This window comes from Oryza brachyantha, chromosome 4 (genome assembly GCF_000231095.2).
Source record: "Oryza brachyantha chromosome 4, ObraRS2, whole genome shotgun sequence".
Classification (NCBI taxonomy): Eukaryota; Viridiplantae; Streptophyta; class Magnoliopsida; order Poales; family Poaceae; genus Oryza; species Oryza brachyantha.
This window is the reverse complement of record NC_023166.2, coordinates 1,750,467-1,822,555: the sequence shown is the minus strand read 5'-3', so window position 1 is coordinate 1,822,555 and position 72,089 is coordinate 1,750,467. Positions and strand designations below refer to the sequence as shown.

The following is a 72,089-nucleotide window of genomic DNA, read 5'->3' as shown; positions in this document are numbered from 1 at the left end:
CACGTGAGTAGTGTAAATAAAAAAAGAAAAAAAATAAACACGCAAAATGACAACAATGCCCATCTCCACTCTCAAACACTATCTGCACTTTCCTCACCCCACCCCAGTTGGAACCGAGCTGAAGGGCGGCCGCCGTCCGGTGGGTTGATGAGCGGCGGCGCTGCGGCGAGCGGGCCAGGCGTCCGCGGCATGGCCAGGCGCACGGCGGCCGGGTGGTGAGCAGGCGTGGGGCGTCGGCCAACGTGTGTGGCGTGCGGCAGGCTGGCGCAGGCGACGGGGAGACGCGTGGCCGGGCGCATGGCGGGTAGGCGCGCGGCGTCGGCCAGCGAATGCGGCCTCACGGAGGGTGCAACCGCCTAGCTGCTCGTCGTTCCCGTACGGGCCGTACCACTACTAGAACATTCTTGTGTATATTTTCTTCCATGTTTGCAATTTAGGATTTTTAAGGCAATATGCCACCAAAAAATTGTAAAATATAAATATGCTGTCAAAATTTTGTAAAAAAAAAGAAATTTTAATAGAATGTATTTAAATGTTAGTCAAATTTATCAAACTTTAGTCAAAATCAAATAACAATCAAAACCGACTCAAACTTGTTAAATACAAGTTAAATATTATAAATATTTCTTAAAGTACACACGTGTAAAAACAGTACCAAATATACAAATAGTACTAACAAAGCAGGGTCAAATGTGCAAGAGTAAAGACGTCAACTTTTTTCTCACTTAACACCGTTAACATGACTTAACAGACTAAGGCTAAAAGTGAGCTTCAATTTTGAAAAGCAGGACTAAATCTGCAAATTGAAAAAAACATGGTTAAATACGTAATTGCACTCCAAAGTAAGACCAATTATGCAATTGTCCCAATTATAAAATGGCTGACAGTGAATGATATAACATATTCATAATTGATTTGCATTACTGAATATCGCCGTAGCATTAGCACGTGCATATAACTAGTGGGAATAAGTTCTGGACCATTTGATTCTCCATGCATGACATATATTAACCATCCCTATCCTCAAATAGATAAATTCATGGTGGCAAATCAGTAATCAGGTCCCATCGCTATCTCTAAATGTGGGTGTGGTCCACCGCCCACACCTCCCACGAACTCCATCGCCCTAAACCTCCACTCCAACTCTTCCGCCACTGTCATCGCCCTCTGCTGCTCCAACTAGGAATGGCAATGGGGCCCCGTTACCCGTCTCCCCACGGGGAATACTCCTATTAGGGGACAGGGATGGTATAAATTTTGTCTCCATGGAGGATTAAATGGAGGCAAAAGAGTCCCCGTCGGGTCTGACGGGTTCGGGTATGGTTAACCATCCCCCGAACCCGCTACCCGTGGAGACCTGGAAATATGTATGCGCACATGGCCTGGCCCATATGGCCCATAAAATTCAGGCTAAGTATATAAGAAAAAATAAAACCCTAGCTCATCCAGTCTCTGACTCTCCCTCTCTCCAGTTCCACTCAGTAGTTGCCGCCGCCCCTTGGAGGCCTGGACACCGACGCCGCCGGCCCCAACATGCCGAGTCGCCGACGCCACCGGCCACGAGGGGCTCCTCCTCCCTGATGACGACGACCTCTTCACCGCTGCTTTTCTGGAAGAAGGGGAGCAGGAGAGCAAGGTATACCTAGGTTTTGGCGGCAGGAAGAAGGGCGAGGTCGTCGCGTGGGGCATCAACAAGTGGAGGCGCACGCAGTACGCCAAGAAGGCACCCAGGATGGTCAGCGCCGGCGGCGCTAGGGTCAGCCCCTGCCCTATCCAGGAGCCGTGCTGAGCGACCGCCGCGCGCATCAAAACCATCCATCCACCCCATCTTGACACACAAGCTGAAAAAAATTAGGCAAAAAAAGGTTTTTCTCTCTCTTTGATCATGTCTGATTGTGTTGCTGTCTTTTTGATGAGTTAATGAGTGATCATGCAAACTGGGAATTGCGTTCATGTATAATTAATTCTTTTGTTGCTGTCTTGTTGATGGGGTGAACTTCTATAGTTGGAATTGCTATCCTGTTGATGGGTTGCTGTCTTGTTCACGGGGATAGAGGCTCCACGGGGAAAAATTCCCCACACGGGTATGGTGATGAGGAAAGATGTTGCCCTGTTGCATTTCACAGGGACAGGGACGGGGAAAATTCTCCTTCGCGGGGACGGGTCTGGTTGTGTAACCCCCGATGGGAAATTCCCCGTTGCCATCCCTAGCTCCAACGCGTCAACGTCGCCGCAGCCGTCGTGAACCTTCGATCCAAGTTGCCGCCGCGGCCATTGACGCCCGCTGCTCCAAGCCGGCAACCTCTACTCCAATCCACCGGCAAGGTTGTCGTCCTCCGCTGCTCCAACGCGCCGCAGCCGCTGCTCCACCGGCAACCTCTTAATCAAGTAGTTGATGTCGCTCGTGTTCACTGTCCTCCATAGCTTTGTGACTCTAGGTCTATAACACCAACATTACTCTGCTGTTGACCTACAGTTCTTGAGCCCTGCCATTGCTGATACTGAGATTGGGATCTATCTCTTTGTAGATACGTTTTATTCAGGTTTTTCGTTTAATTTGTTTGGATTGAAACCAACGAATCGGCTGACTGGGAATTTTAACGAACACAACTCACACGACACTGTAGCAAATCTGAAAATGGAAAAACTCAAGCGAACACAAGGTTTGGGTTTCGTAATAACCTGCAGCGTTTTCTAGTTCTCTTGCTATTTATGAAACTAACATGCAAAATATGAAACTAACTAAACTTAGACACTTGGGACTTTATTCTAACATAATTTTTTCAGCTCTTCCAGGATGGATGTGTGAGTGGAAACATGGGCGGAGCCGGAGCACGAATGAAATATAAATAAACGGGTACCACTCAATTGTTTTTAGTGTTCTGAACTGAGTTTGAAATGCTACGGTGTTTGAGCTTGGATTGAGAGGGCTATATATATGATGAAAAATACATGAACTTTAATTAAAAAATTTTCTAGACCGTGTTACTAGGATTCATCAGTTAGCTCTGCCCCCGAGCAGAAATGATTATGAACTCAGGATGGTAGTTGGCACATATGCCTTACCTGATCTCATGCAGGTATGAAGCCATTACATTTGATCATCTCTTTCTCCATCACTGCAGACATTTTTATTAAGAGCATTTTTTTCATCTGTGAGAAGATACTATGAGGTACCATTGTTGTACCAAATTTTACCTAGAAAACAGTGATATCTTCTGGTAACTTGTCAAGTATGTTAAAATTGCTCTTGTATTTATTAACGGTCTGCTTTATGATCTTGCAGTTCATCAATCTGGTTCGGGCAGCCCTAGCTCTTCGTAATCACCGATGTGCTCATAGGTATGGGAAAATACTATTATATTTCTTGGACTTTCATCTAGGAAAAAATATTTAGCTCTTGCATATGAAGTATATCACGAATTCACGATTAGGCTGTCGATAGTGCTTCAAATTACACATACTGCTTTGGATTTTGGCACCTACAGTTCTTTTGCTTCCTAACCCTGGTTATGCTCATATTCACAAATTTAGGAAATCAATGGGTTGCATTTGAAGGGTTTTCTATACATAAATCTTGGTATTCGCTCTATACCCCTATTGCCGGTTTTAGAGGTTTGTGGGATAATGTTTTAGAACCAATGTTTTTCATTGCGATTGTGCCAAACTGCTCCCAATTATTATGTCTTGAGAAAAAAAATTCTCTCTATCAAGTTATAATTGTAGTTCTGAACAAAAAACAAAACATCTTAATTCTGAAATTTCATTGAAACAACCAAAAATTAAAATTTGCAAGAGGACGATGATCAATCCCTGGTTTTGATGTCGGGGATAAATATTTTATCCTTTTTAACTACTGCTATAACACCAGGTATCTAAAGCTTCTTTTCAGTGTCTAAAATCTCTCTTTTACTTATAACACCAGGTATCTAAAGCTTTTATAATTTTATCGTAGAAGGGTCAACCATATTCCATTTTATGTGCCACATAATATTTTATCATTTTTAACCCTCAAGTTAACTTGTGTCTTTTTTTTTATCCGGTGCACGAATTAGATAAAAAGAAAAGACAACAATAAGATCGCTATAAAAGAGTTTTTAGCTTGCCATGGAGCAATACCCCCTGCCAATCCATTTCATATATAGTTTAATTTCATATTAATGAATGTTAACTGACCCTGTTAATCCATCTCACAGCCCACACGGGTGGAATGGGACACCTCTGGCTATATAATTATGATGTCTGGTACTTTGGTTCCTTAAGTATGGAAGGTATGATGTCTGGTACTTTGGTCAGAGACCAGATAGTGGACGACTAATTATTCCGGGGAAATTTTGAAATGGCCTTGGTGTGAACCTCCTCGTCTAGCTAGTGAGGGAGTAAGCTTGTGTCGTATGCGTAAAACGTGTGCCCTTTGCTATGGTTAAGAACTGTTTGAATAACTCTGCCTGCGGTCATATGCATTGGGAAATGATTCCTCTAGCACAACTTTGATTTAAAAGTCGTTTTTAGAAAAACACTTGAGTGGAATAGATTGTTTTATTAAATATTTTTATGAACCGAGTGGTCTAAGTGAGTCGGTATGACTCGGGTGCCATAGGACACTAGTTTTCTCAATGGTACTCTCCCTAGAAGGTGAAGTCAAGCCGTTTCTCACGACTTGTGAGAAAGGAATGAGACCTAGGTCTCTTTTCGACGTGGGTGGTTTTGTCAAAAAGAATTTACCAATTGGATTGAGACATCCGTCTCTTTCTAATGATAGTAGTTGCCACTTGGACTTTTATAATTGTATTCGTAAGCACTCCTTAACAAAAGAAACTTGAAACCTTCCTTCAACTCCTTGTACCTCATTTAATTTCCTCGTGACTTGCTGAGTATGCCTCGTACTCACCCTTACTGCTATAAATCATTAAGCCATTACTTTTATGCTACCTTATTACTTTTATGCTACCTCTAGGAGTGAGAAGATTTTGAAGGCTCGAAGGCTTTTGGTCTAGACTCAAGCCATTGCTTGTGGGGTTAAATCTGGCTTGTCATTTTGCTATTGCCTTTTGTTTGTAAGCCTGTTGCAAGCCCTGGTTTGTCCAAAGTTGAAACCTATGTAAGCTGCCTTAAATAATTTGAGTTAGTAATTTGTGATCCATTCCTGGGACTGATACATGCATATAGATAAAATGCATTTCACTCCCGATGACTGCTATAAAAGGTTAACGGGAAGAGGGGCATTACAATCTTATTACCTTCTCCATTCTTCCCCAGGCCGAAGCCCACCAACTTTCCATCCATCCAGAAGTCTACTTTAAATTCCTCCCATATTTTTTCCCAATCAATAATAAACATTTTGCCCTTTTTTTGGAAATTCTATTAATCTTCTAGAATTCATATCATTCTAAACATGAGGTCTATCCGTTGGCACTATGGGTCTATGTTTGACCATTTGTCTTATTGTAATTTCTTATATTTACATAAAATTTATGAATAAGATGAATGGTCAAACTAGACCCAAAAGTCAACGGCTCAAATAAGAAAATCCGATGGAAGTGCTATAGTATTTTGTTTTAGGCATTGCTGTGTTGTTTCTCATTTACGATTAATTAGTTGACAACAACGAGATTTATTTTGGACTATATATGTTGTGACCATTGATTTCCAAAAGGTTTGGCGTCAACCAAAGACATGGAGTTTAGCAATATTTCTCGTCATTAAAGGGCCAATGCAAGACATCATTTGATCATGTATTGTAAATGCTTTTATTACAAAATTGCATATTTAGCGTACACATTAACTTGATCGGCTATCAATTTACAAGCACATGTTTCATAGACCTACCTATTAGACATGTCATTTCCTATAGGACCCAACTCAACCTATTCACTCCACCATAGCGGTACCATGACACTTTGCGCTCGGTGGGCGCAAGTGTCTATCGGCACCACATATATATGTATTTACATTTATACATCAGTGAAAGACTATTATATCGAAAAGCATGGGTCGTGAAAGGTTTAGTAAACCCAACTAGTAAACCCAACTCAAGGATTCAGTGACTTTGAAAAGAGAAAAATGGTTTCACGGGAAAACCGGCGGTACGACTGCTCTACTGTGTGGTTCGGTAGAAAAAAATAAAGTTTTCGTGGGACAGAAGGGTACCTAGTTCCCGGCTTCTTGTGTCCTCCTCTATCCACAGTCAGGTATCGTGCGAAATGTTTACTCGTTCCACTTTAACTGCAGTAGCAGATAGATATCCTCTGTGTTCTGGAAACAAATGATAACATTTTTATTCATTCTGGCAAGGAGTAGCAGTAGATGACATGCATGTTGGTTCATTTGGTCTATTTCAATGTTTGGTAGATTTCAAGCATTAAAATCGAAAATATCCCGAACCAAACCGTTTTCTACATTTGATCTGATCGTATTCGTATTTTCGGACAAATTCAGAATATCAAAATTCGAAAACAAAACACAAAATTTGGAATACGAAAACGGTTTTACGCTTGTTCGACCGATTTCTATATTTTATTCGGAACATTCCATATTTCTAAATTTGGTTAAAACCGAATTTAGCCCGCTATCCATTCACAGTAAAAAAGCTCAAACCCATTTTAGAAGAAATCATATCAGGAGGAGAGGAGTCACGAGAGAGAGCCGTCCCCTCATCCTGTCATCCATCCATCCACCGTCCATGCCGACAGAAACGAGAGAGCAACAAGGGGGCAGGTGTGCGGCTGACGGGACATGGTTCCTCTGACTTAAGTCAGAGGGACGTGTGTCGCTGACATGTGGGCCCCACTGCCCACGGGCACACATGTCAGCCCCTCTGACCTAAGTCAGAGGAACCCTTTCCTGGCCAACGGTTGTTCCATCCGCCGGATCTGCGGCCCCATCTCCCCAGCGCCGCCGCCGCTTCATCTCCTCCCGACGTCACTGCCTCATCTCCCCCCGCCGCCGCCACCGCATCTCCCTGCCGACGCCGCCGCCCCCTCATCTTCCCACCGGCAGACCGCAGAAGGCCCTTGCCGGCGGACCGCACAAGCTCCTCGCGGTGGCGACTCCTCTCTCCAGTAGATGCTCTGGCTTCGGTGACAGATCCTCCTGATGGCCCTCCTCGGCGACCGCGAGCGGCGAGCTGGCGAGCCTGCTTCGGCTCCGGTGGCTGCTCCGGCTCAAGTGGCTCGTCCTCTTGCTGACTCGTCCTCCTGCTCCTCCTCCTCCCGCGAGTGGTGAGTCCTCTCCAGTTTTCCTTTACCGGACATATGGATTGTTTATTATTAATTTTGTGTAGCAATTGGGTTGTTTATTTGTTATTAATTATGTGCAGCAATTGGTTCATATTATTATTTATTATTTATTATGTGCAGCAGTTGGTTCATAGCTTGATTAGCACTTGTGCTTTAATTTTACTCCGTTAAGCCAATTCACCATTGGGTTGTTTATTTTGAATATTTGATTCAACAAGTTGATATTCCTGTTTTCGTATACCGACTGTGTTCAACAAAATTCTGTTCAAATTGATCCGTTTCCGATATTTTAGATATTCCGTAAGTTCGTGTTCGACTTTACCGATTTCGTTTTCGTATTCAAATGTAGAAGTAGAAAACGGTTAAGATGTTTTCCAACCGTTTTCGACCGCTTTCGCCCATAGCTGGCATTGGGGTTGGGGGGGGGTCGAAAGAGAATGCTATGGGGAATGCAACTGAAGGCCCATCGAATCTGATGGGCCCAACTTAAGACCCATGAAATATCGTGGGCTCATTCAGAGTGCAATTTAGGCCCATTATAATCTCATAACCTAATGTTTCTGACAGACCGACACTGTAACAACTTGACTTAACACTGCTTATTTCTGCTGCTGCTGAGCTTTATCTTCATTGATCACAAGATGTGCAGTTTAAGCCTAACATGATGATGGCTAAATTCACCAAGCTTAAACCAAGAAATAAAAACTACAAATCAATCACATAAATGTGAAGTTATACAGTAGGACGTACGAAACATGTACCTAGGTGAAGTTATGTATCACAAATATTTTGACAACAAAAGTATAAGTCCTTAGTATAGCCACATTTATACATGATCTCTGCTGCAACAGGTGACTTTGCGCTCGACTGGTTTATACGCACGAAATTTAAAGGTACTCATCTTTTTAACTAGAAAAAAATAAACCTATCGACACATAATTAATTAAACCGACTGTTGTATAATTTGTTACTGCAAAACAATCCAAGTTCCTAGAGAGAGAAGAATGTGAAGTTGTGCAGTAGGACATATGAAATATGCACGTAGGTGAAGTTATGTTCCCCAACTCTATTGTTTATCACAAATATTTTGACAACAAAAGTATATGGGGGTGATTCCAAACAACATATTTGCAAATAAAAAATAATATACGAGTAAAACTTTTATATACATGTTTTTAACGATATAGAAGAAAGACCAAAAAATAAACTACAATAAATTTAAGTTAAGTATTTAAATTTTGGCTTATATGTACAAACAGAAGTAAAAATATGATGTTGTAAGCCCTTAGCACAGTCGCATTTATATGCGATCCTCCGCAGCAGAAGACTATGCATGCATGACTAGTTATACACACGCAATTTAAAGCTACTCATTTTTAAGTAGAAATAAATGTATCGACGCATAATTAATTAAACTGACTATTGTATCCTCTGTTACTGTAAAACAATCTGAGTTCCTAGAGAGAGAGGAATGTGAATGTTCACAAGAAAGAGCCACGACAAAGCAGAGAGAGAGAGAGAGAGAGAGAGAGAGAGAGAGAGAAGTCCGAGATCCAACAGGTGAAGCCATCACCACCACTGCACTCTCCACTGAGCTTTCATCAGCTAGCTAAGCCACTGGATCATACTTGGCTGCCATGGCACGGCACTAGGAGGCTGGCCCTTCCAAATAAAAACCCCATGCACCCTGTGAAAAAAAGATTGTGAGATGTGCATGCATGCCTTCTTAATTGTCATCAGCTAATGGATGATAGCCTTTTGTCAATTTGTTGTGGTGCCACTTGCAATCAACAAGAGGTTCCAAGTAAGTAATATGGACATAATCAACGATAGGAACAACAAAAGGGAATGATATGTGGCTAGAAACAGGCTATGCTTACACCCGTAGTTCCTTAGGGCCCGTTTGGTAGAGCTCTGAACTCCAGATAGTAGCTCTAAACTCTAACTCCAGTGAGAGCTGCTTCTGTGGGAGCTGGAGAACAGATCAAAACTGTTTGGCTAGCTTGGTCTGCTCCAGAACTCCTAAAAGAAAGGATACGGAGTATATTAACAATAATACCCTCGTGGATCCTATGGAGTCATGATTAAGCCATAATTTTAATTATGTTTCTTTTCGTATTATTAAATACCGATTATTTTTTTAATTTGAACAACATAACTATATGGTTACAAAATCCTATATGACAGTTAACATATAATATAAATGCTTAGTAATAATATATAGTCCTACATGAGTGGCAAATTCAAGTAATTATAATAATATAACAAAGGGTAATGTGTCTTTTGGTTTGGAGTAGAGCTGTGGAGCAGCACAAACCCAGCTCTACCCCTGTAGTTCATATTTTAGGAGCAGCTCCGCTCTAAAAAAAAATAAAATCTGTACCGTTTGGCACAACTCTGGCTCTAGGTAGAAGTTAGGAGCTAGAGCCGTGCCAAACAGGCCCTTAATTACTTCCTTTACACATGGTCATTTTGGTCTCACTTGTTATGGATTTTGCATAAACCTAGTTTAGCAAGCAGTATGTATTTCTTAGATATGTTGCATTGTTGGGCCATACAAATACTTGCCGAACATTTAGTTGCTACACTACAAAATTAAATATCCTCTTGCTATTAAAATTCTATGTGAATTATAGTTCCATAAATACTGGTCAATGTATAGCTAGCCCCATCCACAATCATCTGTGCGAGATAGCCATGGCCCTATTTTGAGATTAAAAACAACAATTTTTAATGCAATTCCTACATAGAAACAGCGCTTTTAATGCCTTTGCCACAAGTACTTTTGAATGATTGAAGAAGGTAGAACAATCATTTGCTCTGCTTCTGCAATCACACCGTAGGAGGCACATTTTTTTTCCTTTTTGGTGGCAAGCATATATAAACCTTACAAACACACAGTAACAAATATATGTAAGTCAACCTTGTTAAACTGAGACAATCCGAATTTTATCTGATCAGATAAAAGACTGAAAGAAGAATAAAAATAGCAGATCCTCCTATCACCATATTGTTAAAGTACAAAGAGTATGGTGCACATGCTTTAGTTCTCACTAATTTAATGCCTCAAGGGAGTCAAGGTTGATCACATAGTACCAATATAGCTTTTAAGTCTAACCATATATACTAACCTTTTGGTATAACAAAAAAAGCATTCATAAAATATTATTTAATGACACACATCCCACAGCACATTCATGTACTAGTACTGTATAGCCCTTTTTTCCAATCTCTCAGCTCTCACAAAACCAATCCCTGTTATTGGGAGGAGCTGGTGTAACAGTGAGTGTACATAGCATTTTGATTACTGTGGCATATGGTCTGTTGGAATGCTTGGAGAGGGAGGGGGCAGTTAGTTGTGGGCCCCACATGGCAGCAGTAGGTTCCAACGACCTCTAACTACTGGAGAGTGTGGCTGCAGCTGCTTTAATGCCACTGGAAGTGAAGTCCACTTTGCTGAGAGTGTGAAGCACTCCACTCCACTACTACTGCTACTACTTCTGCTCTTCAGCTGCTCTCACTCACTCACTCACTGCCTCTCTCTCTCTCTCTCACCTTCCTCCCTCCCCTTTCTTAGTTAGTTGGTGACACTCTGCTAATCAACTTGAGCTAACAGCACCCACCAATGTTAGTACAACACACACACAATACACACATGTATTGACTTTCTTTCTCATCTTCTCCTGCAACCCCCATCAGCTGAAGATAAGTGTGTGCTGTGTTGATTTGTAAATTAATTAATTCAGATGAAAGGTCCAGTTCTATTTCGTCAGAAGATAAGTACATATCTTACTGAAAGTTGCACGGAACTCTTAGGTCATGCTGTGCAAGAAAGCAACAAGAATTGCTTTTTTGCATGTACAAAAATAAACTGGATGGTTGAGGGATAAGATCAAATTGAGGAGGGTATATATGAATAATACTGACACAAAAGCTAGCTTGTCAAGAAAAAATATGCTAAAAAAACTGATCTCATGTATATGTATGGCCTAATTAAGCTAGCTCAAATAATGCGAGATATATGAGGCGTATTTTATCTTTGTTTTCTAATAGGGACATTAATTCTAAACCAAAGCAATTTATTATTTATAATTTCCTGGTTGTTGGCAAGCTAGAGGTAATGGAAGACTAGTCCTAATTAAATAATTAATTAATGAAGTGTTGCTCAACTGTATTGAGAGAGTATAATGCCACTAGAGTTGGTGATCTAGCTCTAGCATGTGTATGCTTCTGAGATTAGGGCCAGTTGATGAAATATACATGTACATTCATATAGAAAAATTAATCTTGCATGTGCCATGCTCTGATCTCAAACACCTGACATTTACTCCACAGAGATGCACTTGCATAGTGACAGATCGATCAGTCTTTAGTTAATTTCAGCCTTAATTAGTCCTCGATCTCCAGGTTAAAGTACATATGTAACACCCCGGCCACTTCGATGCATCTTCTGTTTATTTGGGAGATTTCATTGTGATTTTTCAGATAAGTGTGCTAGCTAGCTTGGGATATGCATGTATCTCTCTTGGAGATAATAATCAGAACGTGCAATGTTGAAAGTAGTGGGTAACCAATCAATTAATCATCTATGTATATCTCTTAAAGTATAGTCATTCTAGAGTTGAACATCGGAATAACAAATTGTTAAGATGACCTTGTTTTCCCTATAAGGCACATTACACGTTAGAGAAATGATATACTCTCTCCATTCCGTAATATAAGACGTTTTATCTATGTTAACTTATATTTATTTATTAATCAATTTATATTATTTATATATATGTCTAGTTATATGCATCCATATAATCTAGGTGATGCTAGAAAATCTTGTAGTATTATTGATCAACTTATATTGTTTATATATATATATATATATATATATATATATATATATATATAGCTTCATTGGCATGCATCCATATGAATTTATTAGCCAATGCTAGAAAACACAGGTAGTATTGTTTATTGGCAACAGTTGTTATATATATAATTAAGCAGCAATGACAAAAGGGAAAACAAAAGAAAAAATATAGATCCTATATTAACTAACACACTTAATTTACGGTGATCTATATTTAGAGAAGAGCAGTAAACTGTATATACTCTTGAAATGTAAAAAAAAATGTATGTTTAGAATAATAGAGTGTACTGCCGTTTAATTCTAGCAACCAGTGGAGATTGTCAAAAGATTTTTCTTTTTTGCAAAAAGAGGACAATTAATGATCATTTGTTAGCCATGAAATCCATGAGTCTAGCATTGAACTATCACGTGGAGATCTGCTGTTGACGAAAAGGAAGGCCTACTTGAAACTTTGAAGATCGATCTCACGACGCAAAGTGCCTGTACATGTTCACATGTTCAATATTGATATTTCAATGCAATTGAAGCATGGCACAGCATAATATGGTAGCATCATATCATCTAGCATGCTCGATGCTGTGGTACGTGTGGTTGGGAAGGCGGAGGTGATGTAGACAAAACCCATTATTAGTTCCTCTTGAAAGACCATTTCTACCATGCATGTCATTGATCAAACAAAGCAGTTGCACTAAACCATTTTCGTCTATATATTTTCGGCTACACTTCCTCTCATTCCGAGGGCTAGCCAATTCCACGCAATTCTTATGGTGAATCATTCGACCAACATATAAAGAATCCAACCTTTTAAAAGTTTTATGAACTCGATCAATCACGGGTATTTCATATTCATAATGGACGTTACAATTTTAAACTTATTGATTCTACGTTTGGCCATTGAGATAAGTGGTCAGTTACGAATTGCCATCGACGAAGATAGGGCGTTATACGAAATAACATAGTACAAGTCCCTTTCTTTCTTTGTGACGTCGCTATTAATCTTCTTCTATGCAAAAAGTCCATTTTACCCCATAATAAATGAAGAACTCTCTAGATTGGTATTAAGTATATAAGGGCATCCAAGATGGACTTTTTTGCATGGAGCTAATGTAAGTGCATTTAACAAAAGGATTGATGGCAATGGCACAAAAGAAAAAAAATGCTTATGGGTTAGCATTCCATACAACTCATGTTCATGAATGACAAAACTTATAATTTCTCCTTCAATCAAGTATTATTCATCAGATATGTAATACCACTACTACAACTGAAGTGCCAAAAATCCTAAAAATAAGCATGTGTGTGTGTGTGTGTGGGGGGGGGGGGGGGGGGGGGGGAGGGAGTGGAGGAGCAACACAATGCATCACATTGGTAGCAAGCAGGTGGTTGGAGCTGGGGGCCTCTCACTGATCATCACTCTTTCTTTTGTTTCAGGCAGGAGCAGAGGCAAAGCTGTGCCAGTTAGTTACCATGTTGCCTCGTTGTCCAACCCCGGGTGGGCCCCACCGCACGAGCTCACCCCGGATTCTCTGCACCGCCACCACATCCCTCCTAACCACACTCCTAATCACCCCAACTAATCACCCTTCCAATCCCAAACCATTCATTAGCTGTCCCTCTTTCCCTTCCTCTTACACGTTTCCACTGAAAAATAATACCACTCTGGCATGCCTCTATCACGTTTCAGAAATAATATGCTTCATCGCATACAGAATTGTCACAAAAAATTACGAAAAAGATCGGCAAAATAATGCACGGTATACTTGGCACAAGTCGCGATGTTTTGAAGAAAGTAAGTAGGTACAATGAGGAAAAATACGATTGTTCGATAGCACTTGTCGTTAGTAACATGTGAAATTATGGAATGTACATAGACGAATTTCACCAATTTAACGCGACACGAGTTAGTGCGAGGGAGAGGGTGTGAGTTTATAGTGCACTACAGGTTGGGTTACTGTAGAAGATCCTAGAGGATGATCACCCAATGTGGCATTGAAGAGTTGGGTTAGGCATGTTCAGCTTGCAAAGCAATTAACCAAACCAAACCCAAGCTAACCCTCAAAAAAAGAGTATTAATTAGTATATGACAACAATGTAGAGAGAGTAAGAGAGGGACACTGAAAGAGATCACATAATAGCACACACCTAAAGAGAGATAGAGAGATCACTCCCTTTACGTGAGCACAATGCCTCCTTTTCCAGCTCTTTCCCTCCCTTGCTTGCTTGCCACTTTACACTCGTTTGCACTCATCATCAGCTCAGCTCACTGCTAATCACTCATGATCACTCAAATCCTAATTTGATAAAATTATGTGCAAACAATCCAAATTATAATCAAATGAAGTGTAGTATTGTCTGTACTAAAGAGGATTAATTAATAGGGGGGAAAAACAGAACAGAATTGGAACACTCCAGCTGGTCAATGAGCTGTGAAAGAATGAATCAATGGGATTAATCACACAAAGGTCAAACTCCAAACAACTGTAGCAGTAGTTCACATCACCCTTTCCAAATTCCCAATCTTTTGAACAAATTTTAAATGTAATAGAATGGAAAAAAGAAGATAAAAGAAAAGGAAAAATATTTAGATCACAATAGAGAGAGAGAGAGAGAGAGTATGTATGTGTGTAAGCAATGAGAGACAGAGAATTATATCTAATTGAATTGAATTTGTGTTTAATTACTCTTTGTCCTTGTGTTGCTAGTAATGGCAGCCCACCAACGCCGCCGGCACGACGGCGAAGGCGAACCCCGCCGCCGCCGGCGAGGTCGCGGACGTCGCCTCGGCCGTTGCCGCGTCGTCGCATGGCGCCGGCATGTTGAGATCCAGCTCGAGGAGGCTCTTCTCCTTCTGCCTCGGCGCGTCCCTGCCGTCGAGCACGGACGCCGACGCGGGCGACGCCGACGCTGGTACGAGCGGGCGGTGCCGCCGCATGTGACCGCCGAGCGCCTGGCCGGAGGCGAACTCGGCGCCGCATATGGAGCACTCGTGCACCCGCGGCTGCTTCGAGATGGTGGCAATGGCGGCGGCGTTGGTGCCGTCGAGCACCTCTTGCTTCGGGATCACCGGGATCGCGAGCACTGTTGGATCGGTGGCGATCGGTCTCGAGGTTTGTCGTAGCGGCGATGGCTTCGGTGGCTTCTCCTCGGCGGCGGATGCCTCCGCGACGGGTGGCTTAATCTTGTCGTCGGCCGACGGCTCCGTCGCCGGCGGCGCGATCAGGCGAGGCTTCTTGTGGCTGGTGCGGTGGCCGCCGAGCGCCTGAAACGACGGGAAGCACTTACTGCACGTCTTGCACTCGTACACGAACTCCCCAGCGCCGGCGCCGTCCGCCGGTCGCCGGCTCCGGAACTTGGCCTCCTTCGCCGCCGCGACCGCCTCCACCGCCTCCTCCACCTCATCCCGCGCGCGCTCGCCGTGCCCGCCGCTGGCGAGCAGCATGAGACAGAACGCCATGTCCTCCTCCTCCTCGGTCACACACCCGGACACGGCCTCGTCACCCCGGGTGTTCGACGGCGGCGACGTCGTCGACGACCCCTCCGCCGCCACAGCCGCGCCACCCGACAACGACAGCGACGACTCCATCGACTCCTCCGCCGTCGCCGCCGCAGACGACTTGATCATCGTGGCCGCCCGCTGCCGCTTGCTCCGCTTCCCCTTGACAACGGCGGCGGCGAGCGCGGCCTCCTCCTGGACGCCCATGCCGCCTTCCTCCTCCTCCTCCAAGAAGGCGGCAGAGGCGAAGACGACGGCGACGGCGGCGGCGGTGGCGGAGAAGATGAGAAGAGAATAGGAGGTGGAGTGTGCAAGAGTGGCAAGGAAGGTTGGTGATGCTATGGCTAGAGAGGAGGAGAAGAAGGGAGGTGGTGGTGGTGGTAGCTTGGGGAGAGGGAATGGAATGGAATGGGATGGTCACTTGGTGAGGTGAGGTTGATGATGATGCAAAGGAAGGAAGAATGGAAGGGAAGAAATGGAATAAAAAAGTGGATGTCAACAAGGAGGGAGGGCAGCACCCACAAGGAGGTTGAAATACACCCATATATATGTATTTATATATATTTATATTTGTAATGTATGTATATGTGGCTGGCAATATATATGCTAGTAGACCATCATAGATCATGGATGGGTTGGAGCATGTATTGTTGTTTTTTTCCGCAATATTGGTTTTATAACGTCAAAAAATTGTAAAAATTTAACGGAAGAATATATTGAAATGCTAGCAAATAAAATAAGAACGGAGGTAACTTCGATGGTATTAAAGTGAATTGGGATTTTTCAGTACTATACCTAAACTAAAATTGGGATCTTTCAGTTACATAAAAAAAACATTTTTTCTCTTTTTCGCCAGATTAAAACTCTTTTCTTTTTGAAGTGGAATTTTGTGGGGGTCAAAATTGAGCAAATTAAAGCAAAATCCTGTGTGTCCATCCTTTGGGTTCTTCAGTGGACGTGGATGAATTTTATTTTAAAAGTAGGCGTATATATGTTCGCATTTGGGTACGGTAGCGTTTACGGTTAGATGTATATACGCACGTATTGTAGGTGACGGTAACGTATGTGTTTGTTAAGTATTGACCGGTTGACCCAGTTTTGCAGTACGCATCAATGATCAAAGTGGCTTTTCTTTTTGTCAATAAGGTGTGTATATCTACTTGCCCTCAATCATGTGTATGTGTCGATGTGGGCTAACGTATTAGAAAAGCTACACATATTTGTTGCTACAAATAGTGTTAGGTCACTCATGGTAAGTACTCTATTACACATAGTACATACAGATAATCAGAATTAGGAGGTTTCAATAAAAGGTCTTCTTCGAAATACAAGAATTTATGGTATTTAGTTTAGTTCCTTCAGAATCCTTCGGAATTTCCTCTAATCCAAAGAAGACATACACCAGTATATTCTACTGCTACATTCATTCCAAACTATAAGTATTTTTAGTTTCTTTAGTATAGGCTAAGGATATATTAAAAGACTATCTTTAAGTCACTTCGGTGGTTAAGTTTTGAATTTTGAATCGATTGGATTCCCTTTCTAAGCATAAGATTTTCTGAATTATTGAAATAATTAGAATCATAATAGTCAATGCAAAAATATTTATATTATAATATAAAATTTAAATTCTAAAAATACTTAAATTTTGGAGCAGAGAAAGTATGTCCCAAAAAGAAATTACTGGAGATGGATCTGGAGAAAATAGGGGGATTTAACTATTTGCCACTCTTATGAGTGGACTTAACTTTTTGTCACTTCCATGTGTCTATGACACGTGGGTCTGGACCCACATATCATAGACTCATGGGATTAATTACACTCGTAAGAGTGGCAAATGGTTAATTTTCCCAGAAAATACTCATAGTCCATGCACAAATTTTTTTTAGGTAGGGAGTAAGTTACCTTGTAAATTGCTTGTTCAGAAGTTTCTCAATCAAAACTGCCATGCAGTACAAAATTGGCACCACATCAAGAGGATGTGTGTAGCCATTGGCTGCCGCCGCGCCACCATTGACAACATCTCCAGCATTGTGCCACCCAATGTTCAATGGTTTTTTGTGCTCCTCTTCTCCTTGTAATGTGGAGATTTCAGGTGTCATGCTCAGCCAACAGCTCAAGGCCAATGGTGTCACTAACAGATGAAAATTACAATGACACAGCTATTCTCTTGGACATTCATGTATGCTGCCATCCGGTCCTTTTCCATCTTAATAATTTCATCACTATACTAACTAGGAAATTTTGTATTACAAGTGAGGAAATTAACAGTGTACAAGACAAAGACTACCTGGTTTCGTCCTTTATACTCCGTCTGATCTTAAATAAACTTAGAAGAATTGGGCAATTTTTATTAAGAGGTGATTTAAATAAATTTATCACTCTTAATTTATACAACAATGGAAATAATATGAAATGTTTATTTGTGAGTATAGTACCATATACTCTTGCCCTTATTTTTTCGCTTTTATTAATTTATAGTTATAAACCAAAATTTAAATTTTCAACCTTAGATTTGGAGTTAATTTTGAAGCTTTTTTATTACAATTTATTTTTACCCTTTGCTTTTAGATCGCTAAGAAAAAAAATTTATTCACAAATTATTTTTCATTTATAAATATGCTATTTGGCATTTTTTCACTAATAAGCCAAAAGATGACCTCTCCCTCCTCCGTCATTGGATACTTGTCGGTGAATACTATTCATCTGGAAACTTTGACTGCTCACCTTTGTTGAGCACTTGAGCTTGTCATGTTTTTAAGAAAATGTAAATACTTAAAAGTTTGACATATAACATGTATCGGTGTGTATGTATGCTTTGTTGAAGAATATATATATATATATATATATATATATATATATATATATATATATATATATATATATATATATATATATATATATATATATATATATATATATATAGGATGTGTGAAGTGGTTGAGGCCTTCGTTTCATCATTGAACAACTACCGCGAAATTAATTAGCTTGTCAACACACTGTTTGTCTAGCTCGAAAATTAGCATATCAAAACATTGGTTTAGCATAAATGATTAGGAGAGAATAGGTGGAAAGTCATGTTTGGGACTTGAAGTGAAAATGAAGTGATTTAAGCTCAAAATAAAAAGAGTCATCTTTCATATAAAAAAGACTCTTATCTTTCTTTGCCTTTTCTTCCAACTCCATTGTTTTAATTTTCCCAACCAAGTACTAAAACACATGGAATTATTTCTCCTTTACTTGTTTTTCACACTAATTCATCATTGCTTCACTTTATGTTTTTTGTTCCATTTTTCAATGTCACACAACATTTATAATCAAATTCCATATGAAGTTACTTAGCCTTTAATTCCTATATATGAGTAAACAATAAGAAATTCAGCTGAAATAGCCACCTTTCCACATATATTACATATTATCTAGCAATCCTAACTCCTTTATTATTATTTTACATTTTTTTCCAAACCATTCATACATCTAGGTATCATTTGGAATTTAACATAATTTGAGTGTCATATGGTGCATCTACTATAGGTCAAGTCATCATCAAGTGTTAAGTATAACTGCCTCCTCTTCACCCATCATCCATGCATGACTCTTCCACAATCCCATATGGTCCCTTTTGATTTAGAGGCCTAGAATCATTCAATTCTCACTCCACACACTGAACATGATAATGATAAAGGAGTGATGATGTCATCTGATACCTTTGTAAAACCGTTAATTAGCAGCTAAACTAATTGTGCAGGTCAGAGGTTGGGATGGATGGATGGATGGCTTGCTTGCGCCCCACTTCTATTAAAAACAGCAGGCAGGCAGCTGCTACGGCTGCTGTTGCCTTTCCTGTAAGTTGCAGCTATACTTTATAGTGTGTGTGGTGTTTGTGTGTTGGTGTGTACTAGTAGCCTAGTAGTGGAGATGGTGTAAGTGTAAGCAACTGCCTCACTCTCTCCCCTAATCTCTCTCTAACCTCTCTCTTTAAGTGTCCTGAAATGGAATTAATTTGGGCATAACAATCTCATTTATAATCACTTGGCATCCTACAAATGCATCCTTGAGAAGATCAGGGATTCTCATCAATAAGAATTAATGAAACTGTCTTTTTTTTTCTTGGTAGAGTGATAGCATGTAGTACTAGCAGCTAGCTAGTATTGCAAGACATGGCACCCACCTCTTTCATGACATGCTCAAGTGGCAGCTGTTTACATTTTACTATTTTTCTGCCCAAACAAATAGAAAATGGAAGAATCATATGGATACAAGTCTTGTATGTATCCAATCCATTCAAGTGGAGGCTGCTTCTACGGAACTCCATTGGCCAATGGACAGTATCTACTCTGCATCCCAAGTTAATTGTTTTTTGATTTCTCGTAATCTCTACTTCTGAACCTAAGCAATTGTTCTTAATTTCTTGCTTGATTTGCATTCCAAAATCTGTCATCTTGGACCGTTTTACAGTCCAAGATTTAGGTAACTGCATTGCCCATTCATAGCAAAGCACACACTAGGTCTTGCTGAATTGTATTAACCATTTTAATTAATCTGTTATAGTTTAAGTTAACAGAAGCTTGTGTCTACATTAGGATACCTTCTGGAGTTTTTTTTTTCACAAGACAGTGTTAGCAGGTTGCCAGGCTGCAGCTGAGTTGGGGTTAAGTGCTCTGATGAGCTAACTGATGACCAATTCTTGCATTACGTATAACCAGCTTCTCTATGTGCTTGACAATGACTTCTCTCTTTTGAGAGAGAAATGACGCCTATCTTTTGCAAACTAAGAAAGAGCATTCTATCAATGTCAAATGGACAATGTGGCCCTGTTTGGTATGGAAGAATTCCATGTACTTTCGAAAGGACCGTACTACTCATCGCATGACAGCCATTTTCTATTTCACCCGTTCTAAAATATAAATATTTCTAGGACTTCAATTTTGTTCGGCATTATAAACATTATAGGGCACTGATTTCAATTCATGAAATCTGTACATTTTTAGCCAATCAGGTGCTAGGACGTAGGAAGGGAAATATAAACAATTAAAAAAATCAAAATTTGACCATTGATGTGACAGAAATGTAACATTTTCCATCAACTTTAATATGTATTAAATAATATAGAGATGTTTTTATTTTGTAATGGAGGGAGTACATTCCAACAAAACCTTGTTAGTACCTATCTGCAAGAATTCTTTTTTACAGTAAAAAAACACTATGCAATGTAGAGGCTTTGTTAAATTCCATTATCAAAAAGAAAATAATAAACCACTATACAAGGGCACTTTTTTTTTCTAGAAACATGGCACATCAGTTACCACCCATTGACTTACAGTACATAGTATGGGAGATAATGCAGAAGAGATTAAACAATTAGACCGACATGAAGAACTTCTCTTGAAACAGATCAAGGGAACAAGTAGATAGATGGTGAAGTTAAGTCACTTGGGGTGTTTGACTTGGGCAATGTGCTGTGCATTACCACTAGTTAATTGTGATTGGCATATGTTTGCGTCCCAACCAACCCCACCACCATGTTCATCTCTATGATTGGAAGCTTTGGATTAAATCCTAGTTGACCTAATCAACCATAACTAATGGGATCAACAACTAAGAGTCTTAAGAACGTGTCGCAGAGACATTGGGTTGCCATGAACATTGCCCAATTTCACATGTGGAGTATATGGATTGCATTCATTTGTTTTCTCAGACAACATCTTACAGCGTGGATAATTAGAGATATTTACCTTGCTTTAAAAACGAATCATAATAACACAGACTATGGAAAACTTAGTTATACCGGAATCCTATATTCTTTACTGAAGTTCAAGTAGCTAGAATTACACGGTGATCACCTAGAAACAATGCAACTTTTCTGCAACCAAATGCTCCCTAAAAGAAAAGCAGTCGCCAAACACTGACCATGCAACAAATTATTCATACAATTTCATAAATCAAACAGCAAGTTTAACGGGGAACAATACAAAATGGTCTGGGCTGAACCACCAATCCATGTAAAGTCACGTTATCCAGGTTTTTCCTGGAACTGAGTGTCATCCAGAACAAGGTAGTTTGTTTAATATTAGGCCTGGCAGCCTGGACCTGGCCCTTCAGTTTCATTCAATGAATAGAATTGAGAATTCTCCTAATAAAAACAACAAAAACCTCAGCATATGTTACTAACTTTGCATCGTTCAGGCTATAAAGCCTGTCTTTTCTAAGAAACTTTGAAATGATCAGAAATCAACACCATGGTACACAAGTTGGCCAATATTTCCTATTGTCAGTGTTTCTTGGGATCCGAGCTTTCATTTTTGATGGCATCAAGAATTTTGTTGCAGGTGTCCATTGCACGGGCATCTAGTAGACTGTGATTCCAGAGTTTGATCATAAAAAGGCGCCATCCCCTGTTCATACAGAGGGGAAATTGCAAATCAAATAAATAGCTAAACAAGAATGGCCCAAAGGTATGTGTGCACATGAAACTACTGCCTGTTGCAGACAACACTAAACATGTTTCAAATAAATAAGAGGTATGACAAATCTAAGATTTAAGATGACTTACCATAGTAAAGCAGAGTTTTGTACAAGTTCTTCTCCATGATGTCGGGAGAATGCCTCACAAGCCCAAGGTACGTGACTATCAGCTAGTATGCTGCAGCCATATTTTTCAGTTAGAGAACCAAAACAAATAAAACCAGTGTTTATAACAAGCAAATATCTAGTACTCGTCATTGACTTTTCGATTTATGTTTCACCCTTCATTTTGCATACTTAAAATTTCTTTAGTAATAAATCAAATCATAACAAAACCATCAATAATTATATTTTTTTAATAAAAAAGGGTTAAACGTAGATCTAAAAGTCAACGGCGTCAATTAAAAGAAAAAGCGGAGGGAGTAGCATTTTCTAATATACCCTTTAGGACAAAGAATGCATAATCCAGCTTGTAATTTTTATAAAAAATTCTGATGTTACTACTTGACTACAGTTAATGCAGTAAAACAAGAAATGAACCCAAATAACAAAAAAATCAAGTGTTACACAGGACAGCTAATGAAAAGAACTGTGAAAAAAAATCTGCCAAGAATGGAATGCTCAATAATTTTGTGACCCTACTAATAGTTGTTTAATAGCACAACAGATGGCTGAAACACGAAGTTTATTGAAGAACAAACTATTATAGTTGATTCACTAAGCTGCAAGTTGAAGAACAAACCAAAAATAGTGAATACCAGGTCATAACACCTGCCTATAGTGATAGAGCCAATTAAACTTTGGGAATATGACAGACCTTTGTTTCCGAACAAATGAATTCCACATGTGCATAATGCGCTTCTCATCTTTTGTAACATCAACAAAATCATCAAGCATCTGCATTTACTTGGCAACGTTAAAACAACAATACAAGAGATTGATTTGAGGTCATGTGAATGTAGCTCCCTGTCTTGATCAATGTTTCTTCATGGACCGTCAAAAAGATTATCAAATAGCCACATCTTACCCTTCTATCTTCCAAGTCAGCAATATCATCATCTACTTCATCTTCACTATCATTATCTGAGAGAACTTCTTCGAATGTCATTGGCTACGAGAACATGTAAAAACAATGATTAGCTTGATTTTAAATACATGCATAAACAATAAGAAATATGCAAGTAATAATAAAGAAACACTCAACATCAGGATATGGGTAAAATACATTCTTAGTGCTTTAAACTTATTTACTGGCCTCATCCTAGTCCCTAAAATTTGAAATTACAGATTGTGGCCCCTATTCTTGCTAAATGAACCATAACAAGTCCAAAAGAGCCTGGGACCCCACTATGAGCCAAGTCAATATGGCATGCCAACTTGGCAACACAGGAGCCACTGTGAATTGCACAGCGAATATGCACAAAACTGGTTTGTGGTGGTCAGTTTGGTGTAGAGGGGATGAGTTACCTCTTAATTTGTGCATATTCACTTTGAACATGCAACTCAAGTCTGACATGACATTTGGCACCGCCAAGTTGAACACAGCTCCTAGAGGGGGGTCTTGGACCAGTGATTGTACATTCAGTGACAAAAGGGGTTCTAATTTATATTTTCAAAATTTTAATGACCCAGTATGAGATGATAAAATAAGTTTAAGAACCACTAGTGTATTTTACTCTTATGATAACATAAGAAAGTGAAGCATAAGTAGAACATTGGAATTACACAATAATAAGCATTTGAATGAAAAATTAGCGAGACATCATGAATGAATTGTATCTAAGTTGAAGTTCATAACAAATAACCAAGCTAGAAGTAACAAAACAGTAGAACAGAAGCTGGAAAGGGTCAAAAAAAAAAAGAAAACATAAAAAAGAGCCCAACGTAAAAGCTAGTTCTGATTATTCATTTTTTTCTTTTGTTAATGTTTGTTCGCTCCGCATTTCTAGACAAAACCATGGATAGTCAATTATGTTGCTGAAGATGAACAAGATCACCCAGCACTTATGTGATAATCCAGCTACAAGGCTATCACTTCCATGCAGTAGAAAAATTATATGTTATTATTCTAGTTAGGTACCCCTATGCCCCTACTATTCTCAAAAAGATGTTTTAGAACGTGTGCAGTGAACTTTAAAATCCTCAGCCATGGTTATATGCAAAAGAATATTAGGATTTCTCATGTGAAAATGATTTATCATGAAAATACTTTCATGTAATTATTTTTAAGGAAAACCTCCAATTTGCAACCTTAAACCTTGCAAAAGTTTGAAAAGTCAATCATCAACTGCAAATACTTTCATGTCGCATTCTTTGTTTTTCATCTGTGTAGAATTACTTTTACAGGTCATCATACATCACTTAAATGATCTAGTACAGAGCGGAACACATAGTAAAGCTCTGCCAGAGATTGACCATGACACATAATCTTCTACTATAAATTGGGAATGAAATAATGAAGACAGCAGTTAGTCTAGTATTTGTTCAGATAAAATATACAACTGAAACAGATGCTAGAAGTAAAACAAAGTACAGAAGCAAGTTTTAGAAAACTACAGACAAAGCACCAGTTCAGAAAACATTGCAAGTAAATATGCATGCCTGGAGCATCAAAAACAACTAATAAAATTTGAAGCCAATTTTTACTGCAAATAGAAATAAAGATGAGAATATATGTTTGTCGATCACCTGTGCCTTATGAGAATGGATGAACTGGCGTTTTTGCAGAAGTAGACGACTGCCCGATAGTATAAATGCAATGAAGAAAAAGTTGAATTAAAAACCCATATAAGAGGTGTCTATACAGAAAGAAATAACGAGCAAAACGATATCATGATGATAAACATAGAGGACTACTTTCTGGGATCAGCCCGATTTGCTGATAGTTTCCTTGATTTCCCAAATGCCAGAAATTCTGATGGTGTATGATTGCTACCATGTAATTTCTTAGAATTATCGATCGAAGCATTTTCTACAAATAACCAAGAAAACATTAGGAAGAAAATACCTGAATTCTGGTGACATCATGAATACATGAAACAGACTTCCAGGAGAATTCAGAACATGCCAAATTAATGGAAAAGAGAAATCCAGGATATTTATTTCATTGCATTATAGTGGAATGATAATCTCAAATCTACAAAAAGAATAGGTTACCTGTAGGTGTTGGGGTTATATTTCAGTTCTCAGCCAAAGCTACACAAAGATAGTGGTGGTTTGGGTTGGTTTGTGGCCTAAATTAGCCTTACCAATATTTGGTAACTTCCAAGTGTTTAGTGTACTTTTGAATTCAAGCCAAAATTTGGTAAGCCTAGAAATTATAGGCCATTTCAATCCAAACACTACTTTACCTTAACAAAATTTGACGTTGACAAAAAGTGGTAAGGTCACTTTTGGCTCCGAAGCAAACCAGCCCTAAGTGTTGAAATTTTACTGCTTCCACCATCCAGTTAATCAAGTGTTCAAGGCTTTTCATGCACAATGTATTACTCTCCAACAAAGAACCAAACGAAGTGGGATGGCATAGAATAATCTAGTGTAACAAGCTACCATAGAATAAAGAAACAACTATCCAAGAGTAGACATGTAACAGATTACATTACAATTAATATAGAAAAGAATATTACAGTAAATACCAATATGTTTCTATTAGCATCTAGTTTATTTTGCATGCTATGAAACAATAAGACAAGAGATATACCCTTTTCCTCTTGGACATCCTCCTCAGACTCCACCTGCATATCGTCAAGTGATCCTGATTCTGTAATATGTGGATGTGCATGTGCAACCTGAAGTGTTTCTGTTCTTTTGCTCTTCTTAAACCTTGATCTGATAGAACATAGTTAGAAAACTGAACAAAGGCTTTAGCATTGTTCCAAACTATGGACAAAGAACATACCGGTAGTAAAAGATCTGATGGCTATTATCAACTTCTCCTGACACAAACTGGAAATTATGGTGATAGTCAGTTTCTCTAGATACTAGCAATCTAACATCATGCCCACGCATTGTAATGAATCCCAATTAATATGCTTTAAGTCTACAATAGAAATTTAAAACAATAATTTCCTTCAAACCAAAAACAAATCTACATATATGAGACCAATCAAGTATCAACAACCTCAAGTGCAAAATATAATATTGTTTATAGTTTTTAGAAAATCCTACAAACAAGACACACATGGCCTACAAATTTATAGTCACAAAAGATTTAGAGTGGGTTGGGCGTAGAACACACCATCACACCCCAACTGTCTTTCAAGGAGTATAAAAAGGATGTTTCACTTAAAGCAAAACTTAATAGAAATGGAGTTTTAACTGTTTAAGCGAAGAATGTAAAATTTATTCTAGCTTGTATGGGATGGATCCCACAACCCTGGTAGAAGTACATCCAACCTAGGTTAATTAGGTACAGCGTACATCCTTTATCACTAATTTACCTCTGTTCTCTTGTTATCTTTCTTCAGCCGAACATTAACAGCCTGGTAGTCTTCAGATATCTGTCTTGGCAAGAGAAACAAAGTAGTTATCTTACTATTGAGTATTAAGAATATTGTGCAATTCACACTTCAGAAATTTACTCACCCAGAATTCAAAGTGGAACAGATCATGTGATGAGATCATGTGACATTCCAGGCCCTAATGTCGCCAAAATCATAATATTAGACATAACCCATTTTTCTTGAATATGCAAGAGAATTGCGTATCATTGCAGTAAGAATAACTCAAATATTTACAACACATCAACACACCAAAGCACCACGAACAAACATGAAATTTAACACAACTTCTAACAGGAAAGTAAGAATCACATAAATCTCATCAATATATGAAAATATGGAGCAAAATATATAGCATAAATCTCATCAATATCAATGATACAGTATGAAATGAAGAATGGATAGCTTTCATGAAAAAGTAGCAGATGATGGAACCTTTGGGGCCAGCCATTAGCAGAAACCAGTAACAAGAGCAAGCACAACACAAAGAAACACTAATTCAGAATTTTACCTTGAAGTTCCCACACCGTACAAGGCAAAATGGGCAAGAAAAATCTTCCGTTACTGGCAAGAAGGAATTAAAGAAACATTTAGAAAAAAGAAATAACCCCTAGGGACAAAAAATAAAAACTAACACAAAAATATTGACTAAAGGTGTCAGTAAATGATGCAAAACTAAAGTACAACAATAGAGTAACAGATAATTGCAAAGCATGTCTTGATCTTCGATTTTGGCCAGAAACAGCAATTACTCATTTTTTTCCTTTTCCTTATTTTCTTTGGGGGGCGGGGGGGGGGGGGGGGGGGGGGGGGGGGGGGCGGGTGAGGAAGGGGTGGAGGGTGGAAATAACCTTCGCTCCTTTGTGTGTTCTTGTAGTTAAAGAGCACATTGCCAACTCTTAGCCTGCACGAAAAGAACTTCGCAAGTGAAACTTTTTACATCAGAATTGAAATATATTAGATAAAGAAGAGACTAAAGCATGGTGATATAACTACACATGATGTTTAATATCACCCAGGAAGACTAGGCATCAGGCAACGTGGACTTCAGCCTGCCTGACCCTACGAGGCTATATTGGAGCCCAATCTGAACAATAAAACCTAGTCCTATGTATAAAAAAGTACTCCCTCTGGTTCCATAGTTCTTGACATTTTGGACAAAGTCAAACTATTAAAAATTTGACTATCAATAACTTTTAAAATATTTAGTTTGAAGACAATAGAACATCACATATAGATTAGTCTTAGAAAGTAGTTTTATAAAATTAAATATTTACTTATTTTTTTTGTATATATTATAACAGAAAATTAGAGTCAAAGATATGTTTTGGAAACCGTGCCATTGCCCAAAATGGCAAGAACAGAGGGAATATGGATTTTAAATTCATAATGGAGGTGGGATACTTGTTACCTTACGATACTTAGTAATAAGGATTGTGGGACATCACTATATGAGAAGGAATTATATGGAGATTTGAGTATGTCTTTTGCACCAGCCTCTGCTGCAGAAACTTTTACTTCCAACTGATATGGACCCTATCATAACAAAGATCAATAATTTCAATAATTCTACAGCAAGTAATTTGCAGTTTTCAGCGAACTAAAGTATTCAAGTACACTACAAACAATTGGAACCAATGATTACTTTAAACATAGAGAAATAAGCAAACTCACATGTTCATAAACAATATTTATCACATAAATTTGGAAATTGGAAGCTATAATTAGATTAAACAAAGAAATAAGAAGTTACCATAGCATCAGCCTTGCGAGAACAAAATGACAAGCAACTGTCATGCTCAAGAAATTTTGGCTGCAAATGTGTTACCAAAAGATAAAAGTAGTGTCAATATAGTTTCCATGAAAAACAAAGAGGACAGCAGAATACAGGGGGCATAGGAAGGAAAACACAGACAATTTGCATGAGGTTCCAGGAAACTTTTCTAACTGCAGGTTCCAACCTGCGCTATATTTTTTTATTAATCATCATAAATAATGATAACTTAGTGCAATACAAACTTAATTAGGCAATTTTTCACTTGTACTTTTGAATCAGGAGATGTCGACTTAAACAAGGACTTATGACTACTACAAGGTAAATGTTCCGCTTCTGTGAGAATCCAGAATTTAAAATAAACAGTATATGTTGATTGGCACCACCAATTAAAATATGAACTGTAAATTAGCATCAAATTCTGAAGCACAGATAGTTCTCGCACAAAATATCAAAGTAGAAGTGATAAATATTGTCAAAGATTGAAAGTAAAGGTAGCAATTTGCATATATGAGTTGCATGTCCTGAATCATTAAAACTCAAGTCAAGAAGTACAGATGCAAGCAGGTTATATGGCATTTTTCCCCTAAAACAAGTTTATTGTGCCACCATAGCCAGTGGCTAACTAGCTATCTATCCTACGATTGTTAAATTAGATGGATAACTGGCATGCTCAGAAGAAGATAATGAAATGACAGAATAAGCCATACATGTTTTAAGGACATTGAAGCTTACCTCTAAGTAGCCTGGGTTCATACATATACTGAGGGGTGACTCCACTATATGTCCCAAAATTAAATCCGCACAAGTCTCCAAAGATGAATTAAGTAAAGTGATCGGAATTTTACCCCAGAAACATTTTCCTGCAAACTCTGAAAATGAATGGAAACAACAGTTAGCCCATCCATTAAGGCAACAAACCCAATTATTCAGGAGATACAAAATCGTATTTATGCTTAATGAGAAAACCCTCTACATAAGGAACTATGAATTTGTACTACTCATGAAGATGGCCTATTATGTGGATCTCTTTGTAGAGATTAAGCACACAATGTTTGATGGTCTTTTATTCACTTGATCATGTTGATAAACAGTAAATACAGGCAAAAATAACCAGTCTTGTTTAGCTAAAATGGCACGTCATTTCTTAAATAGTTCATAGTTGTCCATAAAATATAGGGGGTTTTGGCTATGCACCATTCTAGGTTTACTCAACTTGAAAGCTACCGCCTCCGTCCCAAATATAAGGGATTTTGGCTATGCACTTACAAAGCTGCGTAAAACTATAATAGTGCCTTTGTTCCCCACGAGTCAACATTAAAGAGAAGAGTTGGAATGCTGGTAACAACCATATACAGTATACCACCTGGAGCTAGGGATTAAAACTTTAACAGTCAGTTGTTTGCTGGTTCATGCTGAATCTATATTCAATGCACATACATAAGAGGACTTTGGTGTTCTATATAAAATGGAAAAAGGTTGATTTGTATCTTGGTTACAGAGGAGAGCAGAGGACTTTGCGTCCATTACTTAAGAATTGGTTCTTGGTGTGATGTGTGATTACATCACCCACAACATAAGGAAGCTATACATCGGTAGACTATACCAATTATTCAGTCCCAATCACAGACTTACTTTGGAGAGATGAAAGGTCCACATGGTTATCGGAGCTGCTATTTTCAACAAGATTTTTTCCAACTCGCCCTTTATTTTTTTTGGTACCGCGACTTACAAGGATAAAAGTAAGACCATAAGCTTCAGTGGCAATTAAAGTCTCCAGGTCGGGAATAACAAACGTGGCTTCAGCATGGTCATTATTCCCAGAGTCATTAAAGTTAGTAATCAAACAGGCCTGACTGAACCGATATATTGGAGAATGCTGCAATATCAAGCCAAAGGTGAGAACAGAGCTAGATAGAATAATTCACATTTCATGAACTAAAGGAACAACACTTACTCCTTCTACAGAAACATTTGAAGTAGGTCTAGCAAACAGAACATACAGTGGAAAGATATTCTGTGCTTGCAATTCCTTATTGTTACACCCAGGGAGTGATATAGTTATCTGTATCCTACATTCAAGGACGCACATGCAGATCAGTGCTTGCAACAAATAGTTTCAAAAATCAATCATGCTTTATCAAAAAGTAATATTACTCTCGAAAAATATAATTTGGGCCAGGTTTATGTTATAAGAAAACTATATTCAGGAACAAATTCAACGCCAATAACCGCCCACACTTGAAAGGCCAGAGTAAGTTTTGATCCAGCAAATGTTCAAAGAATGGAAACTGGAAATATATAATTTTCCACTTATAAAAATAAACGGGATGTAATTTCTCCCCTAACAGAAGAATAACATTTTAGACTTTTCAAGTCAACAAGACATCTTTGACTATAATACTTTCATATAATCCAAAGATAGTTACAAAAAAGTCATTTTATGAAAGCTTTTGTTGTAATAAACCTGGTTATGTCATATTATATATATATATATATATATATATATATATATATACATACATACATATATATATATACATACATATATATACATACATATATATATGTATATATATATATATATGTCTGTGTGTGTGTGTGTGCCCAAAAACTATATTTTAAACAATAACTATGGTGAAAGTTAACTCATGTTAACTGAAACTTTTTTTGTGACAAGAGCAGGAACAGAAACAAATATGTGTATATTATTCATTAAAACCAGGAAATCTGCTATCATAATTTAGAAACTTGAAAACAAAATATGCACTTCCAAATTTAAGATTTAACTAGTCAAGTACACAATTTAAAATAAGATTGTGTCTTGTAGGTGCTTTGAAAAGAACAAAGGAATATAATTTCCAGATGTTTCTTATTTAAATCGTGTTGAAATCATACTCAAGTGTCCGCACTGTCAGCAGAAGGAACTGCTTTGAGTGAATCAGAACAATCTCTTCTGTTTTTTTTGAGTTGCGATATATTTAATCCAAACAATTCTGCCTGTCTTTCAGCAACTGAAACTTCTGGACAAGAGCCAAAGTTGTGCCACACATTATATATGCCACTATCAGCTATGCTGCCCACTTCCCAGCCAATACTTGGACCTCTTCGGAACAATTGAAAAGCAAAGGAACAGGAACAATGAAACAGGAATTGGGGAGGCACGTCAAGTTGAGTCCTAAGGATTTCCAGAACATATGAAAGCTATGTGGATGCTTCCAAGAAGCAGGTACGTTAATTTAGACAGTGAGTTGCATTATGAAAACTTCCAACATGCTGGTGCTCATGTTTGAATTCTTGTGAAATTCTTACAGGGTGAACTTATTAAGAATATTATTGGATTCCATGATTTCACCCGTTTCTTCCATAAGGTCAGATGGAAAAATTTTCTATAGGATTCATACCCTACAAACTTCTTCCAGAAATCCTTTTGAGCAATCTAAAAATCCAAGCTATCCAACAAAGTGTATACATACTACAGAGAAAAAACTGTAGGAATATCAATCAATTATCAAGATGTTTAGCTGAATATGAAAGCTGCATGCATAGGGTCGAAGTAGTACAATCCTAAACCACTCAAGGATTGTACCTCTTTTTTTGTTTTGCACGTATCTTGTAAAGAAGGCATCTTTGAAGATAAGGAGGCTGCAAAATAAGACATGCTGAGCACATTTATCTAAACCATAACAACAGACAAGGTTTTCATGATGAAATTTACATTTTTAATAGCTCGGTGTCGAATAATATTGTACAGTTCAATTGGCTTGCAGTATAAAGCTAAAGTTTCTTCAGGGTTAAGTTGTTCATCTGAAGAAAAATGATCTACAAACTGCTGATAGCACATCTGGTCTGATGACCTTTGACAATTGAATTCACATCCAATGTTCCTGCACATAAATACACTTGTGAATAAAAAAATAGAATGGATTTAACATTAAAGAAGAAACCTATCCAGCATATAGAAATGACTACCATCTATAAATAAACAGAACTGTATACAAAGGACATGACTGAATTGAAGATACAAGCCAAGGTATCACATGGTTTTTTGTTGCCAATCATCAACCATAAAAGTTATTCAACCCTTTGCTAATTAAGAAGACTACGTTGGAGAGATAAACAAGATAAGTACACTCCTATCTGTCCATTCCACACTAAAAAAATCCCTTGCTGGATAATACCGCCAATCTTAAACATCATGTTCCACTAAATCAACTAGAAACCAAATATCTCACTCATGTATCACTGGCCTTAGCAATCTGTCAGTGATTCAGGCCCTAGATGTTAGATTCTTCTCAGCATTCATAAAAAATGACTATGTATGTTCCATTATTTTCCATCATTCTTTGAGCCTCTTAATCTAAAATCAACTGATTACTTACTTTAAAATTCCAATCTCTCTTCCCCCCCCCCCCCCCCCCCCCCCAAACTTCAACTAGCTTATAATTGATGTTTTGATGCCCACTCGAAAGTTCCAATCTGAAGATTATAAATCAATGGAACTTAAATAGTTCAAAGTTCATTATCTCAATTTAATTAAAAGGGGCTCTTTACTTTCTAAACCTTACATCAGTGATGATAAGGACTGACCATGGACAGGTGCAATAAGATTTTTTTTCCTTTTGCTGGGGAAATACATAAGAAGTTCAACAGACAAAGGGTGTGAATAATGTGTGATGAATGCTAACCCATCCACTGCTAGCATTAAATTCTAATAAACCTCTCTGCTTTGCATCAGAAAGGTTTCAAACTCGTGTTCATTCCTCAATTAGTACAGGTATTATAGAGGGGGAGTGAGGGGTGTGGATGGTTGATAATGGGGCGTGCAGGGCACCATGGCACAGTTTTGTGTTCCTATCCAATTATCCAAGCATACTGCAAAATCTGCTCCTTCGCTTATATTTCGCAAAGAAGAATCATGAGGATGGTAAAAGAAGATATAAATAGCATGAAAAGAAATAGCAATTAACATAGTGGGCATTTGCGTACTCTGAATCATGGTCAGTCAAAGGTAGGCCAGGCATCCCTGTTGATGAAAAGCTCAGTTCACTGGAACCCACCAAAATCAGCTCATAGAAGCACAGACGAGTATCCGTGCAAGGAACCCTACGCACAGATTGGATCAGTAAAATAATAAAAAAAACTTGTAATTAATGGATTGGATCCTAGAAGTAAATCTGACGGTCCCATCATAGGAGAAAATTAGGGCAAAGTAGAACCAATCAAAGCTAGAGCTTACCAAGGAAAGTAGTCAGATCTCCAGTAGCGGGCCGAGAGGAGTTTTTTCTCTTGATAAGATCTGGTAGAAGAATCGTGGTAGCAAGGTGGTTGTGAACCATATGAGGCGATTTGGCGATTGATTTGCTTGACTTCTTTTCTGCGCTCAGTCAGGATGAAATGGAATGCGCAAACGTGACCAGGAGCACAAGGGAATGAGGAAGGGGATCTGGGCGGATGCAGATCCAGCAGGGCAGAATGTATTTCTTAACTACCCAATTCATTAATATTAATAATGGAAATAAAGGATGTAGTTCTGCTCAATTTGGTGTACTGCCAGGTGTCGTGATAGCTGGCATGTGTGTGCGCGCATGCGTGCGTGGGGAGGGTGGGGTAATGACCGGAAAGATTGGTTTTATAAATGGATAACTTCCGATCAAAATAAAGTGCGGCTTTGTCTAACTATTAGCAGATTAGTAATTTGGATTATTAGTAACATCGTCAAATTTTAAATTGTCAGCAAACTTTTTTGAGCAACAAAGTAATAGTTTCTTATGTTAAGACCAAGCACCATCAGCAAGCTTCAACAGTAATCTAGAAACCCTACATTCCCATTAAAATAAATGGAAAATCATAAATAAAAATCACATAGGGGGTGTTTGGTTGCCTGTATGCAGGTTGGCTCGCATGAGTGGACGCAACTAGTTGTTGTTTGGTAGCCTGCATGCTTTATTGAGCCAGGCTGAACTGGTGCAAAAGTAGCCACCACAGCCCGGCTGCGAGAAACGCAGCGAGGGAGCGTCACTCTCGGGCCAGGTTCGGCGCGTGCAGGCGCGGAAGCAAGCGTGTGCGCGCGGATGCAAGCGCGGGCTCAAGCCCCTGCATTCTTCTTCCTCTCCACCGTCTGCCACCCCTGCGCGACGTTGTTCGCCAACCTCGTCTGCCCGCGCAACGCCATCCGCTGCCGCCCCAGTCCGCTCGTGCAACGCCATCCGCCACAGCCCCTGTCCGCCTGCTCGACCGAACTGCTGCGGCCCCGTCGCCCCAGATCTGCAGCGCAAAGCATCACAGGGGCTGCTGCGGCCCCGTCCACCGCTCGACGCCGTCAGCCGCCGCGCCTGCACCGCTCCCCATCGCCGCCCCAGATCTGCAGCGGACGGCATCGCGTGGGCTGCTGTGTCGCGGGGACGGATTGATTCGGCAGCGAGCAGAGAGAAGCAGCAGGCGAGGAAACTGACACCATTTTATTTGTTTTATCCTTTCCCTAACCGGTTGCTCTGGAGAGATAAATGAACACCATCACCACGTAATTGTTAATTTTTTTGTAAAGACGATGTGATCTATTGTGCCTCTGATATTTGTTTTCAGTTTTCCTTTAAAATGGATGAATTTACTAGAATGTTATTATCTCAATGATGCTTTATAAATAGGTTAATTTAGTGTGTGAAAATTTTTAATTTATCTATATTACTAATATTAATTCATAAATTGATCATCTCAACCAAAAAGATGTAGGTACCCATACACACTATACATACAATCAACCAAACAAAATCTCTTCTCAACCCTATTTCTCATACAAGCAACCAAACACAATCTCATACTAGCCAGTCTAAACTGAAACAAGCAACCAAACAGCTGTACGTGTATCCTTGTAGCCAGGCCAAGTTTGGCCTGAATGAGAGAGATGGGCCAGGGTAAGGTGGTGCGAGCAACCAAACACACCCATAGATATTTGCAGCATGCATGGGGCCCACACGATGCCTGGGCCCCGACCAACACAATATGACAATAGCAGTAGTGATGATTATCGTCGGTGCCCCTCCCTGCTGGACGAATTACAAAGTCCCATTGGTAACTCTATTTTGAAAATTCCCTCAGTGGATCAATGTGCCTATGCCTACAGGCTATCTCATATATTGATATTACCAATATATTAATAAGCTGTAGGTCTGGGCATGTAACGCATGTTGTGTAGTGTTCACCAATTCATGTATAATGTTCTACACTTGTATGGCTAAACTTGGATGCCAGAGGCAGGACCAAAGGCTATAATTGGCCCAAAAACTGATTGCAAATCTTTTCTTTGATATGAATTGTTATAAATGGTCAAGTAGCAAGCATCCGGAAATTCCCCCTTTTGTAAGTAAAATACTGGATGTACTTAAAACTCTTCTTACAGAGAACCAGTATTATATCTCAAGAACAACCAGATATGGAAGGTAGCGATGAAAAGACTCTCTTACAGAGACCTACTATTATATCTCAAGAACAACCAGATAGAGCCACAAGAAGGTAGCAAAGAGAAAGATGAGGAAACAACCCTACATGTATGGTGATAAGTGGGCACAGATATATGAGAGGAGGGTATATTTGGGACGAGGAGTGGCGACCAAGGGGCGAGCTGAAATAAATGCAGAATAGTTATTTTAGTGGCAGCTTGAAATGGTCATATTATTAGGGTTGGAGCTAACTATCTAGCTAAGCACCTTCCTAAATCAGTAAATCAACCCCAAGTACAATATGAAGCAGTCTCAACCTTGAACTTGAAGTTGGAGCCCTACCAAACAGGGCTTATGAATTTACATAATTAGACCGCCAGAAATCACTGCGAGTGACAAAGAGGGGTAAATTGCATGGTAAGTAGAAGAACTTGCATAGTTGAAAGGTGGATGCTAATTCAAGTTGTTTTGCAAATTCCTTGCTAATCATTTTTTGTTCTGTTATTCATCACCAAGTCACCAAAAAAAAACAAAGTATTATTTATGACAGCTAGCCAACTCACTCACAGGATAGGTATGGCACGCTACTCGGCTACTGTACAACTATGATCGTAGATAAAAACAAAACAAGAAAACGGCAAATTTCCTACTGATTTATTAGCCTCCTTGTAACGACTGTGCTATGCAGTGGGGAACAAAAACAAAACAAGAAAATTACTACTATCTGGCCCGATTGAGTGACAACAACCATCCTATCCTAGCCAGCCAGTGGCATCTCTAGCGCGATACGCGGCCAACGCGCAACAGTACGGCAAAGTTAGAGGTCACTGATTCGAAGAAGGGGGGGGGGGTTACCAGCCTAGGGCACGGCCGCCGAGGGAGGGACTCGAGCCGACGAGCACCGCAGCTGCTGTAGTGCGCGGGCGGATGGGGAGGCCTCGGGTAGAGCAGGAGGTCGGGGAGTCGGGGCACGGCCGCAACAGCGGCGTGGGGGTAGGGGGAGGTAAAGGAGACGGCCACGCGCGCGCCGGAGGGGTGAGGGGGTACCGGCGGCGGCGGCGCTGGGCGGAGCTGCTGCTGCTCCTTTTTATTTCTATTTTTATTTTTCTCGCTTTATTTTTCTCGTTTTCGGTTTGGAGTCGCGGAGGTATTGAGAGGGATGGGCCTTGGTAACAATGAAGGAAGGTCCAGCCTCATGGGCTTGATGGACTCGCATAGCCCATTGGAGAAAAAATGGTGATTAGTCGGGAGAAATAAGTTTACCGGGGTCCCTAACTTAACGTTTTAGTCTATCTGACGTCCCTATCCCAAAACCAGAAATGTATACCCTAAACTCGTACGAACCATTCAAAGAAGGTCCCATGGCAATGTCGAATATATTTTTGTCCAGTTTCGTTGACGTGGCATTTGCTGGCCCCACATGTCAGCATCTCAAGGTTTTCTCTTTTCTTCTCATTCCTTATTTTATTCCTTTCTCTTCTTTCTCTCCTGCACAAGTCCTCATCCGTGGCGGTGGCAGTCTATTGACACCAAATCTAGCTTATCCTTGGCATGCCAAAAACGTGTTGATGTGGCATAGTGAACACGCATGAAGCCTAGGAGTCTTTGTGCCGCTATAGTATAGGACCTAAACCTCAATGAGGTGCAGACGTGCCAGTCAGTTTGATCATAAAACTGACGAGATTAAAAATAAAACAAGCTAACCGACTATCGAGTCGATGGACATGAACCCAGCCGATAGGATGTCAATGTAGCAACGTTTAGCCAATAGGTTGAACAATCGGTTGTTGAAGGCTTGCATCGGCCAAGAGTCCGATATAAATAAACTCAAATAATTAAATAAACAATGAATCATTTAGTCGAAACCAATTTACATGTAATCCTTTAAGCCGATGCAACACTTAAATAAATATTGACTTAAATAAAGTCGATTGGTATAGAAGCAACATAACAAAGCAGTCGCCTATTTAATTGATGTAAATAAAATAAGTATGTAAAATGGCAAGTATCATCGACTTCAACCAATTGAATATCAATCAAGATCTATAAAATATCTAATTATGCCTAGCAATTGTCATGACCTAACTTTTACCCTAGCCAAAATCAATTAAATAAATCATCGAAAAACAAATTTCTTAATTAATTCTGGAGCAAATCCCTAAATTAATTTAATTAATTTTAAGCTTATAGGATTATTTTAAAATATCCCGGAAGCACTCGAAAATATTAAAAAGATTTAAAGTTGAATTTCAGTGGAAGAAAAAGGATTAAATAAATTATTAAAATGGCAAATAATGGAAGTAATTTATTTCTTATTTTTTTATTTTTCTCCTCAAATTTTCTTCCCTCCTCTCTCCCACCTGGCTTGCTTCCTCTCCTTTTCCCTTCCTCTCTCCTGCGTTGGGCTGGCCCAAGCCATGGCCCGACAGCCACTCGGCCACCCCCGCCTCCCTCTATCTCTCTCTCACACAGGTGTTAGAAGTAAAAAATGTGATTCGACGTGTTAGACACGAAGGCCTATGAGTCAATCTTAAACAGCTTCAGTGCAGGACCTAAATTCTTAGATTGTGCGGGCGTACCAGTCAGTTTGATCCTGCAACTGACAAGATAAACAGTAAAGCAAGCTGATCGGCTATCGAGCCAATAGGTAACTAATAATCTAGCCGATCCAATGTTAATGGTGTGACGGTTAGCTTATAGGATAAACGATCGACTGTAAAAAGCTTTGATCAACTAGAAACTTGATAGAAACAAACTGGAAGTAAATATTAGACCAACATAATCCGTCAAGTTACTTATTAATCTTAATCGATCGGACGAGCCCTATAACCAGATCGAACCAAACATACATAGATCGGACTTAACCAAGATAGTATGCAGTTGAGCACAATATAATCATAGGAAACATGAAGATCGATAAAGCTAATAAATATACCGACGAATTATTTGGAATAAACAATGAATCATGTGTTACAATCGGCTAAATCCAACTTGCATGTAATTCTCATAAGCCGATGCAACATAAATAACTGCAGATCTAAATAAATCAAGGCGATTGGTGTAAAAATAACACAGTAAGACGATTGGCTACTTTGTTGATGTAAATATGATAAGCATGTAGATCGGCAAAAATCATCGGCTATAGGTGGCGGACAAACAACCAAGATCTATAAAATATCTAGTCCAGATTGCTAAGAATAATCATAGAAGATCGGACCCAACCGAGACAGTTCAAGATTACGCTTAGCGATGTCAGGATAGATACTAAACAGATCTAGATTGCTATCAAGCCAATGAGTCGATGACTTATAACTTATCGGCTGGTACTTCGATAAAACAATGAACAAAATACATTATCTGATATAAACCATCTGATAAACACAATCTACTAGATCGAACCGAACCGAGACAATACAAGATTAAATATGTCAAACAGCAAATATCAAACCAACATAGATCGCCCAAAGTGGTCGACCAGATCAACTCAAGATACCGAAGTAACTCTAGTCGAAACTGATACGATAATTGGAAATCACACAACAAAATTAGAAGATTGGACCGAACCGAGACAGTTCTAATCTAACCAATATGATTACCTTGGCTCGGCGGAATGTAAGACTTACCCCTCCGCCGGATATCGAGACGATGCAGCCCCGCATCAGGTGCCTGGTTCTGCCGAAGTTGAAACCTCGAAAGAGGGTGGTGATGCGCCGAAAGTAGTTGATCTAAATTATGATGTAGATACTTTACAATGACCCTGGGCATATATATTTATAACCTCGGGTGGAGGCTAGGCCGTGTTGGACACGACAAACAACTCCTAATAGATAAAAAGAAATAACAAACTCTTATTTAGACTCTATCTCTAACAAACAAGTCTCGATTGGACTCTAACTCTCTTAGAGATAAAGAAAAAAATCTAAACTAACTCTAACTAATAGATAAAATTAAATTACACGGACTCTGACTATTCTCGAATCTATCTGTAACATTCTAGGCCCAATCGGACTCTATTTCTTATCCGATCCATACTTTATCGGCTGAATCCGAGTCATATTCCACCTGGTCTTCTATCCGGTTGTCCTGTTTCCTGTCCGATTCGGTCTTTAATCACAGTTTAATCTCCAACGACAATTATCCAAATTCTAGCATTAACAGCGGGCCAGGCCACGACCCAATTGCCCCCGAGGCCGGTCTACCCGACCCCCAACTCTCTCCTTGGGACACCGACAGATGGGGCCCACCTGTCGGGTCCATCTCCTACCTCCAACCGGCGCCTGCGTCCGCTGCGTCACAGCCGCATTCGCGCTATGCCTCATCCGCGCCGCTAACCGTCAGTCGCCACCCCAGCCGCCTCGCCCGCGCCTGCACAACTGTCGCCCCGCCCTTAGCGTTGGCTATGCGCAACCACCCGTCTCGCGTTTGCCGCGCCCATGCCACCACCCGGCTCGCGTTGGCCGCGCCCATGCCACCACCCGGCTCGCGTTGGCCGCGCCCATGCCACCACCCGGCCGCCACCTTCCCCTCCCCGCTATAAATACTCCACCCCGGTCGCCCCCCCTTGCCCTTCCGCTCTCACTCGTCATCCCATCATCGACTGCCGATGAGCCCTCCTCTCCCATCTCTCTCACCGTGAGTCATCGCCATCGCCTTGCTGTGGCCACGTAGCCTCACGCCGTCGCCGCCGAGCGACACCGCTGTTAGGGTCGACCGCTGCCCGTCGTTGTCACCGCGCCCTACTGTGTCGAGTACGCTGTGCGCATGCTTGCCATGCCACTCGCTGCCCACCACCGCTAGTCACGCACACCATTGTTCGCCGTTCTCTAGTCACCGTCACCGTAGCCGCCGCTCACTGCACCAGTTGTCACCGCGTTGTGCCCGCCACCGGCCGAACCGAGGCGCTCCCTCTCGTCTCTATTTTGCCTCTCTGTCTCTTGGCCCGTGGACCGATGCCACTATCGGGTGGGCCCCGCCTATCGGCGCCATCTCTCCCCTCAAATGACATCAACAACTCCATTAATTTTGCAATAATTCTATTTAGGACATTTCTGTATAGTTAAAAACACAGATAACTTCTATAATGCATAGAAAATTCATCTAGTCTCCGTTTTAGTCCATTCAAATTTAATTAAATCTAGAAAAAAGCCAAAAATCCATTAAAAATAGTTTCTTGCTCTATTTGAGTAGTTTTATAGTCTGTTTTTGCTTATTTGCCTCGGTTGTCGTGTAGGTTCCGATACCCTCAATGCACCGTTCTTTTTTGAAGTCGTTGCGATCCCTGTAGGTTCCGATACCCTCAATGCACCGTTCTTTTTTGAAGTCGTTGCGATCCCTGTAGGTTCCGATACCCTCAATGCACCATTTTTTTTTGAAGTCGTTGCGATCCCTCAAGGTTCAGAGCAAGGCAAGTGGCACCCCGACCTTGAACATATTGATCCCATGCTTTTAAATGTCATGTTTTATATTCAAATATGTATTGTTTTTATTTAATTTATTTACTGGGCTTTACCTATTGTTATCTGTCGATTATCATTAATTATTCTAGTTATACCAAGGGTAAATTGATTAGAATTAGGCCTAGGAAATGCTTAGCCCTGCTTAGTTCAACTAGTTCATGGATCTTCACTTAATAAATGCTAGCCAATGATAGTTGATGATTTTGATCAAACACCACGCGTGGGTTAATTGCATTAAAATATCGCTTAATGGTGGTTTGTGAGTGCACGGTTTGGAGAGTCACACTCATGACAATTAAGGACCGGTTCTTGGAAACTCCTAGAAGTATTACACGTACTAATGACAAACCAACGTGGGCAATGGTGGGACTCGTAGCTTAGCTTGTCTCTATCCGACGTATCTAGGCAAGGGTGAGCATGATGAGTATGGATGGGTCTTGTGATGGCCTATGTTGCTTTTGGATTTACCTAGGCGCAAGAGGGGGCTACCCGCCTTGGTGTAAAGGTGGGGGTGAAACCTAAAGTATGATACGATTGGATTGGGAGGGTTAGGTAAAAGGTTTTATCATGGTTTTCATTCCGTGGTATTGTGGTGATATGTCGGTGCACGGTAATGTGTCTGAAGCCATGTCCTGTGGGTAAAGTTGTACATCTCTGATCAAAGTAAAACTATTCGAATAGACGTGCCCGCAGTTATGGGGCGAAGTGCCAGACTCAGTGGGATTAGTCTCACCTTTAATAATTTGATTAACTTGGAACTAATTTAGTTAAATTGGTGGCTTGGGCCTGTCGTAACGCGGTTTGCAACGACAATGGCATGGTGGCAGCGATCCAACGATGAGATAAGCTTCGGTAGCTCGACAGAGGTGAGGTTTTATGGCAATTACGGTGGGATGGCAACACACTTGTTGATATTGAGGGGGAGGGGGGGCGGCGATGGTTGTCGTGCGATATGGTGGTGATCTAGGATTAACCAATTTTGGTGAGATAAGCTGCGGCCAGTGATGGCAATCGAGCATGGTGAGCATGGGTAGTGCATACCCATACTCATACCCGTGAGATCATTTTATGCCTATGAGTATACCCATTACCCATGGCTGGTATGAAACCTCCCCATGCCCATTATCTGCAAGCATCACATACCAATGAGTTTACCCATTTACCTATCACCATATATACATGATACAAACAATAGAAAATTCATATAATAAATAATCTATTTATGGATTAGCTATCAACTATAATATCCTTTAATCAATTTAACCTAACATGCATGATTGTATCTGAGTGCATGATATAGTCTACAGTTTGGCTTAACTATACATTAAACCATTTATGGACTAATGAAACCCACATGTTGATTAGATTTGGTGGGTAAACGGGCGAACCTAATGTCACACCCGGAGTTTTGTCCTAAGCCTTAAATCGTAAAAGAAATCCGTAAATAACAATTAGCTTAATTAACTCAGGAAAAATCTCTCTAAAAGAAATTAATTTAATTAAATCGAGGCTCGCAAATCGACTAACTGGATTTAAATTCAAATTACAGAAGTATAAAATTTGGCCAAACAAATTAATTTAAAACTCGGCAAAAGTGGGGCTTTCCTTTTTCCCTCCTTTTTCCTTTCTTTTTCCCTTCCTTCTCAAATTGGGCCGAAGTCTAATTTTCCTCCCTTCCTTTTCTTTTTCTTTTTTTCTTTTTCCTCTCCTCCTTCCCAGGCCGGCCCAGCCGAGCCGGCCCACCTCTCCCCGCTCGGCCGGCCTCCCGCTCCTCTCCCGCGTGCGCGCGCCTCCTCCCGGCCGGGCCGCCTTGGCCTAGCTCGCTCGACCGAGCTCGCCCGCGAAGTCCGTGCCGCCTCCCTCCGCCTTTGCACCACTGACAGGTGGGGCCCACCTGTCAGTGACCGCGCCCTTGCCAGCCCGCGCCGCGCCGCGCTGGCCGAGTCCGAGTCCGCCGCCGCGCCGCAACCGCCGCCGCCGCAACGGCCGCCGACGAGTCCTCGCCGCGCCCGACTCGGTCTCCAACCTCCGCCCCGCCCTAGCCAGCCTCCCCGCACTCTAAATCCCCTCCCCACCGCCGCGCCGCCGCTGTTTTCCCCTCCACCACCGAGCCACCGCTGTGCCCCGCCGTTGGCCGTCGACGTGCAATCGCGCCCTTTGCCACTCGTCGTCGCCGTCCAGCCGCGCCGTCGCCTCCGCCTCGGTGTCGCCAACCCTCCTCCGGCTCCCATCGTCGCCGGAGGGCACCCCGCGCCCTTCGCCGCCCCTTCATCCTCTCCACCACCGCGCCTCGTCGCCTCGCCGCCGTCTGCCGATCTCGTCACCGCACGTCGCAAGGCGCCGCTCGTCTGCGTCACCACCTCCGCCTCGATCTCGCTGACTCACCCGCACGGTCGCCGCCGCCGGTGAACGTCTCCTTCCTCCTCCCCTCTCTCTTTTCCTTTCCGGCCGACCGCCACCGAGCCGCACGCCGTCGCCGGACGTGTGCGGAGCTCGTCATCGTCGCTGCCCGCTGCTGTCGTCGTCGCCTTCGCGACGCCGTCGTGAAGCCGCCGCCACCCGCGCCCGTCCGTGCCCGCGCTCGTCGCCCGGTCGTCGTCGCCACGCCAGTCCGTCGCCGCCGCTTTGCCCGGCCGCGCCGCGTGCGCCGCCGCCTCGGTCGTGCGCCGCGAGCCGTCGCCGGACGCCGATTGTCGCCGTCGCGTCGTCGCCGCCGTGCCGCGCACCGTCGCCGTGCGTCGCCGCTGCCACCGCCGTCGGCTGCCGCTGTCAGCCGAGCCACCTCTCCTCGCTCCCCTGCTCTCTCTCCCTCTGACCGACGGGTCCCACCCGTCAGCCGCCGCCGCGCCCCTCCTCCCTCTTTCCTCCCGTGGGACCCACCTGTCAGACTCTCCTCTCCCCTCTCTCCCACCGACAGGTGGCCCCCACCTGTCAGCGCCTCCTCTCTCCTCGCTGACGTCAGCAGCCCCATTAATTACGCAATAATTGATTTAGGACTTTTCTGTTTAGTTAAAAAACCCAGAAAACTTCTAAAATTCATAAGTAATTCATCTAGTCTCCGTTTAGGTCCATTCAAATTTCATTAAATTCATAAAATTGTCAAGAATCCATTAAAAATACTTTCTTTTGCTGTTCCAGTAGAGTTTATGCCTGTTTTATTTATTTTTGTGCTTTGTCGCTTAGATTCGGACCCCGCCGAAGAGCCGGTTTACTTTGAGATCGTCGCCGAAGTTCCCCAGGGGCCAGAGCAAGGCAAGTGGCACTCATCTTTGATCATATTGAACCCATTATTGCAAATTCCCTGCTTTCTTTATTCAAATATGCATTGTTTTAATTAAAATATTTACTGTATGTTATTTTTCGGGTAAACCTTATTATTATGCCGTTGTTTGTCCAACTTTATTCATTGCTAGACCAAGGGTAACTTGATTAGAGTTAGGCATAGGTTAATGCTTAGCCGTGCTTAGAACAAATAGCTCATGGGATCACCTTTAATCATGCTTAGTTCTGAATAGCTGTAATAATGATTCATTACCCGGTTCGGGTTAATGTCAACTAAAATATTGATAATGGTGGGCTGTGGGTGCATGGTTTTGAGAGTCGCACCCATGGCAATTAAGGACCGGTTCACGGGAAACCCTGGAAGTAATTAAGTGCTAACCACATGCCGAAATGGGTAAGGTGAGATTTGAAGCATGACTTCGAACTATTTGACGCACCGAGCCAAGGGTAGGTGTGATGGAGTATGGATGGGCAATCGTGGTGTAACGAAAGCCTCTGCTGCTTCCGGATCTACAAAGGCACAAGAGGGGACTGCCCGACTTGGTGTAAAGGAGGGGGTGAAACCTGAAGTGCGGTGCGATTAAATAGGGAGGGTTATGTGACGGGTCCTATCACGGTCTCCTTTCCGGTATAGCATGGTGGTATGTCGGCGCACGTTCAAGTGTAGTGGAGTCGTGTCTTGTGGGTACAGTAGTGCACCTCTGATCAAAGTATAATCTATTCGAATAGCCGTGCCCACAGTTACGGGCGAGCTCCCAGCTTCACTGTGATTAGTGAACCTCTGATAACTTGAGTAAACTGGTTTTTCACTCAGGACTACTGCAACGTGGTGTAACGTTGAGTAGTGGTTGGGCCTGTTGTAACGTGGTGTAACGTTGGACAGTGTTGTGGTATTTTACAACTGTTATTTACTTATCCTTTACTGTATTCAATTACCTTTATTCTTTTTAATCTCTGTTATTTGTTTAACTGTTGCTTTATTGCAACTAACCCTAGCCTGTCCTTGTTAATCCTTATGCATTATTTATTACCCTCTTTTCCGTGTCACTTGTTGAGTACGGTGGTTTGTACTCAGCCTTGCCCAACTTTTTTCCCCTTCAGAGCTAGAAGTTGAGTCCGATGGAGGTGTCTCTCAGGAGTGAGCTGATCTAACGTCGAAGCTTTGCCTGTGGACTGGGGCCGTACCCGCTGGAGCTAGTCTACCTTTTTTCTTTCCGCTGCATTTCCGCTAGAATAAGTGTTATTTTCAGTTGTTTCTAAGAACGATGTTTATGTAATCAACAGTCTTTTTTTACCCTAGCTGGTCCTGGACAGGGATTTAATACATAATTAAGTTCAGAAATTCGTGTGAGGAATTTCTGAGCGTGACACCTAACATGTGTAGTGGCTACCCATACCCATGTCCATTTACCCATCGAGCATGAATTTACACCCATGGGTATAAAATGAATAATATACCTAACCGTAATAGGGTTTTTACCCCAGAGTAAATGAGTAATCGGGCATGATTGCAATCGCTAGCTGCAGCTGCCCAGCGGAGGAGGTGCTATGTGACGTTGATGGCATGGTGGTGATGGACACTCATTCACGTTGCGGGAGAGTAGGCCATGGCCATCCAAGCTGCTTGAGATCGGTGCATGGCACTACAAGACGGCTTTGGAGAACTAGTTCCATCCTCTTCCTTCGCTCACGACGGAATGCAGGAGCTTTTGTTTTGGCTAGCTCCATATCTCCCTGAAGTTTGAAGCAACGCGAAAAAGCGGCAAGTTAGATTCTAATTTTTTTGTTAGTTTTTTTTAATATCGCTTGTGAGATTTGCAGTGTATGCACTCATGTAACCTTTGCTTGTGTATATCTACTTGTAGATATAGAGACCGGATTTCTATTCATTATCTTAAAAAAGAAGTAACTGAAGCAACTCTCTCCTCTCTCTCTTCCACTTTCTAAGAGGAGAGAGAAGAAGAGCTAAGAACACCATCTTCATGGCTAATAATAGTGCTTTATTCCCTCCGTTCTCAATGCAATGGACCATATTATTTCAATTTTGTCCATAAATGTAAGGGGTTTTGGTATATTATTCGTCATATCCATCATCTATCATTCAAAATTCATCACACCTTACCCAACTACTATCCACTTTCTATATTAACAAGGAGCATTAGTCTTTTTTCCTCTATTCTTTTCTCTAAAACAACCTACAATCTCTCACGTTTAGGGACGGATGGACTATTACATAAGGAAGATGATCTAAGCATCTCCAGCTTCTGCATCCATAATGCATAAACCATTATTTTTACTACTAGTAGTATCGATGGAGGTAAGATAATATTTTTGTTGAAATATCGCATACATGGCCGAATTTGAATTCCTGCACTGGCATGCATTATATGCAGTTTGTACCAGGGCTACTCAAGATAATTTCGAGTAGTCTTGGCACTTGGGGCATGTCAAGTTCAACCAAACCCTCTAGAACCTGTACGATGCCACCCATTGTTGGCCGATTAAAGTCATCATCTTGAATGCACCAACATGCAACCTTACAAGCCCTGACAACCTCCTCTATGTTGATATCACCCTGTAACTGGGGATCGACCAAACTCTCCACATCTCCCTCTAGAAGCTTATGTGCAGCTTGCACGGGAAAATAAACAGCCTGATTACCGCTGCTATCATATTCTTCAAGTGTGTTCCTCCTTCCTGATATGATTTCTAACAGTACCATTCCGTAGCTATAGACATCAACCTTTTGTGTAATAGCCACTCCACTAATCCACTCAGGCGCAAGATACCCTATTGTCCCCCTCATTGTTGTTAGAACTCGACTGAAGTCCCTTCCCAGAAGTTTTGCCATCCCAAAGTCTGCAACCTTAGGAACAAACGATGCATCAAGAAGTATGTTTTCTGGCTTAATATCACAGTGTATGATGCAGTCGTGGCAACTCTCATGCAAATAGGACAACCCTTTAGCAATCCCTATGGCTATCTGGTACCTTGTACGCCAATTCAGAATTGTGCTGCTGCTTTTAAATAAATGGGCATCAAGAGACATGTTTACCATATGTTCATAAACAAGCAACCTTTTATCACCTTCGCAACAGAAACCAATTAGTTTAACTAAGTTCACATGTTGGATCATTCCAATTGTACTGACCTCAGCTCTAAACTGTTTCTCCCCTTGGCGTGCACCATCAAGCATCTTCACTGCTATAGTAGTCGAGTCACTTAGAATTCCTTTGAATACAGAGCCAAAACTTCCTGCACCTAACTTCTCTGAAAAGTTTTTAGTTGCACGCTGTAAATGAGCATAGGTGAAAGCTACAATCCCAGCACCTTGTTCACTTCTGTTCACTGGATGACCACATGACCTCCTTTTCCTCCTCAAAATCATCAATAGCAGAATGAACACCAAGAAACTGAAAGCAGAAACGGATGCAGCAGCAGCAACACCCATCATTGTTCTTCTACCATGTCCCCAACTTTGCAGTTCTACAGCAGCAAGGCGAAGGTGAAGAACATCTTCATTAGTATTGGTAGTGCCATTATACTGCTTCAGATTTATAAGTTGACCATTCCACACTGAACAACCACTTTCGCCATATGAATAGGCGGTGCAAGAGCAGTTTCTTAGACAAACCTGCATACATTCATCTGCACTTGCAACAGCTTCCATTCTGTGAGCATCATAGGGCAATCTAACACTAGTTATGGGGAAGAACTTATCGGTTAATCCTGCTGTGCTTTTGTTGCTGCTGCTGCTGCAGTCTAGTGGGGTATTTCTTGTGCAACCTTCATGTCTGTCATCAAGCTCCCAGTCCCTTGGTGACTTCACGGAGAAGCCCTTCATGCAGCTGCACAGTGGGAGTGCGTTGTCAGTGCAGACTGTGAAAGGTCCACAGACAGAGAAAACATCACATGAATCCTTGGGCCGGAAGAACACCAGCTCCCAATCTTGTATCTCTTCAACCCAGATGAGCTGCTTCAGAAGGCCAGAGACATCAAGCAAGCAGATTGTGATTACTGTGTGATCAATTGTGGTGTAAGTAAAGTACTCCTCTTCGTCATTGTCAACAAATTTGGAGTCCTGAAAAACGTGGCTCGACATCTCTGGCATTGCGTTGAAGTATCTTCCATTCCATTCCCCGGTGGAGAAGTACACCATGGACGAGTTGCAAAGCTTAGCATTGCATTGCCGATCATCAGAGGGGTCCAACTCCATGCAGTATAATCCTGCAGCTGGGTCGTCAGAGTTCTTCTTTGAAATTAAACTGTATTTCTGACCGGTGACCTTGTTCCTTCCTAACTTGGATCCAGGGAGCATGACATCTGTTGGGTAGTCAAAGCTCTGCCACAACACATTGGATTGGTTTGATGCATCTAGTATGACAAGGTTCCCATTGTCTGACAGAACTACTAGAGTTTTTCTGCTGGCATTTCTTCTACTCTCAATCTGACTAGACCAGATCATGGACTTGGTTACATTATTTAATATGACAAGATTACCATCCCCTGAGACTACCAACTTTGACAGCTTAAAGATGGGGTCAGTTATTGGATAATCTCTATTAGCAACCCACACAGCTGTGAACTTTGATATCTTGTTAAACCATATTCCCAGGTACCAGTTCAGCAAGGTGGTGTTGTCTGCTGACTTACTTGTGCCTGATTGGAAGAAACCGAGCGCAAACCTGCCGTTGCTTGAGATGAGCTTGTTTGCACCAGTGAGCTCTTGGCCTGACATCAGAGTACTGCAATTTTTGGCAGAGCACTGAGGGCAATTGCTGTGCAAGGAGAAGAATAGAAGCCCAAACAGGATGAAATGAGGAAGCATAGTAGCTTATCTGTGTGTGGATGTGTATGAGAAACACTACAAGGGATTGGTGTATACGAGAAGAGGACTGGAAACCAAGAACGTAAAATATATAGGAGTGTTGTGCGACAGCATGCATCTATTAGTTGAGCAATTATATCCATGAAAAAAATACCTCTAGGTATTAAAATTTAAGCAATTTTACTATCATTAAGAAAATATTGAGAGTGTCATATTTTTCTTATGTAAAATTTGGCATCTCCAATTACTTTGTATCTTAAGATAAAAAATTTTAAATCTAAATTTTGATAACTAGAGATATTTTTTTCAACGATGATAAAATTATTCATCAAAATTTACACTTTAAATTTTGGTACCTTGAAATATCAAATTTTACACTGTAAAAATTGGTACTCATGGTGCTTTCTTAATAATAGTAAAATTACTCATAACAGTTGGTTTGGCTAACGGGTCGCATACGTTCTGGTTCATGCTTATTGGAGCAGTAATGATTATACGGCCTATCAAATTCCTGTTATGGCTTAACTTTCCCGTCAATTACTTAACTTTAGGGTTCATGCTTATTGGAGCATACGTTCTGGTTCATGCTTATTGAAGCAGTAATATAACTTGCAATGCACACATGATTTGGTCGCATATATTTTTAAGCACATATTTATAAAATAAAAAATATAGCTACATAGAAACAATATAATAATTGTGTTCCATATATACGTCAAATCTTGTTATTTACATATTTAGAGAAAAAGTCCGTACACTGTACTACTCCACTAAAGCACTTTAGCGCCGTAAACTAAAATTGACCAGCTTCCCTTTGCTCCCAACCAATTTTTTTTAAAAAAAAACTACTAAAAAAATGACCCACTTTGTCGTAAGTAACATTTTCTTTATTTCTTATAGTACAAAACGTGCTTTAAGTTAAGAGCAATCTTACGGTATTTGAGTAGGTACCAAGAGGTACCAAAATTTTAATGTAAAATTTGATACCTTTTAGTTTAAGATACCAAGAGGTACCAAATTTTACACTAAAATATTAATATCTATTGGTACTTTCTCAAGAACTATAAAACTGCTCTCAAGTTAAACTTTTCTGGTACCATGCATGACAATATCATAAGAGCGAATTACGAAATCGCAGCTTAATTAAAAACAAAAAAAAATTAGAATACCAACCAGAGACAGACAATACTTCCATCTATATTTGTTGAGAAAACTGCACGCATAACCGTTGTTTCTTGAGCGACTTGTAATTGCATGTATTATTAATGTACAAGTGTGTATAGATAGAGACAATATTGTATTACTTTTCTGTCAAAATATCACAATGTTAATTAGGTCAAATTTCAAGCGCTGGCAGGGCTATTCAAGATAGTTTTCAAGTGATCTTGGCACTAGCTAGGAGAGAGGGTATGTCAAGTTCCACTAAACCTTCTAGAAGTTGAACCACCTCTCCAACTGTTGAACAGTGAAAGTAAATCTAGAATGCACAAACATGCATCCTTCTACAGGCTCTTCTAACCTCCTCCATACGCTGATATCACAGTGTAATCGGTGACCGGCCAAACCTCTTTCTCTAGAAACTCAAGAGTTCGTTTTTTTGGGTTATGAAAAGTTAAATGACATGACACCCAAAAATACCTCCTCCATCTCGCTCTACAAATTGCTCACTGTCAGCGAGTTCCTCTAGGTGAACCCGCAACGCACGTGAAGGTGGATGAGCGCACACAGGAAGAACAGAACAACCATGGAAGAAAACGGAATGTTTTTGGCACTGAACAACAACAAACCTCCCCCTAATCTTGGCGATCCAACAGCTTGAATTCTGTGAGACACCGATGTTTAGAGTTAATCTTATTGTACTTTCTCTGTTCCTAAATATTTAACATCTTTAACTTTTTGGCATATACGTTTTATTCAAACTTTTTTATAAAATATGTAAATCTATATATATGTAAAAAATATATTTAACAATAAATAAAATGATATAAAAATAATTAATAATTATGTAAATTTTTTGAATAAGATAAATAGTCAAACGTGTATAAAAAAGTCAACAGCGTCAAATATTTAGGTATGGAGGGAGTATATGTTTTCATCATATTCAGTCAAGTGTACTACGTTGCTATTTGGACCCAGAGACTTTTTTATAGTCTCTTGTCACATCGGATGGTTGGACGTTAACTAGGAGTATTAAATATAGACTGATATCAAAACTAATTGCATAAATAAAGGCTATTTCATTAGACAAAATTTTTAAGCCTAATTAATCCATGATTAGTAAATGTTTACGGTAGCATCACATTCGTTAGTCCTGGATTAATTAGGCTCAATAGATTCGTCTCGCGAAATAATCTAGAATATGAGATGAGTTTTATTAATAGTCTATATTTAACTTTTAATTAATGTCCAAACATTCGATGTGACAGGGACTTAAAAAAAATTTAGAGCGAAACAAACGCCCCGTAGTGGTCCGAGTCCAAATAAGCTAGTGTGTCGCGTGGCGTGGTGAGTTGATCATCCGTTATTTAAAGCACAAAGTGTGTGCAGGGAGTTTGGTAGATCAGTGCATCATTAGTGTACTAATTGGAGTGAATGGACGCAGCTGCATGTTGAGTTGTTCAGCTACGTGCATGTAGGAACGATGAGTGGAGTCTGAACTACAAACACACATCATAAGTTGGTGAGTGGAGAAATTAGTGCGTGCTGCGTGCATGCACGAATTGTGGAGGTGATCTCCTGCTGCATACTCGTGGAGTTAGTTGTGTGACTGATTGACCGGGTTGTGCTGCTAAATGTGGCTATGCGTGTGTGTGCGTGTGGGGCTACTTAAGCCATGATCTGTGTGGTAAATAGAAGTGCAGCAGTGTGCGTGTGTGCATTTTCTGCTGGTGCGCAGTGCCGAGACAAATACTTCTCTTGTGTTGTGTGTGCCTTCCGGTTAGAATTCTGCATCGCGTGTGTGTGATCTTATGTTCGAGCTAACAACCGATCGGCTCGCACAGCTCTTGAAATCTGATCCATGCCAACGGCTTTGTCAGTATGTCTGCAAGATTTTCGACTGATCTTGTAAACTCGATGTTAATCTTCCCAGTCTCCACACACTCCCGGATGAAATGAAATCGTGTCTGTACATATATGCTTGCTCCGATCATGGACTCATGGTGAAGTGGATTCTTTGTGGGAGCGATTGCAGACTTGTTGCCCACCTTCAGAATTGGGGCGGCAACTGGTGATCCGAGCACTTTCCGAAGTAAACCATCCAGCCACACTGCTTGACATACTGAAATCGATGCCGCCACATATTCAGCTTCACATGAAGAAAGGGCTACCACCTTCTGTTTTTGCGAACTCCAAGTGATCGGGCTTCGAGCAAGGAAGAACAGTCCTCCCGTAGTACTCTTATGGTCATCTACATCACCCGCCGTACCACTGTCGCTGTAACCTATCGATCAATTTCAGCCCTCCTGGTCTCCCCTTTGCATATCGCAATCCATGATTGCGTGTCCCGGCCACATAACGCAGATCATGCTTCACTACTGCCAAATGATCCTCCCTTGGCTCAGCCATAAATCGGCTCGCATAGCCAACTGCGAAAGCAAGGTCAGGGCACATGTTAACGAGATAACGCAGCCCACCCACTATACTTTTGTGTTACAGATATGATCCGAATTATTATCTATAATGTTTTTAAATTATATTACTAGTTTCCTACTAGGTTTCTCCTAACCGTTTCCTACTTGGAGTAGGAGTAGAATTAGATTCCTAATAGGATTATGTCAGCCTTTTCCTATCAGGACTCCTTGATTTTTCCATATATATATCCCTTGTAAGCTGCACGGGAAGGGTGCGACAACCCGGTGTATTCCCCAGCTATTGTAATCATCACCTCACAGTGGTTATTGCCGGTTGGCGCCCGTGGTTTTTCTCGCAAAGGTTTTCCACGTTAAATCTGCTTCTCGGTTATATGTTTATTTTCCTAACAAGGGGTATCATCACCTCGTAGTGGTTATTACCGGTTGGCGTCCGTGATTTTTCCCGCAAAGGTTTTCCACGTTAAATCTGCTTCTCGGTTATACGTTTATTTTCCTAACAAGGGGTATCATCACCTCGTAGTGGTTATTACCGGTTGGCGTCCGTGATTTTTCCCGCAAAGGTTTTCCACGTTAAATCTGCTTCTCGGTTATACGTTTATTTTCCTAACAAGGGGTATCATCACCTCGTAGTGGTTATTACCGGTTGGCGTCCGTGATTTTTCCCGCAAAGGTTTTCCACGTTAAATCTGCTTCTCGGTTATACGTCTATTTTCCTAACAAGTGGTATCAGAGCTATCGGTTGCAAGATCTGATCTATCCGGCGGGGGCACGATCTGATCTACCCTGCCGATGCGTTCCTCCTCAAGCATCTTCAGCCAGCAGCATCTCGTCGCATCCTCGCGTATGGCGCGGTAGCGGCAGCAAGGCATCAACAAGTCGCATATGGCACCTCCTGCTTCCTGCCTTTTGCATGTGTACTCATGTGTGTAAAGCAAAAATTGGTGAAGCAACACCAGCCAATTTTTGATCTGCCATTGCCCAGTTCTCGAGGAGAAAAAGAGAGCAGCAAGTATGTTCTGGTTCAAGTGAAAACGATTTTTGGTGGAATTTTCTACGTGCACATCAGCCTTCGTATCACGGAACTTTCTTTATTCTATCATATTTTTTGATTTGTAATTTTTCTCGAAGTCTTTCACCAAATTAGACATTGAGAAGTTTGATGGCAAGATCAATTTCATCATATGATAAGTTCAGATGAAAGTTTTCTTCTACAAGCTGGTGTTTGGAAGGGAAAAACAATTCACCAAGAAGATTTTGGTTCCTGTTTATCACTTTGATAAAATTTCCCAGGAGATTTCAATTCTTCTTTTCGCTATTCTGTTGGGTTCCCCCAATTTATACCAACAATTTCAGGATTTGATCCTACGGCGAGTTTTGAAGTATTACTCAATGCTCTTGTTTTGATCATATGATTTTAGAGAAACTTCTATAACCACATGACCAATTTTTCATGAGGTTTATCAGGAGATTTAAGTACTTTGTTTTGGTTCGCATCTCTTTTGGATTCTACCAATTTATACCAACGGGTTTAGGATTTTATTCCCATTGCGAGTTTGAAGTATGGCTCACTGCTCCTGTTCAAAACAAGCGAGGTTCTCGTTGTCCTCAAGATTGGTGTGTGCTTAGTATAGTCCAAAAGACTATTTGCCACAATGTGATTTTATCTACATGAGATTTCTGGTGATTTATGATGTTTATGCTACAAGGGAATTCGTCTCAAGGTGGAGATTGTTAGAGATATGATCTGAATTATTATCTATAATGTATTTGGATTATATTACTAATTTCCTACTAGGTTTCTCCTAACTGTTTTCTAGTTGGAGTAGGAGTAGAATTAGATTCCTAATAGGATTCTGTCAGCCTTTTCCTATTAGGACTCCTTGATTTCCCATATATATATCCCTGGTAAGCTGCACGGGAAGGGTGCGACAACCTGGTGTATTCCCCTGCTATTGTAATCATCACTTCATAGTGGTTATTGACAGTTGGCGCCTGTGGTTTTTCCCGCAAGGGTTTTCCACGTTAAATCTGCTTCTCGGTTATACGTCTATTTTCCTAACAATGGGTATCATCACCTCATAATGGTTATTGCCAGTTGGCACCCGTGGTTTTTCCCGCAAGAGTTTTCCACGTTAAATCTGCTTCTCGGTTATACGTCTATTTTCCTAACAAGTGGTATCAGAGCTACCGGTTGGAAGATCTGATCTATCCGGCGGGGCCACGATCCGATCTACCCTGCCGATGCGTTCCTCCTCGCGCGTCTTCAGCCAGCAGCATCTCGTCGCATCCTCGCGTCTGGCGCGGTAGCGGCAGGAAGGCATCAGCAAGTCGCATATGGCACCTCCTGCTTCCTGCCTTTTGCATGTGTACTCATGTGTGTAAAGCAAAAATTGGTGAAGCAACAACAGCCAATTTTTGATCTACCATTGCCCAGTTCTCGAGGAGAAAAAGAGAGCAGCAAGTATGTTCCGGTTCAAGTAAAAAGGATTTTTGGTGGAATTTTCGACGTGCAGATTAGCCTTCGTATCAAGGAACTTTCTTTATTCTATCATATTTTTTGATTTGCAATTTTTCTCGAAGTCTTTCACCAAATTAGACATTGAGAAGTTTGATGGCAAGATCAATTTCAGCATATGATAAGTTCAGATGAAAGTTTTCTTCTACAAGCTGGTGTTTGGAAGGTAAAAATAATTCACCGAGAAGATTTTGGTTCTTGCTTATCACTTTGATCAAATTTCTCAGGAGATTTCAATAGTTCGTTTCGCTGTTCTGTTGGGTTCCCCCAATTTATACCAACAATTTTAGGATTTGATCCTACGGCGAGTTTTGAAGTATTACTCAATGCTCTTGTTTTGTTCGCATGATTTCAGAGGAACTGCTATGAGCACATGACCAATTTTTCATGAGGTTTATCAGGAGATTCAAGTACTTTGTTTTGGTTCGCATCTCTGTTAGGTTCTACCAATTTATACCAACGGGTTTAGGGTTTTATTCCCAATTGCGAGTTTTAAGTATGGTTCACTGCTCCTATTTAAAACAAGCGAGGTTCTCGTTGTCCTCAAGTTTGGTTTGTGCTTAGTATAGTCCAAAAAACTATTTGCTAGAAGGTGATTTTATCTACATGAGGTTTCTGATGATTTATGATTTTTATGCTACAAGGGAATTCGTCTCAAGGTGGAGATTGCCAGAGATATGATCCGAATTATTATCTATAATGTATTTGGATTATATTACTAGTTTCCTACTAGGTTTCTTCTAACCGTTTCCTACATGGAGTCGAAGTAGAATTAGATTTCTAATAGGATTCTGTCAGCCTTTCCTATTAGGACTACTTGATTTTTCCATATATATATCTCTTGTAAGCTGCACAGGAAGGGTGCAACAACCCGGTGTATTCCCCTGTTATTGTAATCATCACCTCATAGTGGTTATTACTGGTTGGCGCCCGTGGTTTTTCCCGCAAGGGTTTTCTACGTTAAATCTGCTTCTCGGTTATACGTTTATTTTCCTAACAAGGGGTATCATCACCTCGTAGTGGTTATTGCCGGTTGGCGCCCGTGGTTTTTCCCGCAAGGGTTTTCTACGTTAAGTCTGCTTCTCGGTTATACGTCTATTTTCCTAACAAGTGGTATCAAAGCTATCGGTTGGAAGATCTGATCTATGTGGCGGGGGCACGATCCGATCTACCCTACCGATGCATTCCTCCTCGCGCATCTTCAGCTAGCAGCATCTCGTCGCATCCTCGCGTATGGCGCGGTAGCGGCAGCAAGGCATCAACAAGTCGCATATGGCACCTCCTGCTTCCTGCCTTTTGCATGTGTACTCATGTGTGTAAAGCAAATATTGATGAAGCAACAGCAGCCAATTTTGGATCTACCATTGCCCAGTTCTCGAGGAGAAAAAGAGAGCAGCAAGTATGTTCTTCTACAAGCTGGTGTTTGGAAGGGAAAAACAATTCACCGAGAAGATTTTGGTTCCTGTTTATCACTTTGATCAAATTTCCCAGGAGATTTCAATACTTCTTCGCTGTTCAGTTGGGTTCCCCCAATTTATACCAACAATTTCAGGATTTGATCCTACGGCGAGTTTTGAAGTATTACTCAATGCTCTTGTTTTGATCACATGATTTTAGAGGAACTTCTATAAGCACATGACCAATTTTTCATGAGGTTTATCAGGAGATTTAAGTACTTTGTTTTGGTTCGCATCTCTTTTGGATTCTACCAATTTATACCAACGGGTTTAGGATTTTATTCCCATTGTGAGTTTGAAGTATGGCTCACTGCTCCTGTTCAAAACAAGCGAGGTTCTCGTTGTCCTCAAGATTGGTTTGTGCTTAGTATAGTCCAAAAGACTATTTGCCACAATGTGATTTTATCTACATGAGGTTTCTGGTGATTTATGATGTTTATGCTACAAGGGAATTCGTCTTAAGGTGGAGATTGTTAGAGATATGATCCGAATTATTATCTATAATGTATTTGGATTATATTACTAATTTCATACTAGGTTTCTCCTAACTGTTTTCTAGTTGGAGTAGGAGTAGAATTAGATTCCTAATAGGATTCTGTCAGCCTTTTCCTATTAGGACTCCTTGATTTCCCATATATGTATCCCTGGTAAGCTGCACGGGAAGGGTGCGACAACCTGGTGTATTCCCCTGCTATTGTAATCATCACTTCATAGTGGTTATTGACAGTTGGCGTCTGTGGTTTTTCCCGCAAGGGTTTTCCACGTTAAATCTGCTTCTCGGTTATACGTCTATTTTCCTAACATTTTGAAATTTGTGGCACCGACCAAGTCGGCAGTGCTTGATTTGCTCAGTTTGATGATTGGTTCCATTGGAATTTGACAAGAGGTACAATCCACCATGCCTCATTTTCCAACAAGTTCAGGACATATGCAGATTGAGTGATAAAAATGTCCAAATCATATTGACGTGCTTCGATCCTGAGATAGTAAGAGATCAATCAAAGATCGCTCATTTTGAATTGATCCACCATCTCACGCTTGAAGTGGGTGATGCCGTGGTCAATTGGACCTGTGATCAGCAAATCATCAACATTAACTCCAACCAGTGCTTGTTTGTAGTGTGGCATGTGTACACCGCATGCTCATGGTGGTTCCTAGTGCCAAGTAAGGTGAGGCAGGTGTCTAGCTTTGGGTACCATGCCCACGAAGCTTGACGGAGTCCATAGAGTGCCTTTTTCAACCGTAAAACTTGGCCGGCCTTCCCGAAGATGAAGCCGGGCGACTGCTGTACATAGACCACTTTCTGAAGATCACCATTCAAGAATGCGGCCTTCACGTCCATATGGTGAACGGTGAACCCGCTAGCCCTCATGTTTCGCCAGTGCCAAGATCAAGTGGTCCAACTCCAAGCGTGCCATTGAAGCGAACAGTTCATCAAAATCTACTCCTTATTTTTCAACATAGCCTTCTACGACGAGGTGAGCTTTGTGCTTGACAACATTGCCGTGTACATCTTGCTTCATTTTGAAGACCCATTTGAGCCCAATGGCATGACATCTTGGTGGGAGGTCAGTGGCGTGCCAGGTGGAATTGTCTTCGATGGAACGAAGCTTGTTGATCATGGCGCCATGCCAACACTCCTCCTAGTCGGCCTCCATAAACAATGTCGGCTCATCGATGCACACAGAGCGCAGCTACCAACTCCCTAGTGGCTAGCCCACGAACGGGTGCTTCTCCTAGAACGTTGTCAACCTAACGAAAATGTAGTGATCCGTGTGTCATCATGGTTGATGTCTATCGTCATGGTTGATGTCTAGATCGACCAAACTTGGGGGTGACACATGTTCCATCGGGCTTGGAGAAGCCCCATGTTCCATTGGGATCGAAGATGAAGTGTCGTGCTTGGAGAAGCCCCATGTTCCGTCGGGAGGAAGATGGCATTGGTATGGTGATCAATTATAACAAAGGATCCAGGACTAGTATCTTCTATCTGAGCCTTAAATCTGTATAGGTTGTCAAAATTTTTGGCCAAAGGTCCATAAAGTTTATCCATTGCAAGTTACTTACCTAGATAAACTTTTCTGTATGTAACATCAATTTTGTGGGTCTCCTTCAACCTCCATTTCAGACATTTGGCATCCAATGTTCCATCTTCCTTCAACCAATCAAGCACCTGTTCACACACCCAAAACTGTGTCACTCCTACACAAGTGCCTGCCCTCCTAGTGCTTTGACAATTCTCATGACCGTATGGGTTCCTTGTGATATGCCAATTTAGACATCAATGGTTATTTACTAAAAAAAGACATCAATGCATATAGAGTGTTACAAAAAAATTACCTTCACCGTATGGGTTCCTTGTGGTATGAATTCTTCACCTACAACCCACATTCTTGCCATTGCAATACACCCTGTACCAATTTTTATCACTCTTTTTAATGTTATATTGGACCTCATATTTGGTAGCATGTGTAGCTAAAGCCAACTTAAAAGCATTCATGTCTGAATTCATAGTGCCTACTGCCATAGGAGGATCTTTCTTGTCATAGTCTGCATCATATTTCTGTGCAAGCTCTCTATCTATAACAATGCCATTGTCCTCTAATTCATCTTCCTCTACTTCATCATCTAACAATGTGTCTGGTTTAGATTGACTAGTGGGAATGGGAGGTGCTGGATGTTCAGGACCAATGTCAATATACAAGCATTCATCGTCAACATCCACATGCTCATTTGATGGGTTTGAGTTTACAAGGGATTCACTATCATTAGATTTAGTAAGAGTTTGAAGCCTATAATCTTCTATGCTAAGTTCAACTGATTGCCCAGTACCAATTTCCCATTGTGAAATATCAGCAGGCTCACTACCCAAGCCGGCATCCATCCTACGGATCATGCAGATTAAACAACAGAGCATGCTAAGCACGATGGCTTGGTGGCACATACAGATTAAACAACATAGCATGCTAAGCATGGGAAGAAAAGAGGCTTTTACCTCGCCGCACGGGAAGAAGAGGCGACGACCTCGAGGTAGGGCGGGCCTTGGAGGCGATTTTGGAGACGATTTTGGAGGCGAGGTGGCTTGGGGGCTCACCCGCAGGCCTAGGCGTCGGCTGGCCGCACGCGCGCGCCGGCCCGCCGGGTGGCCGCATGGGCGAGCAAGCCTGGGCGTTGGCCTGGGCTAGGTGTGCGGGGGTCCAGCGAGGCAAGGGTCCGCCGGATCTGAGAGGTCCGACGGTGGCATGCCGGCGGCAGCGGTGGCTACGGTTTCTTGGTGGGAGGCGACACACGAGGGGAGGAGGATTCAGGAGAGAGCGAGGCAGTATTAGTTATCTTCTTGTGTGGGTCCCACATGCCAGAGCTCATTTTCTAATAGAAGGTGGACGGAATGGCACATAGGTAAAAGAAAGTTTGTGTCATGGTATAGAGGTGTCCATAATTTTTTTTGTGGTACACAGGTAACCATCAACTTTTTTAATGGCATAGGAGTAAAAGACTCCCAATCCTTTTATACATTTGTCCCGAAATCTTATGTACCTCCCAAGAGACAAGTATTTACCTCTTTGTAGGTTTGTCCCATGCACGTTCCACTTTGCTCATGAGACAAGTCGTATCACTAATCTACCGGAATTGGCTCCACAAATTGGTTTTGATTTGGAAAACTAATGTCGAGGCGGTTGGTGACTCCATATCACCATAAAGCTTTGGGTGGCTTAAGAAAAAGTATCAACAAAATGAGTTTTTAATAGTTTGTGGTGTTCAAAATGAGCTGAAAAGATAGTTAATGCCCCTCCAACGAAATAGCGAGAGAGTAAAATTGAAGCCACGTGAACATGGATGAAAAGTACTCCCTCCCTCTGGACCCAAAATAAGTTTATTCTTTTAGTTTTTTTATAGAATGTTTGACTTTTTGTCTTATTTGAATTTTTTTTACGATTAATATTTTTATTATTATTAGATGATAAAATACGAATAGTATTTTATACATGACTATTTTTATAAAACTTTTTTATAACTTTTTAAAATAAAACGGATGGCCAAACGCTAGACAGAAAAACTAAAAAATAAAGTTTTTTTCTTTTTTGAGATTGATGTAGAATTTGGGTTCCATGTTCGTGCTGTCCAAAACTGAAACTGGGCCAAACTGGGCCACCAAAACCCAGAATGTTTGTTCGCGTGTCTCGTTGCAGCACGGCCTTAAAACTACACCAACACGCTAGCATTTCTAGCGTACTTCAATTGCTGCTTAGTTTTGTCGATACGGTACAGCCCAGCGTGCTCGGCCAACAGCCACACCAACGTGATGAGCTCGCCCCCACTGTTGAGCTGCTTCGCGTGCGACTCCCTGCTGCACCGGTTGCCGGCGTACAGCAGCATCTCCACCCACACCTCGAAGATCGCCGGCAACAACGACGTCCCACCGCCGCCGCCGCCGGCGGACATGCGCCGCTCCTTCTCCTTGCGCAGGAGCTCGTCGGCGAGCAGCGCCCCGGCGAAGACATGGCTCCTCACGTCGTCGCCGTGCCTGAGGTTGTGGCTGTGCACGTTGTCATGCAGTAGTGTCGCCGCGAGGGTCTTGATGTCGGTGGTCCTGGAGGTGGAGGTGGAGGTGGAGGTCGGGTCGTCGACGTGCAGCTGGAGCAGTCTGGTGAGCATGCTCAGGACGTTGATGAAGGAGAAGCTGGAGGTAGGAGATGACTCGTGGCCGTTCTTCGTTTGGCGCCATATTCTGGTCAAGTCGTCGCAGGTGAGCTGGTAGAGTCGTCGGAGCTGGAGACCCGGCAGCATGTCGGGGCGGACGGCGACGAGGAACATCATGTAGTTGGACAGCGCCCGGACTGCCTCCGTGAGCCGCGGCGTCGCCCTGCCGCTGACGGCGAGGTAGATGTCGGTGGCGACGTGCCAGGTGAGGATGCCTTCTTGGAACTCGTCGCCGAGGCTGGAGACGAGGTCGTCGTAGAGTCCATGGCGCCGGAGCGCGAGCTGTCCTCTCGTCATCCTGATGGAGTCGAGCTTGGAGGCCGGGTAGGACTTGTCGTCGACGCTTCTTAACATGTTCTGTATGTGTCCGAACACCAGCTCCTTGACGTGGTCGGAGATGACGATGCTGCCGGCGTTGACGTGCTTGTTCCACCAGCTCCCGAGTCCGGCCTTCTCCGCCGCCGCGCCGAGCCGTTCCGCCGTGCCGTCGCGGGTGGAGAAGTGGAGCACGTTGAACTGCCCCATGGTGCCGGACCAGTACCTGTGGCCGTCACGGTGGACGAACCGCCGGAGCGACGCGACGGTGCGGCGGAGACGGAACCACCGGCCGGTGCAGAGGGCCTCGTGGCGGAGCCACGCCCAACGCGTGGTCTGCAGCAAGGCGGCGATCCACGTCGACCCGATCGCCCGGCACAGCGACGTGGTCTCCAGGACGAAGGCGGCGACCAGCAGCGCGTAGGTGATGGCGACGTCGACCTGCCGGTAGCTGCCGATATCGTTCTCGAGGTGGAACAGCCCGAGCGCGGCGACGACGGCGAGCGGCGAGACGACACGGATGCCGAAGCCGAACCAGGTGTGCATCACAGCCGCCTTGGTGTAGAGGAGGTCGTACATGAGGGAGAGCTCCATCTCCGCCACCCGGCACATCTCCTTCCACCCGTAGGAGAAAATCTTGGAATCGTACTCGCCGGAGTCCGGCTCCACCGACGAGTCCGCCATGGCGCGCTTGCAGATATGGAACATGGAGTGAGCAACGAGAAGAAGCTCCTCCTCATCGACATCCCCGCCGTCACGTCGAGGCAGCCACGACCGCTCCGGGTAGTACTGAAGCGGACGCTTCGTCGTCGGCGGCGGCGTCTTGACATTGACGGAGCTCCGGATGCTGCTGAGGTTGGCGTACTTGAGCGCCCACGTCCTCTCGCCATACTTGAGGACGCCGATCGCGAACATGAGCATGGCTGCCGAGAGCAGCGTCGTCGTCCTACCGGCGAACGACCGGTAGATGACGTTGGCAGCGCCGAGCGCCTGCGGGACGAGGCCGAACACAAGGTGACGCTTCCAGAGCTGGTTGTCGGCGAGCGAGTAGGCGGTGATGTTGTCGGGCCCGCCGAGGTGGAGCAGCAGGAACGGCGCCCAGAACGCCACCAGCCGCCGCTCGCTGCTGACGGAGAGGTGGCCGACGGTGAACGTGGCGACGAAGTCGGCCAGCTGGTACGCCGGCCAGACCACCAGCTTCAGCACGGCGGAGGCGCCGACGCGGCGGAACCCGGCGAAGAAGAGGAGGATGAGCTGGAGGAAGAAGCTGACGAGCAGCAGGATCTCGATCGCCCACTCGTTCAGGAGGTGCATCACCCCTCCCGCCATTGTTGCTGCTCCGATCGAGCTGAGCTGAGAGCCTCCAGTCTGGCACTCTGGCAGTGGCAGTCGTCTACTTGGACATGGTTAACAATCAAGATGCGCACAAAGCGTCCATGGAGTAATCCCAAAAGCTTGCAAGTTTCATTTAAGTACAGAAGTAATTAAATGCACTATATCATGTATCAAGTTGGAGTATTTAAACTAGATATATAGGGCTCCCTCTATTATTTTTATTTGCAGTTATTCTATTTCTGTGGTTTTCGAGATACAACTTTGATCAATCATCACCACAACCTTAAGTTTAGAAAACAGAGAGGGTATTATTTTGTAAAAATTGTAAATTTTTATTAACAGAAACCATAGTATATTATTTATAGTCGAAAGGGAATATAGTTGGTTTGGAGTATGAGGGAATATTAAAGTTTAAGGGGCCCCTTTTATTTAAAAAATTATATAGGAATTTTGAGGATTCAAATTCTGTAGGAATTTTTTCCTATATATCCATTTGAAATAAATGATTGAAGGTGATTTAAGGCTTCTTCATCGTATTTTATTTCCTGCATTCGTTTGTAGATCACTAAGAATGAGTATAAGAGGTTTTCCCACAAATTATTTTTTATGATTAATAAACCATTTCATTTCCTTATGCTTAATTCCAGTGAAGCGATTAGGCTGATAGACTTTGAAGTAAAGAGCCTTATCATCAGTTTGCTTTTAATACGGTTAAACGAAAATGCTTGTTAATGATTAAAAAGTAGTTTATCGTAAAAGTTTTATATACCTGTTCCTAAATATCTAAAACCAAAGGTTAAAAAATAAGCTATGATGAAGAAAACCCTAATATCAGTTTCAAGTTTAAGTTTTAAAATTTAAAATTTTAGCTTATGAGTAAAAAGATGGGGCCGAAAGTTAGCAAGAGCTTGAACCCATGGGAAAATTTCATTTGAATTTATCTCTCTCATATGATTATACTTTTTTCCATGGCCTATTTGAGCTAACATCTTTATATATTTTTGTGTTAGTTTTATAATCCTTTATCTCTTTGCATGGAAAAATGGAGAATTACCAAACATGCATGCGAAAAACACAACAATAGACTTGCATTACTATCAACTTCTGGTGTCTTTTCTATTTCACTAATTTTTTAAAACATTCGTATTATTGGAGCCATAACAATGTGCCACTATAGTAGAAGTTTATAGAAAAAATAAGAATAATCAACTTCATCTAGAGGACAGCGATGGTAAACGGAGACGAGAAGAGATGCGTTTATATACGAGGCTAGCTACAAGCTACTTAGCCATTTGCTGATCTCATTATCATTCTCACCTTCACGTGAGCAGCTGCAGCAAGTGACCATGTGAGCCTCATCCTAAGTTTCTAACTAACTTATCAATGAGTTGCTAGAGACAAAGGGATTATTAATTAATTCAGCTTCTCCCATGTGTTCTTAATTGTCTATTCATGTCGTTGTCTGCAAGCAGCCAACCGGGCTGCGTCAAATTCCTTCCTACAAATACATTTTTTTTTTACTTAACTAACGTCTTCCAGGGAACTTCTGCAATGCACATGTTTAATCATTATTTCTTAATAATATATTTTGGCAAAACTATTACACATATAATCACGTGAAGTGTTTTCAATATAATTATACAATTTCAGATATTAAATCTTTACATTTTCAATGTATTAACGGTTTTTTTTAAGTTTCTCCGAGGTTAATTGTTTGGACAGTACATCCATTAGACTTCGATCCAATGGATATAATCTATTACCATGGTATAACTTGCGCTATAAATATTTGCAAGGTATTATATGACCACTTAATAGTTGATGTAATATAGGAAGGAACAAAAAAATTTATTTTTAGACTCATAATAAAATATACTTTGAGTTATATGTTATTTCAGAATCACATAGTTGTTTTGTCCGTTTGATTTATACTAACGTCAAATTTTTTTTATCTATTATAACAAGATGGAAAGTTGTATTTGGATACAGAACATGCTTGTATAAAGTAGCTTTTATTAAATTTATTTTTATAGAGTTTAAATTTTATGTTAATATTAGATATGTAAATAAATTATTTAATTAAAATTATAGCAATGTGCAAACTTGATTTTGTATTGATTAAAATTGATTGTAATGTTTATGAATTCAGCGTATAAACTTGACTCATCTCACCATAAACTGATTCGGATTTTACACCACTCAAACACATCAAAACAAAACCCAAAAAAAAAACATACCACATTTGCGCATGTAACTAGAGCCAATTTACAGACTATTCATTTCAAAATGGTCCCACCTTCTAAAACTAGTGATGTGTGTTATTAAAGTGTACATACATATTTCTCATCAGATGAGTGTTGGTGATTTTTTACAGAAAAAAAATTCTATTACATGGGCCAAACCCATATAATTTCAGCACACCACACCAGTGCTGACGTATCATGGATGTATGGTGAGTGAGGTATACCGTAGACGAGAAAGGATCAAGTGGATAATGGAGGTATTTTTAAAAAAAATCAATTGGATGGAAGTCTTCTAGTAAAACAAAACGGATGGATGGCCGGGTGAAGAGACAATTCGAATGGATTAGACACGATATCTTTTTACTTCTACTTATATCTATAAGCCAAAAGTTAATTTTTAAACCTTAAATATAGAGTTTATTTTAGGGTTTTTCATCGTGGTTTATTCTCAGACTCGCTTGTTGATAAGTAAAAACACATATATATAATTTTTATTTATAATTTTTTATAAATATATGATAAGAAAAGCCAAACAATCGCCCCAGCTCGTGGTCAACCTACCCGGCCTCACAACAGACAAGCTATGAAGTGCCTGGTCGTGATGGAAATGGTCGTTACATGAATTGTTTGAGAGACCTGATGATGAGATTTTGTTGCACTCTCCATTTATAACAACTCTTGGGCGACAAAACTTTTTATTTGACAATGTTGATTTTTGGATTTACGTTTTATCATTCATCTTATTTAATATATATATATATATAGATATATATAAATTATTTTGTTATGATTCGATTTGTTACTAAAGTAACTATAAAAATGACTTATAGTTTACATATTTACAAATGACTTATAATGTTACATATTTACGTAAATTTGTTGCATAAGACAAACAGTCAAATATAGAAAGTCAATGACATCAAATAAAATAACAACAAATAAAATATATTACGTATACATCATTATACCTTGTTATTGAACTTACGTGGTGCTCTATTTATTTTTATGCACAATTATAATTCATTATGTTGTGATCTGAGTGCCGAATTCGATCTGGTTATTGCTGGGTTAATCATTTGCATTGAAATATAGTCTCTCCTTGTGAATAGGTCAGTAGGTTGTGCCATGATTGATAAGGACAAGGCAAGTGGTGTAGTAGCAGTTTGCAATGTCAACCTTGGTTTTATGGTCAGACTATCAATGTCCCTCCCCTATCTCAAATGGTACTACTAAATATTTGAAGTTATTCTCCAAAATATTAGGTCAACCAAAGTCAACCCCCATGGTGCACATCTCTTCGGAATATTATAGAATGTGCATGTGTTTGGGGAGTGCTGATTGATCAATACCGCTTGACTTTTCCACCTGACCTTCTGCTAGTTCAATCTTTCATGACAAAACAAAGTGATATCATCTCATGGCTTTGGGGAGGGAGGATGGAAGGAGGAGAGGAGGGACTCACCGGTGACAGCAACTGCCCAGCAGTGGCGGCATCGATGGCGATGTCCCCTTCTCTGGGATAACAATGTTGAAACTTCAGCAGAAAATCCTAGGGTTTATGTTTCATGGTGGGGGTTGGAGTGGGTGAGGAGGGGGGGTGTCACTGGGCTTAGAGGGATTGCCTGGGTTACAGCTAGACCAGCATTGGGCCGGAATGTGGTGGGGGCAATCCTGGGCTAGAGTTGCGGGGATGAAGACCGACAATGCGCATTGTTGGTCGTGAATCCAATAGCATGAGGAAATAACACCATCACCTTCTCGGGGTGGAGAACTGTGTTGGACCATCCTCATGACTTGGCAAATGCAAGCATAGGTCATCTATAACGGGTCATAAGCATGGCCTATCGTAGACAGCATGTTACCTAACAGGATGACCCATCACAGGTGAGGCCACATACCGGTGACAGTTCGTAAGTACCGCCCGTCATATGTAATGATATTTCTGATGGGTTTTATTCATGATCCGTCACACATAATGTTTACCTCTGATGAGTTTTAAGTTATGACTTGTCACAAGCGAATGAAAATTCAGATTTTGAAAACGATCTCAGACGACGACATGTCCTATATAAAAATTTTAGATCTCGATGATGTTGGTGAAATTGGCCTAGTGGTACATCGCACGAATTAAGAGAGCATGTCGTCCAACATATTATCATGTTCTTTTCGATGAAGAAGTCAAAGCCACTACAATGCCAGTTTTGACCTACAGTCCTCACTACACGAAGGTGGTCATCCCGGATCCACAAGGCCTGCCCCTGAGGGGCCTTGAGCCCGAGGGCTAAGAGGCAGCCACCCTCTCGTGGAGGGGTCGGGCCATCCCGACCCCTTGGGCCCTTAGTCCACGTGTCAAGAGGTGTGGAGACTTGGGGGGGGGGGGAGTAAACGACACCCTACCGCCACGTTTGATGCGCCCTGCAACCCACGTGGTACCGCATTTAATGTGGCGTGTGAGCAGCATGGTAAGTCATCATGGGACTGACAGATGCGGCGACAGACCAAAACCATGCCAGAGGCATGCACCTGCCCCGGCAGGGGATAGAACTCGTGTCAGCCCCATCCCGTCATCCATTAATGAAGAAGATTTTCGCCTCTCCTCTCTACGGGAGAGATGCCACTTTGTTTCCAAGGCGGCCCATCATTGCATCCGTCGTGCCACGGATACGATGGGACTGGGAGTCTTGAGCATTTAATTCGGAGAAGCCGACCACTCTGCCCACGTCATGACATGATGTGGTCCACACGTGAAAAGACGTGCACTGTCGCCGCACGCCTCGGATTAGATAGGCATTAAAGCCCTAAGCTATGTGTATTCTTTTGCCTTCTCCCTCAGGAGGTGTGCTTAGACATTTGTAGGAGCCCTTTGCAATATAAAAGGAGGCCCTGACCTAATGAGAAGGGAGAGTTCTCTAAGGCAGAAAATCCACTAACAAGGGACTTAGTGTGCTTCGTCACTAACCCTCATTCAGGTGTGATTTCTTGCGCCCTAAGCAAATAGGCACAAGAGCAGAGTATTACGCTTCCTAGTGGCCCAAACCTGTCTAAATCGTTGTGTGTGCATGGTCCCTGAGGGGCCTGACCCCTCTCTACCAGATGACAACTTACCTCTCGCACGCACCCCGACCAAACCAAAAAAAGATGGGCCTGCGGCTTCCCACTAAAGGAGATTCACCCTCCGATAGATGATAGAAGATATCTAAAACTTTATAACTAATATCATTTACACAACTTAATATGCATTATAAATGATTAGATTTAATTTTTAAAAAGAAATTTCAAATTTTGCAATGTCCTTGGATGGAGAGTTGGAGACATGCCCTATATGGAAATTGTAGAACTCAACCAGACCTACAACTTTATAATTGTCAATATTTTCAGTGGAGATAATTTATATCACTAAATATACATTATATGTTGATATCTATTTTTGAAAAGTGGAAAAAATGAATTTTTCAAAGGATTTTGGATGTAGTAATGCCCCATATAAAACTTGTAGATATTGATGAGATCTAAAACTTTATAATTGATGAACTTTTGATTTGAAACCATATAAAATGTCAAATATTTGGTACATGTTTCAATTGAGAATAGTCAAATTAGTAGCACCAAGTAATGTAGTCAACATGTGCTCATATGTGAGATGGTTATAGCATGTTGTGTTGAAGGAGAAGGACTTGAGTTCAACCAAAAAAAATCATGGATTTGGGACACCTACAGGCTACATGGTGACCATGTTATTGAAATTTTTTTTTGGCAAATTTTGTGCATTTAAAATTTACAAATCATGAAAATGTTACCAGTGACGTGGCATAACGTTGACCCGTTAGAGATAACTCATTACCATGATGGGTCCTGTAGAATTGATGAAATCTAAAACTTTACAATTAATGAACTTTTGATTTGAAACCATATAGAATGTCAAATATTTGGTACACGTTTCAAATAGAATAGTCAAATTAGTAGCAACAAGTAATGCAGGCAACCTATGCTCATATATGAGATGGTTATAGCATGTTGTGTTTAAGTAGAAGGACTTGAGTTCAAACCTATGTACCGCAAATACTTTGATTCAACCAAAAATTCATGGATTTAGGACAACTACATGGTGACCATGTTTATTGAAATAGTTTTTTTTTGGCAAATGCTGTGCAATTAAAATTTACAAATCATAAAAATGTTACAACTTACAAGTGACATGACATCACTTTAACCCGTTAGAGACAACTCATTACCATGATGGGTTGACCTTCACATTTAATTAACTCTAACTAGTGATGGGTTTCACTTATGATGGGTACAAGTGATCGCCCATCACATTTTATTCTCACATTTAGGCCCTCTTCGAAATACAAGAATTTTACAATAATTTAAGAGAAAACAGTTCAGTTCCTCTAAATTTTCTTTGAAAATCCTTCAAATCAAAGAGGCATGTATAACTGGTACGTATAACACTTATATATATATACTCCCTCCATATTTTTTTATATGACGCTGTTGACTTTTAGTTTCACGTTTGACCATCCATCTTATTCAAAAAATTATATAATTATTAATTATTTTATTATAATATGATTTATTATTATAGGAGCTTTAATTATGCATTATAATTTTACATATTTAGATATAAATTTTGAATAAGACGAATGGTCAAACATGATTCTAAAAGTCAACGGTGTCATATATAAAAATATGAAGGGAGTACTAATTGTGGAATCAAGACTGACAAGCTGAGTGATTGTTGCTTCCTACCTGGTGTAGGTTGTTATACCGACACATTGAGAGGATCCCAGCCAGCACCCATGTAGGTTCCTATAGGCACCGTTGGCGAGTGACAATCTTGGTAGTTTTCTGTGCGCACGTTTTTCGAACTGCTATATGGAGTATTTTTTTAAAAAAAATATACGAAAGTTATTTAAAAATCAAATTAATCCATTTTTAAGTTTGCAAAAATTAATACTCAATTAATCGTATACTAATGGCTTTCCTCGTTTTACGTGCTTTGATTTGACTAATGGCCAGTGCGTATGGAAGTGTTAGTCTTGTAGCTTTTCTTTCCTTTAATTTTTCTGTTCCTTCATGTTAAGTGTTTTGAGTGTAAGTACTCATACTTTGTATCTGCCTAGTGGATACAGATCGGGTTATTGAAAAATCTATTAGTACTAGTTCCATGCCCGTGCTAACGCTACGGTGCCATAATATTTTATGTAATAAATCATTAAATTAAATTTCATGTTAGTCAAGTTAATTTTTAAGAATTAGTCCAATTGAGCTTTAATTCAATTAAGGTCAACAAATGCATTTTTAAAGCCAAGTACAAAATATCATATTGTGTTTTTAAAAGAATTAGTTCAACACCATAACAATTATATATAATCACTCCAATACATATATGAGGACAATATATGTCCACACGTGGTGGGGAAAATTTTGATAACAAGTTACAGTAGTAAATCATGACACTCATTTAAAAACAATACATGAACAAGTACATAGACATTCATAGGTTACTTATCGTGGCATGGACAATCTTAGGCCACTCCAACAATAGAGATAACATACTATGGGCCTGTTTGGGGGAGCTATAAATTCTGAGAAGCAGCTGCTTGGTAGCCAGCTTCAGAGAATCTGGAAAAGCTCCTAAACCCAGCTTCTCTAGATTCTGGATTCTTAGTTCATTTTTCAGAATATGTAACTACAGATTCTCAGAAGCTGTGGACCGTTTGGGGCAGCTTCTGGCAGAAGCAGCTTCTGCGAAAAGCTGCAGCTGGGAGAAGCTCCTCAAACAGGCCCTATATCTAGGTATTCTAAAAGACAACTTCTTCAACGGTCTAGCTCTTAGCAAGTAGCTCATAAATATATAAAAATACAATGATTGTATTTCCAAACATCGGTAGGACAACTCGTTTGATATATATTCATCTCAGATCCAAGATATACTTTTCATAAGAAATGAGCTGCCATGGCCATGCAAGTTTAAACAAATTTTAAATTTGTTAGCTTGACGTTTAAAATAATAATAAAATAGTACCTAGTCTAGTCTATATATTTAATTGATATAGTAGCTCATGGGAGAGTTTTTAAATTAGTATTGGTAAAAATAATCATAGCAAAATTGGTAAAAACATGTATTATAAATTCAGATATTACGATCACAACATAGATCGAGTTCAGGTCCATAATATCCCAAATGAGGAAAAATGGGGAACAATGTAACCTCGTACTGATTTATTTTTTTCTTTTTCCAACCATATGTCCTTTTCATGAAATACTGTACATTGTATGTTCTGGCTAATTGCTTCGTATATCTACAAAATATGTCGTTTTTGCCCTTCTTTGTGCCTTTTACGTATCTTCTACTTAAGAGGTAGTAGTATAGTAGGTATTGATTTTGATGGATATATTCGTCATTTGCTTAAGTGAGGTGGAGGGTTAATTTAGTCATTTAAACTAATTGGGTTGAGTTTGCTAGTCGGGAGGCCCAACACTGTTGTGTTCGATGCAGAAGGTAAAACGAAAAAAAAATCGTACGTCGCCACTGCTCGTATTTCTGCATTGATCTCCCGTCGCATCCATCCAGCTCCGATGCCGCCTCCAT

At 41.1% G+C, this 72,089-nt stretch overlaps 4 protein-coding genes and 2 long non-coding RNA genes across 13 annotated transcripts in view; 2 read left to right on the top strand and 4 right to left on the bottom strand.

Moving 5' to 3' along the window:
* LOC102703929 overlaps positions 1-370 on the top strand; it is a 3,950-nt gene extending 3,580 nt beyond the window's left edge. Inside the window, exon 7 of one of the 2 annotated variants that reach the window (XR_005811542.1) lies at positions 1-370. This exon is cut by the window's left edge and continues 488 nt beyond it. This is a non-coding gene — a long non-coding RNA (uncharacterized LOC102703929). The other variant, XR_005811541.1, reaches the window with a different exon arrangement.
* A 1,113-nt stretch (positions 371-1,483) lies between these two features.
* On the top strand, positions 1,484-3,167 carry LOC121054305. The gene is made up of 3 exons (XR_005811709.1): positions 1,484-1,865; positions 2,788-2,857; positions 3,081-3,167. It is a non-coding gene; the product is annotated as an uncharacterized LOC121054305 (long non-coding RNA).
* Positions 3,168-14,387: 11,220 nt separating this feature from the next.
* Positions 14,388-16,094, bottom strand: LOC107303985 (zinc finger protein ZAT5-like). Its single transcript, XM_040523526.1, has one exon. The coding sequence runs from the start codon at positions 15,797-15,799 to the stop codon at positions 14,798-14,800; it is 1,002 nt and encodes a 333-aa protein (XP_040379460.1). The 5' UTR covers positions 15,800-16,094; the 3' UTR covers positions 14,388-14,797.
* A 5,361-nt stretch (positions 16,095-21,455) lies between these two features.
* LOC102717890 (polycomb group protein EMF2A) lies at positions 21,456-36,878 on the bottom strand. 7 transcript variants are annotated; one of them, XM_040523012.1, is made up of 23 exons: positions 36,625-36,878; positions 36,037-36,155; positions 33,570-35,951; positions 33,320-33,436; positions 32,049-32,217; positions 31,920-31,975; positions 30,288-30,402; positions 29,966-30,209; positions 29,066-29,202; positions 28,310-28,369; positions 27,968-28,092; positions 27,408-27,460; positions 27,068-27,120; positions 26,642-26,695; positions 26,497-26,556; positions 25,956-26,002; positions 25,758-25,885; positions 24,914-25,028; positions 24,746-24,794; positions 23,085-23,168; positions 22,875-22,954; positions 22,146-22,235; positions 21,456-21,987 (listed from the first exon to the last, which is right to left on the bottom strand). In XM_040523012.1, exons 4-23 carry the CDS (start codon positions 33,352-33,354, stop codon positions 21,864-21,866), a joined length of 1,878 nt encoding a protein of 625 aa, XP_040378946.1. In that variant the 5' UTR covers positions 33,355-33,436; positions 33,570-35,951; positions 36,037-36,155; positions 36,625-36,878; the 3' UTR covers positions 21,456-21,863. The 7 variants fall into 7 exon arrangements, with proteins under 7 accessions (XP_040378946.1, XP_040378945.1, XP_040378947.1 ...); XM_040523011.1 differs by having other exon boundaries at positions 36,087-36,155; XM_040523013.1 differs by having other exon boundaries at positions 33,570-33,707; positions 36,087-36,155.
* Positions 36,879-46,890: 10,012 nt separating this feature from the next.
* On the bottom strand, positions 46,891-58,272 carry LOC102713900 (G-type lectin S-receptor-like serine/threonine-protein kinase At2g19130). The gene is made up of 3 exons (XM_006653091.1): positions 58,004-58,272; positions 57,798-57,878; positions 46,891-49,252 (listed from the first exon to the last, which is right to left on the bottom strand). The coding sequence occupies exons 1-3, from the start codon at positions 58,270-58,272 to the stop codon at positions 46,891-46,893; spliced, it is 2,712 nt and encodes a 903-aa protein (XP_006653154.1).
* Positions 58,273-61,103: 2,831 nt separating this feature from the next.
* LOC102713624 lies at positions 61,104-63,411 on the bottom strand. Its single transcript, XM_015835879.2, has one exon. The coding sequence runs from the start codon at positions 63,243-63,245 to the stop codon at positions 61,104-61,106; it is 2,142 nt and encodes a 713-aa protein (XP_015691365.2). The 5' UTR covers positions 63,246-63,411.
* Between the last annotated feature and the right edge of the window lie 8,678 nt (positions 63,412-72,089).

Coding starts and splice junctions, on each gene's coding strand:
- LOC107303985 (XM_040523526.1), bottom strand. CDS start 15,799: ATGGGCGTCCAGGAGGAGGCCGCGCTCGCCGCCGCCGTTGTCAAGGGG.
- LOC102713624 (XM_015835879.2), bottom strand. CDS start 63,245: ATGGCGGGAGGGGTGATGCACCTCCTGAACGAGTGGGCGATCGAGATC.
- LOC102713900 (XM_006653091.1), bottom strand. CDS start 58,272: ATGAGGGCTAGCGGGTTCACCGTTCACCATATGGACGTGAAGGCCGCA. Junction 57,879..58,003: donor CACACTACAAACAAGCACTG/GTTGGAGTTAAT, acceptor TTACTATCTCAG/GATCGAAGCACGTCAATATG. Junction 49,253..57,797: donor TTGTTGGAAAATGAGGCATG/GTGGATTGTACC, acceptor CAAAAATTGCAG/TACTCTGATGTCAGGCCAAG.
- LOC102717890 (XM_040523010.1), bottom strand. CDS start 33,354: ATGCCTGGCCTACCTTTGACTGACCATGATTCAGA. Junction 26,696..27,067: donor TACGGTGTGGGAACTTCAAG/GTAAAATTCTGA, acceptor TGGCGACATTAG/GGCCTGGAATGTCACATGAT. Junction 25,886..25,955: donor CATCAGATCTTTTACTACCG/GTATGTTCTTTG, acceptor ATGTTCTATCAG/ATCAAGGTTTAAGAAGAGCA.